Source organism: Pyxicephalus adspersus, chromosome 5 (genome assembly GCF_032062135.1).
Source record: "Pyxicephalus adspersus chromosome 5, UCB_Pads_2.0, whole genome shotgun sequence".
Lineage (NCBI taxonomy): Eukaryota > Metazoa > Chordata > Amphibia > Anura > Pyxicephalidae > Pyxicephalus > Pyxicephalus adspersus.
The window spans coordinates 140799369-140871457 of record NC_092862.1 but is presented as its reverse complement, the minus strand read 5'-3'; the positions used below and the strand labels follow the sequence as shown (position 1 = coordinate 140871457).

The 72089-nt window shown below is 39.9% G+C and overlaps 2 protein-coding genes across 3 annotated transcripts in view; one reads left to right on the top strand and one right to left on the bottom strand.

The window, feature by feature from the left end:
• The first annotated feature begins 17432 nt into the window (after positions 1-17432).
• Positions 17433-59716, top strand: VWDE (von Willebrand factor D and EGF domains). The gene is made up of 30 exons (XM_072413425.1): positions 17433-17636; positions 20715-20946; positions 21767-21820; positions 22904-23154; positions 24663-24752; positions 25940-26084; positions 28848-29062; positions 29188-29261; positions 31234-31507; positions 34287-34495; positions 37023-37957; positions 38864-39000; positions 39368-39523; positions 40576-40680; positions 41075-41189; positions 42107-42357; positions 44655-44874; positions 45293-45427; positions 46199-46297; positions 47684-48271; positions 49272-49367; positions 49457-49552; positions 51644-51739; positions 52943-53038; positions 53641-53736; positions 55665-55760; positions 57609-57704; positions 57972-58067; positions 58174-58277; positions 59252-59716. The coding sequence occupies exons 1-30, from the start codon at positions 17433-17435 to the stop codon at positions 59264-59266; spliced, it is 5376 nt and encodes a 1791-aa protein (XP_072269526.1). The 3' UTR covers positions 59267-59716.
• A 3290-nt stretch (positions 59717-63006) lies between these two features.
• Positions 63007-72089, bottom strand: part of TMEM106B (transmembrane protein 106B) — a 16756-nt gene continuing 7673 nt past the window's right edge. For both annotated transcript variants that reach the window (XM_072412944.1, XM_072412945.1), the window contains exons 3-8: positions 70269-70332; positions 70008-70167; positions 68603-68743; positions 68464-68513; positions 67681-67734; positions 63007-66416 (exon numbers count right to left, since the gene is read on the bottom strand). In XM_072412944.1, the coding sequence (XP_072269045.1) occupies positions 66284-66416; positions 67681-67734; positions 68464-68513; positions 68603-68743; positions 70008-70167; positions 70269-70332 (602 nt within the window). In that variant the 3' untranslated portion in view covers positions 63007-66283. The remainder of the gene's footprint in view (positions 66417-67680; positions 67735-68463; positions 68514-68602; positions 68744-70007; positions 70168-70268; positions 70333-72089) is intronic.

Sequence of the window (72089 nt, the reverse complement as noted above, 5' to 3'; positions counted from 1 at the left end):
GGGGGTTCTCAATAATGTAAGCCATAGATATTCTTGGACTATAAATAGGACTTCTAGTTTAGGAGAGAAGAAGTTACAACTAAAGTTTCCTGCTGGATCAATGTTTATTTTTTGCATTAATCAAACAAATTAAAGAAACTGCTTCCAATTGTTCAATAAACAGTCCAAAAGCTACCAAATAATAAAATTTTATTGTTGAGGTTTATATAAATCTATTTTGGGATCAATTTCAAACTAAAAAATAAAAGTGCCACTTTTCCATGATGACTTCCCTATATACAGTATACCTTTCATTCATGTGGTCATTCTTGTCTTTGTTATTTGTATAAAATGTTCATGATTGTGCAGGGAAAATATAAAGTATGTCTGAATTTGTTGTATTTGCTTTGAAAGCAAACTGAATTGTAAGCCTGACCTTGCCTGGGCTTGATTAACTTTAGCAACTGCTTGCCAATTTGGCGGAAGGAATGCATGGCCAATTCTTTAACTGGAGATGAGGAGATAGAAGGAAACATTGAAAAATGGCCTCACAGCAGGTGTTCCCCACTCTCATTGCCAGTTACACTGATCCAGAGCAGGGGGAACTTGGTGGATTACAGGAAAAGAAAGACAAACATACTCAATCATGGTTTAGCTGAGCCCCCACGTGATTCGCGATTTACATCATAGTTGAATTTAAAGGATTTTGAAAGTTGTAGAATCATCTTGTCCTGAATGGAAAAGAAAAGACTTATAGGGCGCATTTAGAAATATGAATTATGCCTTAGCAGTACCTTATGGTTGACCTTTTTAATCTTTACGTAACTATAGGTAAATGGCAGTGTACTCCCTGGGCCTTATTGCTGTATATCCGCAGTGAGATTATCAAAGGGACTGCTGAATGGTAATATATGGAGTAGGGTTTTGTGATGTCACTTCTGTGCTACTCATTGTTCTTCTTGCTGGAGGGAAAGCTGCACCTATAACCTGTAGTGCAAGGATCTCCCTGCTTCTCTTCATTTATATTGTAGATCTGTGTTTCCTCAACCTCTCTTCAAATTTTTAAACATTATCCCACCAGTCATTAGGGGGCAGCTCTCAGATAAGCAAAGTTCCGCCACTACTGAGACACAGTGCACAATAAAGCATTGTAAGTTAGCCATAGGGTAAATATGAGCTGCAGGGGGACCACAAGCAATAGTAATGGCCCTGTTCTGGTCCTTCAGTAGGGGCAGAATGAATGAGCAGCATCCCGCTGTGTCCTCCTCCATAGGAATGCATAGGAGATCACAGTGGTTGTTCCCAATCAGACGCTCATCAATTCACCATGGCAAGGATGCGTACATGCGTTAAAATTTGCTTGGGTAAGAATCATCTGATGTTTGTACATACCCAAAGGCTATGCGCAAATGCTAAATAATTGTCACCCCCAGAGGAACAATGGTGAAAAATCCCTTTTGTTTTTTCTAGGATTTAGTAGCCGTTTATGTTTTGAGCATTTGGTCTCCAATCACATATTGGGGTTACCACTGGGAATTTATCTACATTCATACCCCCCCCCCCCCCCAAATTACAACCAGTGATAGTTGAATGAGTCATTGATAGGAATTTATTTGGATGCTGGATTGCTCCTAATACTTTATATTATTATTTTAGGTGAAAGATCTTTGTTGCCAGTTTTCAAGTATTGTGGATTTCTGTGCATGTTATTCTGGAAGCTGCACCGTCTTCGTTGTGATAAAATCCTTCCATACTTTTTGGGAAATAGTTAGGGAAAAAGTTTGACTTTACAAGTAAGTTAAATTCAGATTGTATAGGTTAGAAGTCAGGTCAAGGTTAAAGGTCAAATTATGGATCAGCCTAAACTTTAGGGTTATGTTTGTAGGTTGTTTGGGGGTTAAGGGTTAGGTTGATAGTATTGATGTATTGTCATACATTTCTGCTGGTCTGGATTCATCCATCACAATCTTTGTACAGATTTATTGCGTTATAATGACCATAATAAAAACCTCTTCTGTAAACGATTAAAGTCTAAACTATAACAATTTTCTTGTTTTTGGACTTTTTGGGTCTAGCAAATATAGCATTGTAGGTGTTTTAGTATATCTGTTTTAAAAAAGGTTTTAAAAGAATACCTATTGATCCAACTGTATATCTTGTGAGCTTATAACTTTCTGTGCTCTCTGCTTCTTCTGACTGTTGGTTATATTGTTCTCCACTAACTTACAAGACTTGGCATTCTAGGACTAAAAGTGTGTTATTGGCAGAATCACAAAGTGAAAACAAAGCAAAGAGAAGCTCTGAGAATTAAGGTTTTTCCACCCCATCGTCCCTGAATTATGAGGTTGTTCTACCATCTCTATGCCGAGGTCTCAGGTGCACACACCTCCTGTACCCATCATGTGAATCTCCCACTATCCTTGTTTCCAGATAAGTGTTTCTCAATCAGGGTTTCTCCTCAGAAAGAAGAGGGGTTTCCCAAGCAATACCCAATTTGTGCCTTTCAGGTTGCCAGTTACGACTGACACCAATGGGTTTTTTTTGGCAATCCGTAAGGATCACACCATCGCTGTGTCTAGTTCCTTGGTTTTCATACCTGCTGTGTCCAATATAAGGGGTTCCTTCCATCACTGTGATGGGTTCCTGGGTACATTCTCTGCTGTTCCAAATATGAGGGGCTCCTGAAAACCTTCTAGGTGAAAGGGAGTAAAGTTGGGAATTATGATAGTGAAATCCTACTTTTGGAGTGTCCAAGGCTACCAAATGCAAGAGACCAATTTAGGCTTAGTCTGTAAGTAAAATACCACTTTGAGGTAGATCAACCCTTTAAAGCTACCTATTCATTATACAAATATTACCAAGGCAAGGCATACCTGTAAAAGAAGAGTGTTACTACTCCTGACAATGGACATGACTCCATTCATGAGAGGTGTCCCCCAATGGTTTCCCACTCAACACTTCTGTCCACCTCCTTAGCTTCCAGCATCCCTCACTGGTTCAACCCACTGAACTCTATACAAATACTGGATTCAGCAGTGACACCGAGATCAGCAGCAGAAACCACCAACAGGAGAGATACTGGGGCCCTGAAGATTAACACCCCCAATAGTTAGTAAGTATTTGCTTTTTTACAGGTAAGCCTACCTTGGAATTCTTTTGTTCCAACATTCACCATACATTCTCTAGTCCAGAACCAATGCCATTACCAGGACCAGAGGAGAGTTCTCCAGCCTTCTTTGGATTTTGTGTATACAGACCCCTTTATGTGCATTGTACACATTTTAGGCTTGTTGTTTACTGATAAAAGCCTCCCATATGTAGATATCCAAAGCCTCGAGACAGCTGCTGGGTGCCACCATCTTGGACGTAACATCAGAAGCTGTCGCTGAGATATCATTCTTTGCTATTCCCCTTCATTCAGTTCCTGGCTCTTATGGAGGGAGTAAGGGATGAGCAGCTGGGCCAACACATAAACAAATTATACCCACCTGATGAGGCGAGGGCTATGACATGCAAGGAGAGAGGAGGCTGTGCTATGGAATTGACCCTTCCTTTAGTAATCACATTTTAAGCAGGTTCAAAGACAAGTAAAATGCTTGAGGTTTCTGTGCTTTTACCTGCAATTTTGTAAGTTGGTGTCAGGGTCACTTTCAGAATTTTAGGGCGTCCATATATATTTTATGAGCTCTCCCAGTTTGTAAATTTGTTCCAATATCCATATCATATACAACCCCATATTCCATTGATAGCCACAGATACCTGCAACCACCATATAGCCACTGTAAGCACCATGTGGCATCCATTACCTGCAACACATGCCAAAATGTCAATGTTATAGCTATACAGAGGGGGAGGAGAGGTTATCTTTAACGTCAAAGCTTTCAAACATCAGCTGTCCATTCTTCTGTAATCACTTAGAACGTAAAACTATTATCCTGAATGGACTGAGGCTTTTAATCATTTTTCCCAAATATGACCCTTTCAGCACTCATTTATGTGTGGGAACAGAGAGATAATGAGAGAGCCAAAAAAGTTAATGACACGGCAAAGATTATATCCATGAGATGGGGGCAGACATGGTTGTGAAGACTATAATATTGTCAGTTTTCGATGGAGAGGGCTGGGCAGATGCAGACTTTTTTCCCAACATAGGAGAACTTACCCAGGACTCTTATTGGGGATTTTTCTGCTTTGATATATAATGAGCCGGATTTATTACAGCTCTCCGAGATTGGAGAAGATAGACTATCATGGGAGAACCTTGAAAAGATCTGGTCCCAGATTGGAAATGTTGCTAATATTGAGTTTTTAGGAAATTCATTTCAGGTGTTCTGGATCACTCAGATTCTCCTCCTGTCTTGGAGAGACTGGAGATCCAATTTATCATTCTATATAATTTTATTATATATCAAGTGCTATTAGTGTCTCCATCTATTTCAGGTCCAACCAACAAATGACCACTGTAATTTCCAATGAGGGTAAACTCAGTGGATTGCCTCCATGGAACGGGAAAACTTATTTTAGTTTTGCTGCAAACGATCACAAAAAAAAATCCAGTGGCAAAATATGAGGTCTGTACATAGATTAGGTTCAGATGAGCAGTTGATAATTTGACGTTGACTGTTTTCAAGGGTTGTATGGAAAAAGGTATTGACATTAATGAATCTTCCTGAACGCGCTAGTAAGCTGTTGTGGTGCATTTTTGGTTTTCTTACCACATGTCACAAAAAATCACAACCAGGTCATCTGATATCCAGGAGAATTCTTTCAAATGATCCCTAATGCAAATGGAAAGTGTTTCTATTCAAGTCTATGGAAACAGTTTAGCGGCAGTCCAAACTGAGATGCTGCACGAAGCTTCTGAAAAATTGCACAGCAATTACACCAACTTCAATAATCCCTGTAAAAAAAGTAAAAAGGATTTCAACATGTCTCAAGGTTTTATTCATGTGAGTTGCAGCTTTTTGCTCAGCCGTTATGTTGGTGAGGGCATTAAAAGTCGCCAGCTAACCACTGGTGATAACGCTGTTATTCTTGCATTTATTTGGTATCCATCCAATGGTTATTCAGAAATAAAACCACCATAAAGATAAAGCAGTTGGCTAAAGCTAGCATGGTTGGCTCAGTGGTTGGCAGTCTTGCCTTTGCAGCACTAGGTCCCAGGTTTGTATCCAGTCAGGTCACCATCTGCAAGGAGTTTGTATGCTTTGCCCGTGTTTATTTGGGTTTCCCCCAAGTACTCCAATTTCCTCCTACATCCCAATAAATATGCATTTGGGTTATTTGCCTTCCCCCCCAAAAAAATGACATATGTGTAAATGACATATTACTATGGTAGGGACATTGAATTGTGAGCTCCATTGGAAGACAGTTAGTGAGATGACTATGGGCTCTGTACAGAGCTGTGTAATATGTTGGTGCTATATATATATATATATATATATATATATATATATATATATATATATATATATATATATATATATATATATATATATATATATATATATTTACAAGTTAATTATACGCTAAAGGATTCTGGACTTGTTAATCTCTGCTAAAAAGGCCAAACAGAAGCATTTATTTTGCTTTTGCTGTCCATTTTTCCAATGGTATTTGTAATGGTTTCTCTGGTAGATAAATGTGCAATCAGCTGCTCATGTGCATGGAGCATAGGCTCAGTAATTAATTAGTAGGCCACTTCCAATCGACTGGAATTGATTCTTTTGGGATTTCACCTGTTCTGCATTCCCAGGAATCACTTATGGTGACATCACGCTCAGTGCTGCAGAAGACAAAAGAAAGGTAAGTGTACATTTTGTTTTTGTAGGTGTATTTTTCAATGTATTAAAAGTATGTGATTTGGGGAAGGGGGATACATTCGGACCTTTCATTCTAGTGTAAGGTGCTACTCTACTGAGGTGCTTTTCACAATGTGTGCATTAGCCCAATACGCAGCTAACTTTATGTATATTAGAACATCACTATGTCAATCATTTTGAATGGCACCCCCCGTGCATTGGGAGCTCTGACGCTCATGTGTTGCACCACATCCACAACACATCCACACATTACCATGTGATGGTACACTTTTTGAAACCAAGAAGTTTTAAGGATGTACTTTTTGGACAACCAATTCTAAAAAATAGATTGCCTTCAAATGTGCAGTACACATAAATAAATGAAAAATCTATTAAAAAAAAAAACATGCGTTAACTCCAGCAAGAATGGTCCCTGAATTGTTCTAAATGGGAATATCAAAGCACAACCCATAAGGATTGGCCCTCATCCTCCTCTACATATCCCCCTCTTGCTGTTGGTGGAGTGGGGGGCGTTCCTAGCTAGTATTACAAGGCTGGACACACACACAGCCTTACACTCTGCTGGCTCCAATGCTGCTGGAAGTGTGAGCATATCCAGCCCTGACCTCTGATGGGATCCCAACCACTGTGACTATTACACTTCATCATCAGTAAAGAAAACAATTTGGATTGTGTTTACCCTGTGCAGGGGGCTCCATCTGCATCCCTATTCTCTTATCCCTGGTGTTACAATGTTTCCAAACTTCCCTGCACCCTGCTATGCCCTATGGATTATACTGACCATCCTGCATGTGGCCGCCTGTCAGCAAGGTAACCATTTATCATCACTTCTATTAATGGAATTGTTACAGTTATTTTATTTCTGTAATTTACAGAATTATTGTAATACATTGTTAAGGAGAAATTATTAATACCATTGAGGATATGATACATGAATTGATATGCCAAAAATTGAATTTGTTGGTAATTCTCCGAAATGCACTTTAATTATCTACCAAATGCATGCACAGATACTTTTTTTTTTGAGTTGATCAGTTGTACTAAACATTTCATAAATAGAATGTACCTACCTGTACCAGGAGGAAGACTTTCACAACTGACCACCTACTGAAGATGCTCAGTGCCCGGCTGTCTCTGGTTTCTATATTTTGAGTTTTAGAACAGGCATGCAAAAAAGAAGTGCAAGCTCTTCAGTTCACTGCCTTTAAGAGTTCTGAAATCAACGGATCAGCAGGACAGTCGTGGGAAGGGAGGTGTTAGCCCATATGATTGGTTTTCAATATGGATTTCTGTTAATTTGTCATTTTCATGATCAACACCAGCTTTGTAGGTGAAACGCGTAAGGAGAAGGGATCCAGGTTGTGAATTTGTGCTAATCATCTAAAAAAATGGAAATTATTCACTGACTTGGGAGTTTGGAAATGACTCCAATTTCATTTGGGGAGTGTTACTGAAGAGATGCAGGATCACTGTCTGGTGTTAGGATGGCTATATTGTGTGCTTATATAGCCCTATGCATAGTAGAACATTTGAAGGTAATACTGAACCATAAAGCGAAAAGTAATATTTGATTCCCTTTTTCATAGCTGAGCAAATATCAGTCACAGGAAAAACCACATGGATCGTTCTCAGTTGTCCAAGCTGGCAGACGCTGCTCTCCTTCTGAAAATGCTACATACCAGGCTACCATTATAGCACAAATGCTGCATTGCCCTTCTTAGCAGTAAGCACTGCCTGCATTTATAACATAAGGAATTCTCATTCCTTATCCATCACTTACAGAATAATTGGCATTGGATGAATATGCAGCATGGGATTTCAGGCTTCACTGTCTGCTTGCTTGTTCTTTTCATGATTAAGGAACCAGGATCAGGGTAGCAATGCAACTTAAAGCAGCTCCTATATTTCAGTTCATAAGGAATAAGAAAAACAAATGATATTTTAAATAAACAAGGTGTGTTTATATCGTGTATGTAGTGCTTTAGAATTTTAGTATAACATTAAAGAGATTTTATGACTTTTTACCAACTGAAACAAAGCAAGCGATGTATACACCTGTCCCTGCTGCTGAACTCCACTGCTTAGGACATCCAGGCTGGAGAAAGTTCATTATTCTGCACTTTCAGTAGTTCTAGATGCTTTCTGTTTTTGGTCTGCCCTGTCATTCAGTCTGATGTTCTTCTATCACCCACCCTGAGTCTCACATTTTGGTATTCTGGCTTTTGTAAGGTGGTAGGAATGCCAGGGGCAGCTTTAAGTTTCCCACATTTCAGGTTGCTGTCAGTAATACATGTTGGCATATAACGACAAGATCCAGAATGCCAACCCGCATGCCAGAGCAATTCTCACTATTGCTGTTTTTCCACATTTTGTGCAGTTTTTTGTTGCCTGAATATTGGCCCACTGTGCCATTTGCAGGTACCATGTTTGACCTTGTGGTCAAAGCAAAGTCAGATGGACACAATGGGCCTGATTTAATAAAATTCTCCAAGGCTGGAGAGGATACACTTTCATTAGTGAAGCTGGGTGATCCAGCAAACCTGGTATGGCTTTCGTAAAAGTAATTTGCTATTTGTTAGCAAATGTTTTCTATTCTGGAGCAGATCTGTTCCAGGTTTGCTGGATCACTGATGGAGAGCTTGGAGAGCCTTATTAAAGTAGACCCAGTGAGGCAAAAGTACAAATGAAGCCCTGATGGAAAACTGTCCTGCAGCTAAATCCATTCTCCCATTAGGGGATGCGGTAAACCCCAGTTGCTTTGGGAACTTGTGAGAATTTTGCACTACTTTTGCCAAGTGTAACTTCACTTAGAAGAACCGGGACATAATCTAAGAACAGGGTATCATGGACCCCCTTATAACACTTAGAGACAACCCCTGAAAGCTGATTTAAAAGAAACTTGAGCAAAAGACCCACCCGAAAATATTTTGGAAAAGATAAGTAGAAAACAAAATACATACTTATCAGCCACAAATTGGTTGCTGGGAAAGAGGGGTGCAGAGCCTGATCTTAAGATTTTATTACAAACTGCAACTGTGTTTGATAAGCTTGAGAGGAAGCTGCACGGTGGCTCAGGTGTTAGCGCTCTGCCCTTTGCAGCCTAGATACCAGGTTTGAATCTAGGCCAGGACACTATCTGCATGGAGTTTGCAGATTCTCCCCATGTCTTTGTGGGTTTCCTCCCACATCGTAAAAGATGCACTGAGGTTAATTGGCTTCTCCCCAAAAAAATTGACCTTAGACTACATTAATGACTATGGTAGGGAAATTAGATTGTGGGCTCCTTTGAGGGGCAGTTAGTGACAAGACTTTGGACTTTGTACAGCGCTGTGTAATATGATAGTGCTTTATAAATACTGTATAATAATATTACATAACCCAGACCTAAAGCTGAAAAAATTACCTACTCAAACTAGCAGTAATTTTAAGGATTTGTGTTTTTCTCAATTTACCATCCAAGCCAAATCAAATGACGCTTCCCACCACTGGGCATATTTTCCTCTTTTTATATTTTCCTTAGAGAATTTTTGGTCTTCCTTATCGCCACAGACCAACTCACCAAAATCTTCTTCCTCCTTGACATCAATGGTTTTCAGATTCAGAATATTCAGATTACAGATTTTTTGGGCTGGTCTGGCTGAATGGCCATAGAACAAACTGAGACATATAGGCAATACGTTCACGGTTACCCTTAGCCGAGCTTTTCAACTTCTTGCTGTTGTCACAAACTCCAACTATAGAAAACTAAGATAACATTTGGATTTTGTTATCATAATCATAAGGCATTCCCTAAGCTGGAAAATATTTTAAAGGTTCCCCCATGTTAAAAGGTTAATAAAGGCTGCTCAAAAGACTGTATTGCTTTATTCAACAATGATATTCTTATATCTGTCAATGGTTGTAATTGGCTCTCCAATAATATTAATCTAATTTAAATATGAAAATAGTATAACAGCATAGCTTTTATGTACAGTTTGTAATTATATGGACTAGGACTTTCCAACTCTGGGTCCTCGATGGTAAAAATCAGCATTTTTATTTATTTATTTTATTTATTTATTTTCAGACTTTTAATAACCATATTTTTACCAAAAAAAGTGTTGTACGTCTCTGATATAGGTCCTTGGCAATAGCCATGTCTGCCCATTACAAATAATTCAACACGTCACCAAATGGCTATAAATTCTGAATGAAGCAATTGAGTCTGTTGAGCAGCAATTATTAACATTTTACATTGGGGGAACCATTAAAATATCTTTCAGGTCTTAGGCAGCGCGGTGGCTCAGGGGTTAGCACTCCGGCCTTTGCAGCGCTAGGTCCCAGGTTCGATCCCCAGCCAGGACATTATCTGCATGGAGTTTGCAGGTTCTCCCCGTGTCTGCGTGGGTTTCCTCCGGGTACTCCGGTTTCCTCCCACATCCCAAAAACATGCAGTTAGATTAATTGGCTTCTCCCTAACAATTGACCTTAGACTACATTAATCACATATGTCTATGGTAGGGACATTAGATTGTGAGCTCCTTTGAGGGACTGTTAGTGACACGACTATGTACAGCACTGTGTAATATGATGGTGCTATATAAATACTGTATAATAATAATAATAACCTCTGATGATGATAACAATATCCAAAATCCAAAGTACATTAGTGTGGTGGTCAATAGGAAGAATTCCTCTTACATTGCTGTCCATTGGGAAGAATGTCACCCTTACAGATAGCCAAAAAGATCATTGGGGTCACCTAGTAACCTCTTTGAAAACCCTAGGGTTCCATGGAACCCTAGTTAAGAGACACTGCTCTAGAAGAACCCTGGTTGTGCGACACTGCTCAAGAGTCACCTACAGCGCACCATTGTGCATTGACTCAGGTTACCTAAGCTATACGCCAAGTTAAGTAGTCCAGGAGAACACAGTCATTTTGTTCTTGAAGAGATAGTTTTTAAAGCATTGTTGGTTCCCGAAGAATCCACTGGATGTATAACTTGACATGTTGAGTATGTATGCAATCTGTCCTCTGCACTGGGTGTTCATTTTACAAAGCACAGCTCATCTACCCTTTATAATAATGGCACACATGGTCTGTTATCAGGCTATTTATCTGGCCCTTTTGAAGTTTTCCTGGGTGTTGTAACTTGTCATGTAAGAGACTCCAGAGACTCCTGAGGATTGAAGAACACCATGAATTTCCTTACAATCCTGATTAGAGACATCCCAATTGTAAAGCTTGTTAGACTTGACTGCGTATTGATAATGTCACCCTTGACTTCCCATATAAACATCATTCCATTATACAGGGTGAGAGATCATCTCATTACATTGTGTTTGTTTATCTTGATACTCAAAATGATATTGAAAGGCCAAGAAGAAGGAAGATATTGTATTCTCATAAAAAGTAAGTGTGTAGGTCTGAACTGGCAGATTTCACTTTTGATCTGACATCAAGCCTTATAAAATGAGGTGAATCTGATTAGAAATCACCAGCTGTCCAATATTAAAAGACCACATTTTTACATTCTGATAAGTTGTAGATGATTCAGACATTATGGTGAGTTTTGAATAATTAGATTAGAATTCTAATCAATTTCTCCCTGAAGAAAATTATCAGAATCATCTTTACATGTGTCAGATCAGGTTGGTTAGAAAAGACTTTACTCTGGACAACACCACTTCAAAATTAGTGTGGAACTGCACCTTAAAAATGGACAGGTAAAGCCTTCAAGGAACCCTTTCTATAATTACTATACCCATAGATCACAGTATATTAGTGTGGTGGTCATTGGAAAGAATGTCACCCTTACAGATAGCCAAAATATCATTGGTGTCACTTATACTGACCTGAGAAGTGCAAGTTGCTCATTGCCAAGGAACCCCCAGCAACCTCTGCAGAAACCCTGGTTAAAAAACACTGCATTAAATTAAATTAAATATCACATGCAAGGGAATAATTCACTTTTCTATGTGAAAAAGCTATATTCATTTAGTAAATTGGCCCCCCTTTGACCAATCTTTCCCAGAGTAACCTCAACCCAGCAAAGTGCAGAATGGAAGAAATACACATACCAGTGCATATTCTGGTAGGAGAGGAAGTATTATTTTTGATCTGTTTTAACATATTAAATGATAACTATATAACTTAGTGTTTTTAATAAAGTTTTTTTTTTCAGTTTGTAATGGACTGAACTGTCCAGGATTTCATAATACTGCCACCTTCTAAAAGACATTCCTGACATGACAATAAGCAGACGCTTCTACAGTAATTTTTTTTTTGTAGAGGTCAACTAGGTGTCTTTAACAAATCTCTGCTGAATCCGCCTTGGAGCAAATTGTATGTTAAGCAAACAAAGGGTCAATAGGCCATTGCCTTGGGCCATACAATGTAAGAAGCATCATTCCTTGTACAGATTTCGTGTACACTTTCAGATTGTTCAGATTAGTAATAAAAAATTGTACCTATAAAGAATAATAAATGTTTTAAAAAAATACCACTGTAAAGAGGAACCAAGCTAAAACGCTGCAAGCAGACAGCTCCTTCATTGCAGGTGATGTCTCTTCTGCACCAAAATTATTTAGCAGCTGGCTTTCTATTTTTTAATAACACACACCCATCCATGGCTCCAGTACGGCTGTTGGGAAATTTAGGAACATGTACCAATGCTAAGGTCCCATTACTTATTCTTATACTGTGAATATCTGACATCTGTGCACTGCCTGGAACCCTCTGTTTGTTTACACGAGTTGTATTTACCTCTCTGTGCTCAGTGTTTGGATCTCCAATTCTTTCTTCTGTAACAAAATAACATTCTGCAGGGATGAATACTGAGATATGATGGAAAATAATATAATGTGTAATGAACTCTTCTGATATGGGGATGAGAGACACAAAGGCCCCAATTTATTAAAGCTCTCCAAAGCTGGAGAGAATACACTTTCAGCAGTGAAGCTGGGTCATCCAGCAAACCTGGAATGGATCTGGTCCAGGATTCAAAGCATTTGCTAGCAAATAGCAAATGATTTTCAAAATCAATTTCATGTTTTCTGGATCAACCAGCTTCACTTATGAAAGTGTATTCTCTCCAGCCCTGGAGAACTTTCATAAATCAGGCCCAAAGTGTGTATGCAAAACATGCACCCCCGGCACACCACAGTTATTTCCCAGTTATGTTAAAAAGTTCAAAGATTTATCATTTTTACTGTTGAATGTTAGTGACCGCCATATTTGTAAAGTAGCAATCAACTTGAACTCCAATTTGAAAGTGGTGAATAATGGATATATTATTATGGAATATTAATAGGACCATAATGGAGATCAGTGAGGTTTGCTTAAAACACCCCAATCACTACTTTTGCCAAAATTACAAAGTAGTGATCGAGACACAAAGTAAGTCTGTGGTCTTTATTTGGCATAATTTCAAGTGGCCTTTGCAGCTGGAAATAGGTAATTAGTTACTTTATTTAAGTGAAAAGAGATTTTGATTGATATTTTAGCTTAATTATAGTACAGAGATTATTCAATGATCACCACCATACCAGCATTCTGTTTTAAATCTGGCATTATTAAAATGGGGATCAGAAAAGCAAACAAAGTGTCCGTATTTTTTTTGATTGCCACTTCTTTATAAATAGTTTCCTATGTTTCCTTACCAACTTTTCAAAACTACAAATGTAACAGTTTAAAGAAGTTTCTCAGCAAAGGTTGAGTGGGTTCCTCCAGAGGTTGCTAGAGGTTCCCTGAGCAATGAGTAATTTGTAACTCTCATGCCACCAATGATCTTTTTGGCTATCCTTAAGGGTGACATTCTTCCCAATGGGCAGCAATGTAAGAGGAATTATTCCTACTGACCACCACACTAATATATTGTGATCTGTGGATATAGTAATTATAGAAGGGGGGTCCTGAAGACCTGAAACTTATTTCAAGTGTTCCCCTTGGGAAAGCTGGTTTAGAGGTTGGATGAAAAGATTTGCATGGCCACTCTTGATAATTAAATAAAATATTTTAACAAGATTTTTTCATCAAACCAAAAGGTGGGACCAATGAGAAGGATGAAGGGACAAAGGAATTTGGTTTCAAAAATGGGGTATGGATGTCCAGCCACAATCCTTGAGCGGCACGCATGGGACAAACTTTTCATGACAATAGAAGAAATACTAAAAATAAGGTCCTGGCCCACATGAGAGCAGTCTTTAAAGCTTCTGAGGTCCAGTCTGATCAGAAAGTCACCAGAATCAACAGACATTGGCCCCTGTTTTGATAATAAAGTATGTTGGGGTTTAGAGAGTTCCTAGGTGGTATTCAGGGGATCAAAGCCTGCATGCAGATATGTAAGGCACTCATTATTTGAAATATTTTTTGACTTTTTTGGCTTACCAAATTATCCAACCTAAGTATATTTGCTGACCATGGGGCCAGATTTATACTTTTACCGCATATTACTACAGCACTTGTTGTAGTGCATTGTGTCCAGCATTTACAATAACGTTCCAACTTACATTTTTAATGCACCATAATGGTGCTGCCCGATGATGTACCCCAATGGATCTGATGATGTAAATCATCTATGCCTCGGGGTGCACTGGGAAAAATTGTCTAGTTGTGCTGAAAGGCCCATTGTGTATTGGCAACCTATGCAATAAATGGACTGCAATACTACAACACAATAATTTGTGTGCAAGAACTAAATGGGAAAAAGGACTAAATAAAGCATTGTCCAGATTAGTTCAATTTGTTTCCTTGAAATTCTCCTCAAAACAACTTTGTCCCGGTTCACTGCATCTAATTCAGAATCATAATCCACAGATGAACATATGAAGTGTTACCATTCAGGACACAGAATATTAAATCCAGATCATTAGACTTCTTAGATCACTCCTTGGTGATGTTATTGCATGGGGTGACTGTATTCTGTTTTGAAATAATATTGTATATTACCTTGAAACCCTTCATCCAGATGTCTCATCCATATGTTTTCCTTTAACCTATATATTTATCAAAGAGGTCTGAAAAATAACAACCCTTTTCTAGGCTTTTTGATTTTGACGTGTATAATACTTGTAGCTTTCTATTACGGTATAAATCACTGCAGCATGTTCCATTTAGTGGGATGGTGCATGGCATTGTATTATACTAAGAACTAATCTCCACTGACTTAGTATCTTCTCTGTCATTATATTTGTACTTATCATTATCTGTAGGGAATGTGGCACAAAATATAAATGCACTATCTATTTAGAAAATTTTTGTTTGGTTTACTTATGGTTCTAATATCTGGTAAACGGATAAAATTGAACACTTGCTTTTGGTGTGGCTGTAATCCTTCACCCCAACACATGTTCCTCAGCACACATTGTTATGTTTAAAAGGGGTTGTTTTTATGGTGCCGTGCAAGCTTTGTATAGGTGTAGTGATGTGATCCTTAAAAGCCTTGCTCTGTTTGCATTTTCTTATTTTTGCAAAGCCTCCAATAGAATATTATATTTAGGGGCCTTTCTGAATTGCGGTATTTACAGAATGTGTTGGGTGTGCTCCAGACAGGAGTGTAGGATAAGTTATCTTGTTGGTTGGCCAATACCAGGTTAGCCTGTCATCAATGGACAGGTAAATTCGGCACAGTTCTGGAATGGTCTTTTCTTCATATCTCTGTCCTCTCACCCCCCTCTCTCTTTCTTCTCCCTCTATCTCTACCTCTCCTATTTTATATTTCCCCTCTCTGTCTCTTTCTCCTTCTCTATCCCTTCTCCCCACTCTGCCCTCCCCCTATCCCTCTCTCCTCTTTCTCTCTCCTTTCATCTTTTCTCTTCATCTCTCACCTTTCTTCCTTCCCTATACCTTCTCTATCATTTTTTGCCCTCCTCCCCCTTTCTTTCCACTCTTCCTCTCTTCCCCACTCTCCTCTCTCTCCTCTCCATTGTCTTTCTGCCCTCTCCTTTCATCTCTCTCCCCTCTCCCTTCTCTGTATCCTCTTATCCCTCTCCCCTTCTATGTTTCTTTCTTCTCCTCTCTCTCCCTATTTATTTGTCCCCTTTATCTGTCTCTCCCACCCTTCTCGGTCTACTTTTACCCATCTTCCCTACCAGCACTCAAAACCCATTTTTTCAAACTTGCCTACCCGGCTTCTTCTGTCATTTGAAACCATCACTACTTCCCACACTACATATCTCCCATCCTTTTGTGTGCTAGATTGTAAGCTCTTCGGGGCAGGGTCCTCTCCTCCTGTATCACTGTCTGTATTAGTCTGTCATTTGCAATCCCTATTTAATGTACAGTGCTGTGTAATATGTTGGCGCTATATAAATCTTGTTTAATAATAATAAATTCTCTCTCCCTCTCTTCTCTTTTCATGCCTTCTCTCTCTCTCTTTCTATCTTTTTTGTTTACATGGAACAGTGTCTGTGGTGTGTTTTGTGTGTGTCAAAGATTTTTAGCAAGGAGTTCAGCACAAGCTAGCTGGTCTAGGGGAGCAAAAAGTATACATCCTGCCCTGGACGTGTTATTGCCTTGGGTGACAGTCCCTATTAACCCTCCTCCCTTTTGGGATACAGTCCTTCTGATGTGGAGAGGTTTCACTGTAAAGCAGAATGTCTTGGGTGCCTGTTGAGAGATCCCATGTTATAGGGGGTTTGACTATTTTGCATGCTGTGTGCATGAAGGCTAATTGTGTAAAATGAGTTTACTATGCTAGAAAATAAGAGCAGAAAAGTTATATACAAGAACCTGTTTGCACTAATGGCAGTTCATGGATTCTGATATCTTTTGACCACAACCAGCCAGGGAATCTGCAGGAACACTGGAACAGGTTTCGGTATACTACCTTTTAATGCCCTCCATTACTTAAAAATTCTGCATCCAAGTATTGCAAACACATTTATTGCAAGCTTTGAGAAAGTGAAAATGCTTAGGTTCAAAGTTTTTAGGAGGAATCCTATTTGCGGACCAAAAGCATTTCTAGTGGAGATACTGGAGTTGATTTACTAAAAAAAAATTAGACTGTACAAATTAGGCCAAGATAATTATAAAGACTGGAGATCCTTGTTGTGTCAACATATGACTAACAGGGGATTTTCTTCACTTTGGATCCATCCTGAAAGTAAAGGAAAATCTCACCGATGAAACACATGATGTTTCAAATTGGATGCGTTAAAGATGGGCCTCCACTTGATTTTCTGTCCAAGAACTAAAGTCAGTGGATCATTGGCACATCATAGCACATTGGCCATGGATGATAGCACAGACAGGGAAAGCTAGAACACTTGCAAGGTGTGGGGTATAGAGAGTTACCCCAACAAAACTGGAAGGTGGCGATACATGGTGCTAGTTAGAAATGCCTACTTCTTATACTATAGATTACTAATATGGGGACAGACTATACCAAGCATTATTCCTAAATGAGATGTCCATGTAAAGACAGAAGATCAAGTTTATATGGACCATGTCTCTCCCTCACTGAGAAATATTAGAGTGTTCCACGTGACTTTTTCCCGAAGCTCTGCCTCTCCTACATGAAGAAAAGTTTTTAAATGGCAGCTAATTAAACATGTATTACATTTATTGTATACCAAACTATAAACTTCAATGAAATGCAATGTAATTGTTTTAAATATCTATAATAATAATATTATATTTTACCTCACTTCATGTCAATTATACCTGCAGCTCCAGAGTGCTTACCCTCTGGACATAGGATCCTACAGAACCCCTACAGAAGTTGGGACTTTGACTCGAGCCAGCTACAGAAGTCCGCCATCCATGAACTGATCTGCGACCACTCCCTTTCTGCAGGATGGTACCGATTTATGATCTTTGATAAGCCAGCTGAGATGCCAACCAAGTGCGTGGAGGTATTGGTACAATTAATCTTGATTACAAACGGGGAAAAGTGTTGGCATTTTTATGGGATGATATTGCAGTTTCAAAAACTGTCAGGTGTGTGCACACACATGCCTAAACTGTGAAGGTTGATTGTAGTAGGTATGTCTGTTTAACCAGAAGCTAGAGTTGTGATTGGTCTGGAGAAGTGAATCCTGGATGTTTTAGGGATGGATTGCCATTTGACTTTGTGTCCAAATTCTAAATCAGTAGATGATTGGTAACATTGCTCCAACAATCCTTACTTTGGTTCAGGCAAGGTCCAGTTGGGGCTAATGAAGCTGAACCCAAACCAAAGCTGAACCCAATCCAATGATTAATTCAAACCAAAGCTAAAACCAAACTAAAGCTGAACCCAAACCAATGCTAAACCCAAACCAAAGCTAATCCCAAACCAAAGCTAAACCCAAACCGAAGCTAATCCCAAACCATAGCTAACCTCAAGCTAAAGCTAAACCCAAACCAAGCTAAATCCAAACCAAAGCTAAACTCAAACCAAGCTAAACCCACACAAAAGCTAAACCCAAACCAAAGCTAATCCCAAACCATAGCTAAACTCAAACTAAAGCTAAACCCAATCCAAAACTGAACCCAAACCAAAGCTGAACCCAAACCAAAGCTGAAACCAATCAAAAAATGAAATCAAACCAAAGCTAAAACCAAACTAAAGCTGAACCCAAACCAAAGCTAAACCCAAACCAAAGCTAAACCCAAACCAAAGCTAATCCCAAACCATAGCTAAATTCAAACTAATGCTAAACCCAAACCAGGCTAAATCTAAACCAAAGCTAAACCCAAACCAAGCTAAGCCCACACAAAAGCTAAACCCAAACCAAAGCTAATCCCAAACCATAGTTAAACTCAAACTAAAGCTAAACCCAATCCAAAACTGAACCTAAACCAAAGCTGAAACCAATCCAAAACTGAAATCAAACCAAAGCTAAAACCAAACTAAAGCTAAACCCAAACCAAAGCTAAACCCAAACCAAAGCTAATCCAAAACCATAGCTAAACTTAATCTAAAGCTAAACCCAATCTAAAACTGAACCCAAACCAAAGCTAAACCCAAACCAAAGCTAAACCCAAACCAAAGGTAATCCCAAACCATAGCTAAACTCAAACTAAAGCTAAACCCAATCCAAAACTGAACCTAAACCAAAGCTAAACCCAAACGAAAACTAAACCCAATCCAAAACTGAACCCAAACCAAAGCTAAAACCAAACCAAAGTTGAACCCAACCCAAACTACATTTGTTTTCTGTTAAATGTGCATATTGGAAGCTAAAGCTTCTTCATCTTCTATTTCAGCCTTGTTGTACCAGGTCACAGATACAATAAGATGTATTAATGAACACAGGGCAACTTGTTTTGTTTAGATCTGTCTGGATTTTACCATTTATATGCAAAATCAATATTTATATGCTATATATAAACAGAGAGGAAGTTTTATGATATATATAATAAAAACTTAACCACAGAGCCAGATTTATATAGTTTACTTTTTATGTTAATGTAAATCAGCATAAAAAGAACAAATATCCTGCTTCAGTGTATTAAAAAATTCAATATTTATGTGACATCGGTGGTATCTCGTCCTTTTAATATTACCATGTGCGCGCACAGGGCCTATGGTTTGAATGGACACTGCCTGGTGTGATAAATTGCCTGGTCTATAGGAAAATGAAAATTCATCAATCATGTAAAATGTCAGCTGGGTATAGTAAGTATTAACCCTACAAGCAGTTCTTGCACCTCTGGCAGGAGACCTTCTACACCTCCCGGTGTGAAAAGTGCAGGAAATAATAGGATCCATGTGTTCTGCAGTCACTGCTTATTACTGTGCTCAGTAAATGTCAGTGAATATAGAGCTACTCTGAAAATGTGAATAATGAGTTGTGTCTGGAAAAGTACCCGTCTGATGTAGTGATTACTATAGTTATTATTATTATAGGTTACATGTACTGTAGGCTTGGCTTCGAATGGGCCCCAATTTTACACCCTGAAGATTAATTCTAATCAAAGCTTGCAATGTGCCCATACATTGCATTAACATATATATATATATATATATATATATATATATATTGTAACTTATTATGGCTATGTCAACACTGGTTTCAGTGTGTTTACGTTTCCTCATGCCACGGAACCACTGCCTAGGTGGACACGACACAATTAAATTTTCCCGACGGCCGCTCTATCCCTATGCATACCAAAGCAGCTTGATCCTGAAGGATCTCTGAACCTGCCCTAGGTGATCCTATTCGCTATATATATGGTTCTCCTCTTTTCCCGGGGTCCTCTATGTTCCCCTACACATTCCCTGATTGGACCAGATTTTTTAATTAATCCTAATTCTGTTATATTTATTTTCCTTCTATTTTTGATTTCTAATTTTTTTTACTGTTTTACATTTTTTTCAATCCTAGTTTAATTTTATTCATTTTTATTTATTAATAATATTCAATTTGTTCATAAAGGGTTTGGGACTCGTTTCCACTAGTGCTTTTTTCCATGCAAAAATAAATACATGAACACAATGTACAGCACATGCGCTGATATGCACCCCATGTGCACCTTACCATCATATTACAGCACAACACTGATCAATGGCATTCTATATGCTTGTAATATTAATATGAGTGACAGTGATTGCTCTCATTACTTATAAGTTAGGCTACATTAGGAGATGACTGATCATTATTTGGCTGGTGTTCAGCCGCCATGTACCCACAAGTCCAACCATCCATGAAGTCTGGTATATAGGTAGGAGTTGGTGGTTGTGCAGAAAGAATTCATTAATTCCTAATTTTATTGATAAGATCAGAATAGAAGTCTGTAATAATTGTCAAACACTCACAATGCAATTAATAACCAGAGGCTATATTTTTATCTAGGCTGTAAGCCATGAGTTTAGCGCTACATTTTCTATCCATGGAAGTACTATTTTTTCTTGTTTAAGGCCAATTGTTCTCTTGATGCAAATTGAAGTTCTCAATACCCTTTACCAATACGCATATGATCTTTCTATATTGTGTTCCTTCCAACAGATGAACCATTGTGGTACCCAGGCTCCTGTGTGGTTGTCCCTGCGGGAATCAGAGTCCCTCCCTTCAACCGGGGAAGTGCGTCAGCTTACGGCCTGTGCCACCTGGCAGTTCTTCTTTAGCAGTACCAAGGACTGTTGTCTGTTCCGGATCCCTGTGACTGTTAGAAACTGTGGCGACTTTTTTGTGTATTTGTTGCAGCCGACTCAAGGATGCATGGGCTACTGTGCTGTGGGTAAGCAGAAGCTGCAATATTTGTAACTTGCTGGTGATTGTTTTTTTGCCCATTGCCCTTTCTTGGATTTTATGTACACACAGCATTCACAGTACAGGTCCTCTTTACACCCAACAGTACAGATGGCTGTGTTGAAGGTAGAACATGCTTTCCTGCACTTTAAAGCTTTTAAAGTTTTCTTTTAGAGGCTGCTATTGGTTATTTTCATTTTTGGAACTTGAGATTTTATGAAGCCTGCAATAGCGAAATCCTTGGGAAAATCTATCATGTTTTGTGTCAATATAACTTGGCTTAGTAACGGCGGCTGCAGGTGGGCAGAACTTGGTGTTTGGTTGAGGATTTATCATCTGTTAAAATACCTAAACATGTCAGGATATGATTTAGCAAAATAACAATCACTGGCTGCAATACTTACCTCCAATCACATCACCACCACTAGATACCATTTGCTTTTTGGGGTCAAATGGCAGCCCATTTTCTGCAAGCCCTGGCTACCATGCCCCTATGTTGGTGCTAGTGACAAGGTGCAGCATATATCATTTCTAATTATTTGCTCATGGGTATGCTTTTCATGGGCATCTCCATTATTCACAGCCCAGCCCAGCATTGTTCTCATCGGGTAATCAAAGTGCTGGAAGGAATCCAAAATTAGCCTAATAGGAACCCTTTTTAGTTTTTTTAGTTTGCTTGCTAGGCATAAATGATTGTGCATGTAATGCTAATGCCTCCTTTAACAAACCACCTTATCAATGACCCTTAATATTGCAGTGAAGTGAGTGAAGAATATTATTACTGGACTGATATGACATTTATGTTTCAGAGTCTCAGTCAAAGTGTAAAGATGGAGAGATGGAAGTCAATGGTGTCTGCACGAGTGAGTATTTCATTTTCAATACATACTGCTATGCTGCCGGTACTACTACTGCATTATGGATTCAGACAGGTGATTGTTTTATAGCAGTAGCTATGTGGTCAATCAGTCCTCAGCTGCTCCAATGCAGTAACAACTCAATTTATCTATAGCTCCCTCCCCATTGTATCAATTTATCTAAAGCCCCCCCCCATTGCATCAATGTATCTATAGCTCCCTCCCAAAAGTTTCAATGGGCCTGATTGATTAAAGCTCTCTAAGGCTAAAAATGATACACTTTCATCAGTGAACCTGGGTGATCCAGCAAACCTGGATTGGATTAATTAAAAGATATTTGCTAAGGAATTGTTTTCAATCCTAGACTAGATCCATTCCAGGATCATTCCATGACCAGATCCAATCCACTGATGAAAATGTATCCTCTGCAGCCTTGGAGACCTTTTATAAATAAAGCCCAATGTATCTATGGTTTCCTCCCCATTGTTATCTAACTAGCTATCTAACATTTAAACTTGAACTTCCACATCACATTATTGTGCATATGTCTATATATATTTAGATGTACAGTATTGGATTTGGGAGTTTTGTTCCACCCTTACCTGTGACATTTTATATTGCATGTCATTGCTACCCCTGAGAAAGCCTATTTAGGCAAAACACATCGGTAATCACTTAGATGAGAGTGATTACCTACTGGATATATCTATAATATCGAAACATGCTATATAGTCTATATCATAATTTAGCACTACTGTATATGTATACTAACACGGCCAAATTTCAAAACTCTTAAAATTTTACTTGATTTATTGATTAAGAATTTTTGTTACCTATAACATTTTTTTGGTAGAAGTTAACCTCACTTGTATGCCATATAGCCCACTCTTTGTCCTTTAACTTTCATTCATATTTAGATTTAACATTGATGCACACTAATATATTATGGAAAAACCTTTAAAGTTTCATTGTAAATGCTAATCCTTTTTTTAATTTTTGACTTTGACTTTGACTTCACTTTTTATTGTTTTTTTTAATTGTGGAATGTAGAATAAAATCCAATATTATTACGTTTTTTTTTATCATCAGGTAAATCAAGTTCACATGGCTTACTGCCAGAGTCACCAAGTACCCCGGAAATTGTGGTGGAGATGGTGGGCTCTACAATCAATCTGAAATGCTTCTTTGATTCACCCACTACAAACAGCTCCCTGGGCTTCTTCATTCGGTGGTCCAGGCTGTCCACTAATGGGGTGAAAGAGGAGCTGAGGCAGGAGGCCGTTGTGCAGTCATTCTCTACTATCGAACTGGATGGCATCAATGTCAGACTTGGCGATCGGGTAGGATAATGAATATATAACATATTATATCCTATGAAGGCACATGTGTCTTGTGTTAAGTTTTACAGGGTTGGTGATTGATGGCATGCACAAGGGATTTCCCTTAAAACGATATTTTGGTATCTATGTGTTGATCAGGAAGAACGAAGGGAAAAAGCTCTTTTGGTGTAATAAACTTCTGAACTGGATTCATCTAGATCAGTGTTTCTAAACCTTTATAACATGGGGGAACTCTTGAAAAAACTTCCAGGTCTTCAGGGAACCCCTTCTATAATTTCTTTATCCACTGCTAACTATTATTAACTCTGCTATTATTGTGGTAGTTAATAAGAAGAATTCCTCTTACATTGCTGACCATTGGGAAGAATGTCACCATTACAGATAGCCAAAAATATCATTGGTGTCACTTAAACTCCCCTGAGGGGGAAAAATTGCTCATTGTTCAAGGAACCCTTTGGTTACACCAAACTCTGGTTAGGAAAAACTGGCCTTGAAAATACACAACAGATATATGGAAGTGCTAAATGATTAAAACTGTTGAATCTTAAACCCTGCCTGTCCTACAGTAGCTTCTGGGTGGTACCTTTCATGGGGAGTACCTAACAACCACCAGCCAATTAAAATGCAGCATGCCATGCCAAGGGGCTCCCATTGGAATCTATTTGAACGTTTCCTGCAATGGTTTTGGAAAAGTGCCAAGCCCTTAAGGCAGGGGTGTTCAACATTTTTGCAAAGTGGGCCAGATTTGGTGAGGTGAAAATGTGTTAGTGTGGGCGTGGTCTGCGTGGGTCCTGCACAGCACACGCCCACCAGGGTGACACGAGGGATATCCTGTGCACGGAGTCCGGTGTCAGTACAGGCTCCGTGCAGAGTTCTTGGAATCAGAGTGAGCGTGGTCCGTGTGGCTCCCGCCCAGCACACACCCACTATAATGGCATAGGGGATTTCCTCTGCACACATGGGGACTCCTGTCTTGCCAATTATGCCCGCCAAGTAGTGGGCAGATATATGCAAGGCGGTTGATCAACTCTAATGATGTATAATATATATTTTTGTACTCGTGTATTTTAAACTGTGGTCAACAGTGCTGGCAGGCCTCATAATATTGATTTTATGACAGAGGCTGCAGCCCAGGGGAAATCTGAACACGGGCCGCAATTGGCCCCCAGGACTTCGGACATGCCTGCCTTAAGGAAAGGAACCTGAGTGCAGTTGCCTGTCAGTAGTTACCAATGTCTTTTATGTCAGGGTACGATTTAGTTTGAGTATAGATATTCTCCTTAATGGGGAAGTGAAGGCCAGCCAGCAGCACCTAAAAAACAGTATGTCAGTCATTTTTGTGTATATCATTTGTTTAGTTTAAAGCAGACACATCATTAAAAGATCTTATTACTGACTCTTCACTAATCCAAACAACAAAGTGCAGCCGTTTTATTTGTTGTGTTCTCACACCATGTAATGATATGTGTTGGAGCACTGATGACTGTGTTCTGTACTTCATCCCCCAGATATATTGCAGCGTTTCCAGCTTCTACTTAGAACAACCAGATGTTCACGGTCTTCTTCTGGAGAGCCAGGAATTTTTTGCCGGTATTAAGGTAAACTGTAAAATCATCTTTTATGGCTTATTTTTACTGGATGACATGAATTCCCGAACGCTCTTTGTTCTTGAAAAACTATAACACTAAAATTCTTTTCCTCCTTAAAGAATATTGACCAAATATGAACTTTAGCTACAAGATGGACTAGAGAATTTTTCATGGCTAGACTTTATGTCTAGAATGTTTATCTTTATTATTACTAAAGTGTATTTTTAAAGCACTTACATATTACGCAGCGCTGTACATTAAAAAGGGTTTGCAAATGACAGACAGATACAGACAGTGATACAGGAGGAGGAGAGGACCCTGCCCTGAAGAGCTTACAATCTAAGGGGTGGGGAAAGTAGGAGGGGGGATATGGAATGGTGGGTAAGTAGAGAGGGTAGGAGAATTTGGTAAGATGGGTTTTAGGGCTTTTTTAGGTGTGCAGAAAGTAGGAGCACGATATCTATATGGAATTTGCAGGTTGTCTCTATGTTTGCATGGGTTTTCTCTGAGCATTGCTAATTTTCTTTGACATGCTAAAAACTAGTAGGATAAATGTCTTTTTCCTGAAATTTGGCCTTAGACTATTACTGTAGAAGGAACATTGGATTTTGAGCTTCTCTGAAGCATACCTAGTGGCATAACACTCCTCTTCTGCTGCCTCTCTTTGTAGTTCTCTTCATTGGCTTCCATTTCACCGTAGCTTCGAATCCAAGCTCCTGTGTTTTGCCTTCAAATCCCTCCACAGTTTTTGTCTCACTGAACTTTCTGACCTGTTGGAACAATACCCCCTAGCCACTCTCTCTGATCCTCCAATGACCTACTAATGACTTCCTCACTCATAACCTCATCACACGCATGGCTCCAAAACTTTTCTAGAGCTGCCCCGACTCTCTGGAATGGTCTTCCTCATCCTAATCCGCTTGCTCCTACTTTTTTTCTACATTTAAAAGATGACTTAAAACCCATCTTTTCCAACTCACCTACCCAGCCTCTTCTGTCTCTTAAAACCCTCACTATTTACCCAACATTCCATATCCCCTCCTTTTGTGTGATACTCCTCCCCTCTTCTTAGATTGTAAGCTCTTTTGTCACTTGCAACCCCTATTTAATGTAAGGTTCTGTGTAATATGTTGGCACTTTATAAACACTGTAAAATATTTTTAATAATTAATATGGTTTTATTTTGTGCCTTACAGTTGCAGCCTGAAGCTCTGAGCATTGCAGAAGATGGACGGCAATACAAGATGACAGTGGAGAGCACAATCCCCATCACCTGTCCAGAGATGAGCCAGATACAGAATGACTGCAGGGTGACACTGAAACTACGCACAGCCAATCAAGGTACAGAATATGAGGATCACACTCATACAAAACAGTAACAATAAGGAGCACCTGAGAGAGAATGCTGACCAGGAAAAATGAAGGGAAAAGCTCTTTTGATGTAAAATGAAATTTCTGAACTGGATTAGTCTAGAACAGTGCTTTTAGAACAGGAAACCCCTGCTATAATATTTATATCCACAGCTCACAGTATAACTAGTGAGGTGGTCAGTGGGAAGAATTCCTCTTACATTGCTGGCCATTGGGAAGAATGTCACCCCTATAGATAGCCAAAAAGATCATTGGGGTCACTTATACTGACCTGAGAGGTGCAAAATGCTCAAGGAACCCCTTGCAACCCCTGGAGGAACCATAGTTGAGAAACACTTCTTTAGAGTATATAAGGAGTGATTGGAGCTACTTCCATGTACATCTATAAATATTCGAGTTGATCCCCAAATTCCACCAATATATTTCTATCTGAATCCAATTCTCAATATTTCTATTGGTATTTCACCTTTATATTGTTAGAACATAGTGCCTAAGGTCCCACATCCCAAAGCAATCCAGAATAAATATCAAAAAGGAAGAAAGGGACCTTATTGGTACTAAAAAGCTGCAACCAACCAAAGAAGGGTCCAAGATAACCCAACTTCTTCTCCTAGTCAAATTAAGCTACGAACATAAACAATTCCATTTGTGTAATGATTACTTTACAACATCCTTTACTTTACCCTGTCTTTGCCTTTTGCTATAAAAAGGAAAGATTTTGTGCTGATTTTTTGCATATTTATCATTTTTATGGTTTGCACAGTTTGATGGCATCCAGTAGATTAGGTCTTCTGTAACAGGTCAAGGTAACCCCGAGGCACAGTCATTGCAATTCATATCAGTTGGAGACCAGTTAAACAAAAGCGTTGTTCTTCAGAATTGAGAGAAATTTAGGAGAAGGAAATAGTTGTTATAGCCCGAGGTGACTAACAATGGAATTATGTGAGCTCCTTTAAATCATCTCTTGTGAGCTCCATACTGTTTAGACATGCTGGGGGTCAGGATAAGAGAGCTGGAGGAAAGATTCTGATTGTTTGTACTGACAATGAGATTATCATGCAATGCTGAAAAATAAATACACCCGAGGGCATTGCTGCAGTTCCTTTTATCAGTGCTGGTATTGGGTCAATGAAAGTCATGACAAGAAATGGTTAAGTAAGGGGCTATTTCAGACATGCAGTAAACCTCAGCATTCTGGTCCAGGTTCAACCACAGTCCCCACTGATCCCATTCAAGCTATATGGAAGTAGCTGATAACCATTTTGTGAACATGGTTGTGGTGGAACGCAGTACAGTTCCAGAAAGTAACTTAGACGCATGTTTGCTTTTGGAAGAACCAGTTTGGGTTACCACTCCTGGGCCCACAGTAGCGGTTTGCTATGCACCCATGTAACGACCACTTACATGGTTTTTCCACTTCATGTATAAAAGGGGGCATTGAATGGCAGTTTTTGTCTATTGGACCACTCAGATCAAATGTTGCCTTCAAAAGATCCCTCATCCTAAAAAGCTCAGCCCAAGTGCCTTCTTATGACAGTGGTATAGGCCATGTGCCCTCCCACCATTGCTTTGGATCTGCCACCATTGCCTTGACTCAGGATTCACCCCTTCGAGGACAGTTGAATGTGGGATAGGTAAACTTCTGTCGTCCATTAGGGAAGTATTCAGGCTGAACGGACAGCTTTGCTTGGCATTTCCTTGCAACAGATGCCAGCTTTTTACAGAGAGTTATGAACCCATACGATTTCCAGAAGGATCATTTCTTGAAATCCAGAGAATATGGGGAAATGTGCATGTATTGCAGCAACGAAGCAAGTATTTTCCATACTTAAATGTATATTTTAAGAAAGAATGAAATAAAATAATGGTCCATATAAAGAACTCGCTTCTCAATTTTTCACTTTTTTTGATCATTACAAAGCACAAGGGGGATTTTTGCATCTGGAGTAGAAGAAGTTTAATCTCCGGATAAGGAAGGGATTCTTCACTGTAAGGTCTGTAATATGTGGAATCGGCTCCCTCAGGAAGTAGTTTCAGGAAGTTCTATACATTGTTTTAAGCAAAAGTTTGATGATTTTTTAGAAGCACAGAATATAACTGGGGAAAAAAGTTTTAAAGAACGATAACAGAGACTATTGATCCAGGGAACATCCGATTGCCTCATGGAATCAGGAAGGAATTTTTCCCCTGTTGAAGCAAATTGAATGAGGGCTTTATAAGGGTTGTTTTGCCTTCTTCTGGATCACCTATGTCCATAGGATTTTATCTGGGATATGTTTATGTCCCTAGTGGTTGAACTTGATGGATTTATGTCTTTTTCAACCTGACAACTATGTAACTATAAAATGTGAACTAATCTATAGTCTAAAAGGAGAACAGAGATCAGCAACAGGAGCACTGAAGTTCTATCACGCAACCCAATGATTGGTCAATATTATTACCCTGAACAAATTAGCCTCCTTGACAGATTCCCTTTGAACAAGAAAAAACTCATTTGATTGTTTCAGATATGGTAAACTTTTAATCCAGTTAAAACATATAAACCTTTTAGAATGGCTTTAAAAAAAATTTCCAGCAGAAAGCTAAACATCTGAACCTGGGTTGGACAAATTTTCAGATCTTTCAGGCTGACCTCATATTTGTTTATCTTGGATACGATTTTCTGACCGTGACCCACTTTCTTTCTGGCAATGCAGCCATAATGATCTTGGAAACATGGTTTGTTTTGAACAGCTGAAGAAAAACATGACTCAGATCTGGCCCTTTCCTCCTGCGAAGTGGACCTCCTGCCATCGCCCTGCCAGAATGGAACGTGCGGTCAGACCGTCTTCTATTACACAGCAATCATAGACTTTGCAGAGGATGGGAACAAAGTGACCAGTATTTCATCAAGTCCTATAGAGAGCACCAACTTTCTGTGGAGTGGTTACGTACCGGATGTGATACAGGTGCTACAAATAGAATGTATAGTGGGATTTATATATATTGATATGTATTAATAATATTCATTATTGCTCTTTGTGTTGTGTTACATAAAAAATTATCAATATTTTGTAATGAACTGTTTGCTTAGATTACAGTAAAGGACGTTCCCTCGGCTTACTGCTACTCGTTCACCGATCCCCATATTATCACCTTTGATGGCAGGTCAGAAAATATACAAAAACTTTAAGGGTTTAACAAAATTTTTGCACACACAAAATCACAATCACAAATGAAGAATGAATTTTATGCATGACATTTTTGGTTCACATTATCTACGTAATGCTTTGTTCATATGAATGTTCCAGTGCAGATATATGTGGTTGTAGGGTGGCATTGTTATCCGCACCTGCAGGGTTTTCCTAGTAACTATGGATAACCTCATGGAAAGCTGTTTATCTGTCCTGCATTGAATGGAGGGTGGAAAATTGTTTGGTTAAAATCTATACTGATTGACATCTAAAACTCATCATTCAACCACTCTATGTCAATTTCTTATAATTTTCAAATATTGCATGCATGAACGAAGCCTAACTCACTGGGCATGGGTTTTCAGGAGAAAATAATCTTCATTTAGGGTTAAAGGGGATCTAAAACTCTTCCCTTTTTTACCAAATTATGTAATATGGGATCATGCAAAAAGGCACCTAAAAAATGTATTTGCCTGATCCCCCTCTTCTGCCCATATGGATGATGTCACCATAAGATCTCACCAATCACCAGTAGCTACACAAGAACCCCTATACAGTCCCCAGCCAGCAGGGGTTCCTTCAACAGTCCCACAGTCCATGCCTGCAAATAGTGTTGGTGAAATATCTCACTATTCGATTCGACAGCTATTGGATCGAATAGTGAGATATTGTTAGATGATCGAATGCCGAATTTGAAGCACTATTGAAGTCAATGGTGGGAGAATTCGGGTTATTTTTAGGGACTATTAGATTGCTCTTGCAGCCCTTTACTAGTTGTATGTGTTCTTGGATAGAGTTTCTCTATCCAAGAGCACAGGGCACTGGATGTGATGAATGGGGAAACTTCAACCTCTAGTGCCTGGGGATCGCCTGCAGTCACAGCTGTGACCACAAAGTTCCCTGAGTCATGTGACCGTGGGAACTAAACTGCAGATGAACTCCGATCCCCGGGGAATTTTTTTAACACATAATTTTACATTTTTTTAGCCACATTTTTGCAGTCGAATCTCGTTTTTGTTTGGGTCGGATCTATCTGAATTCGAACAGACATTTTTGTCCGAATTCGAACACCGACACTACATACAAGCCCACCCCCACGGCAGGCTTGCAGGCAAAGACAGTGCAGTGGAAAAACAAAGGGAGAAAAAAAATGCCAAAAAAAGAGAGAAGTAGAGATAAAGATAAAGTTTGTCAGAGAGGTGGAAGAAAGAAAAAATAGGGAGAGATAGAGGGAAGGTATAAAAAGTGAGAAAAAAAGAGGAATGGCAAAAAAGAGAAGATAGAGATAAAGATAAAGTTTGGAATGTGTGAGTGTGTGTGGGGGGGGTGGGGGGGTTCTCGAGGGGGAACAGAAGAGGAAAAAACGGGGGTAGAAAGATACAGAGGGAGAGAAAAGAATGGCAAAAACGAGGAGAGAGATAAAAATGGGTAAAGGTTTGATTTGGGGACCCCATTAGTCAATTTTGCACATGGGCCCACTGTTATCTGTGTCCCCCACTGGTCCAACAGTTACCAAAAATAAAACAGAAAAATCTTTTGGGTTGACCCCTTAAAACTAATATCACGTCTAGGGGTAAAATTTGAGTTTGAAAAATTGATTTATCTTTAGTATTAGTTCTAGTTGTTGTGATCATATGAAGGGTTGGGACTTTGATTAAGGTCAAGGTTAGTATTTGTGTTTAGGGGTTTCTTAGAGGTTTGAAACCAATTCTTTGGTCTAGAACTCTAAATCAGTAATATTTGTACAGATGTGACCACTTATCTTTTAGATCTTTATATGTTTAGTATGAAATTGTGATGCACTAAAATGATTGTTCCAGGTTTTATGACAAACACATACACACACACATATAAATATATATTGAACTATATGTAATACGTATCTATCTATACACACAAGTGTTTAAAAAATAAATTTTTATTTATGAAAATGTATCGTTTTGCAGGTATTATGACAACTTTAACACTGGAACCTTTGTCCTGTATAAGAGCTCCTCCCGTGACTTCGAAGTTCACGTGCGGCAGTGGGATTGCGGGAGTGTTGACCACCCAGCGTCCTGTAATTGCGGTTTTGTAGCCAAGGAAGGGGGAGACATTATTACCTTTGATATGTGTAGCGGGCAGCTACATGAATCCCAACCGCATCTCTCCGTGAAGAGTCAGGATTCAACAGGGACAAATTTTCGGATTACAGAGTCTTATCTTGGAAGAAAGATCACGGTGGGTGTCATACTGGTACAGCTTTGAAAAATTAAAATGCATTTATTGTTTTCAACATTCTCAACAACTCTGCTGCCATGATTAAATTTATGGAGAATGGGCCACCCTAAAGAAATTATGCATTAAGCAGTTTTTTACTCTTTAATTTAAAGGCCATCTCTAAACCCCAAGTATTGGACTTCACCCTATTAGACAAACAGAAATACAAATCCTTTGCCATATAATCAACTCTTTCAAGAGAGCAAATCTATATATTGTATCACCAAAGTGCTTATATAAGTAATATAGGAAATAGCAAATGTCTTTAATATCTTCTCCCTCATGTTCTGCACAGAATAACATTTTCTTCTGTCCTTTTTAATACATACATATCCTCAGATATAGAATACTAAAGTGATTTATCACCCTTGGCTAGGGGGGATAGCAAGACTTTGAAATGTGATTCATGATGTCCCCCCTTCGAAGGGGTTAATTCTTTTGCCTGTGGGAAAGTTGAAATGTTGTTGCCAGAAAACAGATGTGTTCAGGATGTCACAGTGCACTTGCTGGAGGCTCTTCAAGAGGGGCCACAGCTATAAAGTCCTGAACAGTACAAGCTTATAGAACAGAATGCAAGGAGCAACCAATCAGATTGTTATCATAGTATTTCAGATTGGTATCTTGTATTGCTGCAGTTTTCATTGACTTTTTGAACAAGCTTAGCAGTCTTATGGATTGTCTTACAGTTGTTTGTAACTTGTGGTGGAGCAGCTGCTATGTAACTACAAGCCCAAGCAAGCCTTGTCATACTCAAGCATACGTTTCTGGGACACAAGAAATCCTTACTCTTCTTCCCACCCATGCGGAGTATGGCAGTGGTGGAATAAATGTAAATGACCTCCCCCGGTGTCGGGTCCTCCTATTCCTTGTAGCCACCCACTGTCACCTGATGGGGACCACAAGACTTTCTGATAGGGGAGCAGCCCCTGTCACTGCAGGGAGGTTGGAAGAGACTTTTTAGTGCTAACTTCTGACAGCAGGCTGGTGCTGACCTGGACAAAGATACTCATCCCATCTCCCACCCATGCGGAATAGTGCAGTGGTGGAATAAATGTATATTACTCCCCCTGGGGTTGGGTCCTTCTCTTCCTTGTGGAGGCTAAAGGGGGACCCTGAATTCTTAGCGCTAAACTCTGACCACGGGCTGGTGCTCATCTGATAGGGACCACAGCCCCTGTAACAGCATGGAGGTTGGAGGGAGACCATGACTTCTTGGCCCTAACTTCTGACAGCAGGCTGATTCTCACTTGGATACAGCTGCTCCTCCCATCTCCCTTCCACCCATGCAGAGCATTGCAGTGGTGAAATAAATGTAGATTTTTTCCCCTGTTGTCCAATTCCCTTCTTGCTTAACCCACTTTCAGCTGATAGGGACTACAGGCCTATCTGATAATGGATCAGCCCCTGTGCCAGCAGGAAGGCTGGAGGGAGACCCTGACTTCTTGGCCCTAACTTCTGACAGCAGGCTGGCGCTCACGTAGACGCATTTGCTCCTCCGGTCCCCCCATATCACCACCCATGCGGAGTAGTGCAGTGGTAGAATGAATGTAGATTACCCCCCCAGTGTCTTATCCCCCTCTTCTTTGCAGCCACCCACTGTCACAAAATTCCGAGCCTTCATGCATGACACATGTCATCAAATGAAAGAAGCATCGGAAATGAAGTGGGAAAAATGGGACCTGACTCTGGGGCAGCAATATACATAACATTCCACCACCACTAGGCCACTCTAAATAGGGAAAAGAAAATCATGGTGGTTGCACTTTTTAAATGACGTCCATGGGGTCACTATGGGGGCGAAGGGATCAATACAAAGGTCTATTTTTTATCTGGATGTCCCATAATTTGTAGTTACACCCCTGATAGAGAGCCCTACATTGCAAAAATCTGTGTTAGCAAAGGCATTGGAGTACAGACAAGAATCAGACACTTTTGTTTCAGTTTTCTTTTTTTGCTATATCCCAAATCCACTTTTTGGACTGTATCGACTCATTGTGTATTATTCACTGCCAATATTATAATACCGCTACAAGTTTATAACAGAGAGGGGACACAGATATACAGTTTCCATCCAGGTGCATGGACAAGACATTTTGAAATGTTACATCTGTTTGCACTGCGTTAAATGTCTGATGGGCGGTCAAGGATAGTTAGTGGATTAGTAACGGTGCAGATTACGAGCAATCTGTACACTGTAATGCTGCATGTAAAAACTTCTGAGAAATTCCTGGAGTTATGTGCTGTATAGCAGCAAAGGATTTCTCTACCAAGTATGGGGAGCTTTATCATCTCCATCCTCAAAGTAGAGGGCAACAGCGCCCAAACCCTCTTTGTCCAAACTTCTGCCCAAAAGATATGGCAGGCAATTTTCTCAAATATGTTTCTTGCAACAAAATTGTTAATTTTAAATTTTTTGTCAATTCACAAAGTTACCATTTTTGAAAAAATTCCTGAATATGACATCATGATCAAAATTACTGGAGACCATATTCAGGGGTACCAACGGAAACATGACCCAGATGTACAGTTCCTTCCTTCCTATTTAATTAGCAGTTCCTAAGTCATTTGGTGGTTTCATCATTCGATTTTAGTGTATTTTGTTTCTGTAGTTCTTCTCCAGAAAGCAATTCAGTGTTAAGATTTGAGGTAAACTATTACTCTATTATCAATACCCATGAAGATTTCATTGTTTCTGTGTCTTCCTCTATAACTGTTGGTTTGCTTTTTTTATTTTCTCCAGATCTCCTTCTCTTCTGGAGCTTTCGTCCGAGCTGATGTGAGTGAATGGGGGATGAGTTTGACACTCAGAGCTCCGAGCTCGGACTTCAAGAACACGCTGGGACTATGCGGGACATTTGATGGGAACCTTAACAATGATTTCCATGATAGGAAAGGGGTTCAGCTGGAGGAGACATCACACAGCCACTTGTATTTCATTAACCATTGGAAGTAAGAGAAATACACACTATATAAAAAACAGGGAATCAGACATTCACTCAAACATTCTGTGGTAGGAATCTTCCAGATCCATGTGTTTCAATGCTAGTAATTAGTTCCGACCAGGGAATGTTAGATTCCCCGCTTTAAAAGTTTGGGCATTCTTGAAATATGAAGGGAACTGGGCTCTGTGGACGAACCCTTGTGCTCATTGGGCTGCACAGATTTATTTGACCCAATTAAACACATTCTATAAAAAGTAATGTTAATTCTATGAAAATGAATTTTGTATAATGTGTAAAGTAATTTAATTTCTTGAGTTGGGCTTCATGTGCTCATGTATACATCTACACATATGCTAAGCATATACCATGCACCATTTTATTTAAATTAAACATTTGATTTATTAATATTATAATAATTAATAAAAACAGACATCTACTAAAGACTAGGACACACAAGAAAGGATTTTGACTGCAATAATGAGTTGAATATTGACCATCAAAGCCACATTTTATTAAGTTGGTAAATGGCTGAATGGCCTTGTATCTCATTGAGCAGTAGTACAAGCAAGTGTTGCAATTAATTTTCTATCCAATATCTGCTGACATCCGTTTTATACTCAGTGGTGCAAGATAGTAAAATGATAAATATCCCTTCAATGATTCTTATTGATGAAAATGATAATAGTTTGCAGGGTGGAGCATTTATTTCATTACACCATATTACCATTACTATAGCAGCTCCATCATTTACATAAACACAGAAAATGTCTGAAAAACATCTCTAGATACATGCAAACTCATTTTCATCAGCATTAGTTAAAGTATTAACACAGCATAGCCCTGAATATCACATAGACACGGCTTACCTATTCTTTTCCAAGAACCTCTAACTTTGCACATCCGAGAATCAGGTTGGTATTCCCAACAAAGGGGGACATAGGGAGGTGCAAAGTGTGCAGCCTCAGGAGAGCCCTGGACCCTCCTCAGCCAACAGCCAGTTCTGCACAAGGGCCCATTGTTGGCTCCGTTCATCACTGATACCCACTATAACCTCTAAAGAAGAGCAGAGTCAGTGGCTTCCTAAAAATGTCAACTTGCATGCCTTCCAGCACCAGATATACCCTGTTTCCCCGATGATAAGACACTGTCTTATTTTTTTTTGAAGGCCAAAATATGCTCTAGGGCTTATTTTCAGGGGGATGCCTTATTTACCCATGAAGAAGACTACAGCCATTCATGTCCACTTCTGATCAATCTGTGCCAATCATTGTCCCCTTCTGATCACTCATGTGCAATTCAAATTCCCTTTCTGATCATCTTGTGTCATTCAAACTCTCCTTCTGATCACTCTGTCATTCAAATTCCTCTTCTGATCACGCTGTGCTTTTTTTCTATTGCACGGCAGTTAGGACAGGGGAACAGCAGGTGGCGCTGTGCCGGCTTCTTTCGCTTTGCTTTACAAGACAGGAGAAAACACGATGCTGGCAGAGGAGAGGAGAGACGCTGCTGCAGCCAGACACACGCAGGATCCGGGTATCGGGTGAGTATGTTTTAATTATTTTTTTTGGGTGGCTTATTTGCGGGGGGGGGGGGGGTTTTTTTTCATTTTAACATGAAAAGGGGGGGCTGTCTTATTTGATGGCCCTGCCTTATCATCGGGGAAACACGGTATGTTAAATTCTAGATAGAAGTTTCGGTCTTAACACCAATCACATAATAAAGCCCACAGTACCCTCAACGTACCTTAAAGAAGAACTAATAATAAAACATTGTGTGCAGGCAATGGATAGGCAATGTTTCTTGTGCAATAAAACAACCTTACTTGTTTACAATCTTCTTTAAAGTGTACACTGATCTACACAACCAAGGCATAGACAACTGCTAGGAATGAATGAACCTCTGTATGCATGCAGGGGAATTGTCATTCCAGCCTGGCCAATCAAGATGGTCAAAGATCTTGAACCTGGATTGAAAATGGGTGAATATGCCGGAGAAAGGGGGCCTGGTTAACAAATTTTGAAATACATTTATAATATTGGAGAATGACAATAATAATGACAATATTGAAGAATGGCAATAACATATCCCTCCGGCAATAAAGAACCTGCCTGCTCAAATTTTACTTTAGGTTTAGCTCCACTTCAAAGTAATTATATCCCAACCTGGTTAACACAAACTGCTAAGTCAATGCTAAGCTGAGCTGCCAAGAGAATGACTTGAAATACTTATGGTTTTCCATTTGAACATTGAGGTTGATTTGCTCCAAAGTGACTGCATCTATAAATGTCAGTAAGACCTTATGTTACAGCAGACCTTGCAGTAAATCACAAGGTTACCCTTATATTAGATTAGATTTGGCCTCCTGTATAGATCCCTGTAAACTATAGTTAATGAAAATGAATTGAATTTTTAAGACCCTACAATGTGATTGATGTATCAGTTCCATACAAAAATTATCCATTTTCAAGCAAAACCCACATTTTACTTAATTTTTTGTTAATATTAATTGTACTATTTTTACATTTTCCCATCAGGATTCCTGCTGGAGAAAGTTTCTTTGACAAGATACCAGAGTTCACCCCACCCATCAACAAAAAAACAAATTTTTGTAGCTGCATGCCAGAGACAACCCTGATGCATCATTCCATGAACATGCTTTTCAGCAACTCACCCCAAGATTCTCCTGTCTGCAGTGGTAATGAGGATGTGAGGTTCCCTGCCCTAATTCCAGCACTTGATGTTACCAATGAGTACACCTACACTGATTCAGGACGAGACCTAAGCAAGCGTTCTTTGCCAGATGACGCACCACCTACTGAAGAGAACCTTCACAAGAATTCAAGTGGCTCCAAAGAACCTAATATTGAGCCCAAAAAGATTGTGATTTCCAGAAAATCTTCTCAATCTTATGGAAGTAACAAGAATCAGGATCATAAAGCGCATGTTTTAAACCGAACAAAACGTCAGAATTACTATGAGTATCTGCAAACATTTCCATATCAAAGCCTCAGCCAAACTGACTTGGAAGGATTCAGCTACTTCTTCCCTGAAGATCACTCCAGTGATTCACACCAAGAATTTCATCCTTCTTGGCCAACTCCTTCAGGTCTTACTCATTCATACGCTTCAGCTGTTTGCCAAGAGGCCGTCTTTAATGCGAGCATTGGAAGACTCTGTGTTGGGTTTCTGGAGAAGCGTCTTATGGATGTGGTGGATATGTGCATCATGGATATCATGCTGAAAGATGACCTTGGTTGGGTAGAAGCTGGGGAGGCCCTACTGGAAAATGAGTGTGAAAGGAAACTTTTGGAACTAGGTCATGATCAAATAAAACACTCCAAGATACCCATTGACCCCATTATTCTAGCCCTGAAATGTCCGAACCTGTGCAGTGGCAATGGGCAGTGTATGGAATGGGGCTGTGCATGCTTCGATGGTTATAGTTCCTATGACTGTAGCATTTTGTCTGGTAAGTTGTTGCTTTCATTGTAAATATGTACATAAAATGACCTTTTTAGCGACTGTCCAGTCTGCATCACATTATACAATAACAGTATAATAAATCTCTTCAGGAAGTCCAGCACCAGTTCTCAGCAGATGCCAGTCCCCCAATCTATCTATAGCAAGCCCCCGCTCAACCTCTGGAGGCTAGTTGCACCTCCCAGCACATGGTTGCCCCAAGTGCGCAAGGGATGGAGTCTGGGGAAGGACTGACAGAGTACCAGGAGCCCACAAATAATGGAGAACTAAGACTCCAGGAGGGACAAGTCCAGAATACTGAGCCAGTGGTCATACATGGGTGTATGGATGTACACAAGGTATCCAAAGACACATGGTCAGTCCATCCAGAATACACTCGCAGGGCCAAAAACTGGCAAAGTCAGCAACATTAAATCTAATAAAGACTACACCAGCAGGAGATCAACCCAGCCTAATGCTACAACAGGTACTGGTAGATGTGATCAGAAAGGCTATAAAATCCTAGGAGACAATGGCAGGGCAGGACTGAGTCAGGGACTAATCTGCTCCTAAAATCCCCTTCAGATATGCACAGCCTCAGAGAATGTGCTGGGGATGCTGAGAAAATACATCTCAGGCTGCACAGCTAAAGAGAAGCAGGGGATGCTCCTATTTCCTTGTTCTTGCTGCTGCAAGTGACATCACTGAACAGAATAAATCCCGATAAGCATCTCCTAACACCTTCCGCCTTTTTTGATTATTAAAAAGCCATCGGATTTCTTAGTCTAGGCTGATATGATGTATAGCACAATACTATAGCCAAGGTCCATCCTTCAAATGGACAACTTAAAAGTGGATACTAGCAGGGTAGAACTGTAACTAATATGTTCTCTTCTTTTCTTCTTTCTTTGTAAAGACCAGGGTCCTGAAATCTCTGAGCTAGAAAATTCTGGACTCTGTGATGTTCGAAGATATGACTGCACCTCGGTACGAGTCTTTGGAATGGGATTTAAAGAATCAGACAGCCTTAAATGTGAATTTACCAAACAACAGGTATGTAGCTTCTGTTTTATGTTTTGTGCTGATTGTAGAATGAGATGGGATGTACAATGTATAGTAAACCATACAAGCACACACACACAATTTTTAGGAAATCCATTCCAAGTTTGCTGGATTACCCAGGTTCACCAATATAAGTGAATCTTCTCCAGGTTTGGAGAGCTTTAATAAATCAGATACATAGTTCCTGATACAATTTAGGAAAAGTTTCAGCAGCAGAATACCTAATGTTAGTTCTCAGTCATTCACAACTAACTTATCTCACACTCTTTGTAAGAAACTTGCCTGAACCTATATTCACTTTATATGAATATGTAACTAAACCTTTTTTTACACTTATACATTCTTCCCATACTCCCAGTATAGTGGTGGAAAATGGATTCTTCTTGAGCCAGTTCTCATGGATGCTACCTTTAGGAATTCCAGAGCCATTGACTGTCAAATTCCAGTAGATGCTGGTCAAACTGACGGAATGGAACCGGTGGATGACAAACCGATTGCAAGATGGAGAGTCAAGGTATTGAGTTTGACGAGTTTAACGATATATAGCCAAATATTTGTTTTTTAGTTATGGATAGAGGTCAGATTTTTCTGAAATTTCTTTCTTGATTCCTATCCCAGTGACAAAAATCAAAAAACAACTCAATCAAGAAATTACAAAACAATTGAAATACCATTTTGGAAAGCCTTATTGAAAACCACCAGACATGGAGTTTGGTAAATTGTCTGTGACCCCAGGAGTGAGAGCCTAATACTAACAGCACAGATAAAAAGGAAAAAGAAAATAAGCAACAGCAGGAGTACAAATGCAATACAAGGCATAGGAATGATACATGGCCATTGAGGTCCATTGTTATGGGTTGCCTACCCCGGGCATTACCCTAGGCATACAATCTAAGTGATCGCTTGGTCTTTATTAGGACACACTACAAGGAGTGATGGGCCGGTAACCCTAGTGGTCACCAGACTATTTTGCGGCAAGTGGTCACTCGGTCATGGCCCCCAGGCTCTTCCCACCAGGGGGTGACAGGGATCAGATGACTTCAGTGTAGCAATGGCTCAAGGAGAGTTAGTTTAACAGGTCGGGGCAGGTGGCAGACAAGGTAAGGTCAGGTAACAGAAGGGCCAATTAGAAATTTTGGGATGTTAACATCTGCATATTGTGAGAAAAAAGAGACAAGTTGAGTCATTACAAATGGAATTTGCGGAAGGTTTTTTTGATTAGCTGACCTTCACATCAATTTATCTGAGCAACAAAAAAACTTAGGGGTTTCTAATATCTAACAAGTTTATTCAAAATGGAAACAAAATGTTGTGGCTAGATGACATTCCATTTGTATACTGGCAGCCCTCCCAACTCTCGAAAAACTAAATTTAGTTTTTTCTGGATTATATGTAATGGCTTTGCCAGCAAAAACTACTTTGATTCTAAACTTATGGAAATGCAGCTTGCTGCTAATATTATGTTTCAGCTTCTTGCTGTTGTTTGAAGAAAATCTCTTTGCAATAACCTTGTGGAATATTATGTGTGATTGTGAAGCAATTTACATTCTACTTCTTTATGTGCAGGTCTCCAATGATGGAGAGGTCTTCAGTAATTTTAAATCAATGACTCTGTTTGATGGAGCCTGCCAGACCTGCGATCCTGTGTCTGATGGGCTTTGTAAGCTAAAGGTATGTTGTTCATCTTACCTCGTTCCCTCATGGATAGAGGAGGGAATGTTACAACTGTTTCTCAGTATCTCACAAGAGTGCAACATGTATGAAAAAAAACAATTAGCTATATAATGTAGCTCCATTGTCATGGACCTTGGTTTAGCTTGGACATAGACATGGACACATCTCTCCTAGTTATTGTCTGGAGCAGAATGTCAGAACGTGTGACATCATTCCCCAGATACTGATACTGTAACACTTAGTGAATCCAGATATTGACATCATCATTCCCAGATTAATATGTTCTGGACAAGGCGTAGCTTTGGACATGCCAGCGGGTGGAGACGGAACAGATAATAAATGAATTTTAGCCCAGTAATGTTTCCTGAACAATACTCTCATTGTTTTCCAGGAGAAGACCTGTAACATAGATGGACTCTGCTACGCTGAAGGTGACACAAACCCCAGCAGTCCATGTCTACTCTGCAAGCCGGGGATCTCCAAGTTAACGTGGTCAGTCGCTGAAAGTAAGATCCCCAGTATTGTCTATGAATGCAATTTATAGAGAAGGAGCTCTGGGAAGCTTTAAGTTTCTTTCAATGGTAACTCCTCCTCGCCCACTCTTTTCCATGTTGGTGTTCCCCAAGGGTCAGTTCTTGGACCGCTTCTCTTTTCTCTGTCTCAAAGCCTCCTTTGGCTTACAGTACCATCTGTATGCGGATGACACTCAAATCTATCTGTCCACCCCTGACCTGTCTCCCTCAGTCCTGGATAAGGTCTCATGCTGCCTGTCAGCCATCTCATCATGGATGTCTGACCGATTCCTGAAACTCAGCCTGGATAAAACAGAACTCATCATCATCCCCCCCTCAAATTCCAAATCTTCCCCTGACATATATCTAACTGTTAACAACTGTTAACAACTGTTAACTGTTATTCGGCCCTCCCCTCAGGCACATTGTCTTGGCGTCACCTTTGATTCTGCCCTCTCATATACCCCCCATATTCAGAACATTTCCAGGTCCTGTCAATTTCATCTATGCAACATCTCCAAAACCTACCTGTCCTGACTCTCGGGGCTATTGTTGCATTCATTACTGCACACCTGTAGCAGGATCTCTGCACTGCTAGGTTCCAGGTTTCAAGGAAGAGGTTCGGGCATTCTAGAATGGACTGCATTAGCAAGCGGACCACCATAGGTGGCACACACACATGACACTGCCGTGAATTTAATGAGAGCTAATGAATTAGGTGTGCTGGGAATTATGTGAATGGGAAAGAGAAGGTTTGATTAACCACGGCTATTTGCTAACTACCAGTAATGTGCATGGTATCATACCCATCAATTATAATACCAATAAAACTATGATATTGGCTCACCACTGCAACCTTACCTCTAAAAATAACTTCATAAGAGCCATGATAACTCATTAATCTCTTGCAGACAATCAACCTCCAGTGCTTCATTCACTACCTGAAAAACTACAGACTTTTTATAGTGAAAACTTTGTGTACCAGTTTATGGGGTCAGACCCAGAGGGCTCCGCCATCTTGTTCATGCTGGACTCTGGACCAGAGGGGGCCTCTCTGTCTCCGGCAGGACTCTTGGTCTGGAAGGTCATGTCACAAGTCACAGAGAAGATTGTGTTCTCCGTCTCCGATGATTGCAATGCAAAGACTACAGGAATGGTGGAGGTGAGGTTTTCTGTATAATGTTTCACCATTGACAAAAGACTACATTATGGAAATTCATGCAAGTTGGTTTGGTCAATGCAAGTTGTGTTGAATAATTTACACCAGGGGGATGTAAGGGTTTGTTCACGCAGATGGTTGGCAGGCAGTTACAAAGTGGCTATGATACTCTACTCTGTTTATCATTGAAACAGATTATGGCACCACTCTAACTGTGACTGCTAACAATAGAAAATTTTACCCTTGGCAATGGCACACAGCTGCTGTTGGGTGGATATAGACTGGAAGTCAGAGGAGTTGCAGGAGATCAGCATATTTTAAAATATTATAAAAATAGGGACGGGGGAGTATATTTTAAAGAAAAAATGGACCAACAGCATTTCCGAGGTGTGACAATTGTCATCTGCCTGTCCTCATATGGCTAGCACCGGCAGCTAAGTATTTCTTAGCACCCTGATTTCCAACTCAATAACAATTTGGCTGTTAGAGATTAAGGAATCAATATAACAAATTCAATGAAAGTCAATGCAATGTCAGTAATTCCTGGATTGCAATGGAATTTCATTGAACTAATATAGTCCCTGCTTGGGGTTCTTATCAGAAGTGATTCTAAATCACATACACAAACACTGACTGTTTGGAAATGGCTCCTCCATTCATTTTAATGTCACATAGATCACAGAGATAGAATGCCTTTGAAGCCCTTGAGGTGGTGATTTACTTTGTGTATTTCCCTGGAAAATCTTCATCCCCGAGGGCCCCTAAACATCAAAGATCTGGTGACTACAGAAGAGTGTCTGATGATATCTGCACCCTCGGATAAAATATATCCTGCCTGCTTCTTGCAGGGGCTGCATGGGAGATGATTTCCATCAGTGTGGTGTGGATGAGGTTCAGCCATCTGGATGTCCTCCATTTTCAACCTTATTTTCTCCTAAATGTCCTATCACTTTCTGATTCTGGAGACATTAGAGATTGCATGAAAGCGGAACTATGGCCAAAAAGTGCAGTACAAATATCTATTAAGACTTGTAGTCAGTGGGAAAGTTAGGTAGGGATCATTTCCACAGACATGGCTGTTCATTCTATGGAGAGGGGAGGACTGGGTGAGTGAGAGGCACCCTATGCATTCTTTCCCATAGGAAACGTCAGTGGTCATTAGCTCCAACAGGATGCCCAGTGAGGGATGCAACAGTCCAGGGACAGCTTTACAGCCTTTTTGCCAAGGACAACGAAAATCCAGCCTTGGTCTTCTCCATTATAAATATTCCACTCTGCCTAGAAGTTACCTTGTGCCGGAAAGAAGTCACCCTCTCCTGCTTTGTCCACCACCATCATTGGTCAATCAAGAGGCTGAGGGCTCCAAATGTGGAAAAAGACTGCATGAAGGCTGAAGCAGCAGTGATGTCAGAGAGAATAGGGATCACACCGCCGGAGAGGAGTACTGTGCCAAGTGTCATAATGTGCAAATATTTTGAAAAAATCTTAACCTCATACATTGAATTTAGTTCTGCTCAATTCATTTTTAGTTCAAATTAGCCAAAAACCTTCCAAGTGCATCATTACAAAAAGTGTCCAAAGTCTCACAGTTGGCCCCATCCTGGCCTGGGTATATATACCAGTGTCATGCGGAGAAGGATTCTTGCTCTCTATATGGAGGCAGTGGTCTCCTTGTAGAGGTCTGACATATTTTGGACATTTACTGTTGAAAGCTGTTCCAGAAAAAGGGGAACTGAGAACAAGGAAATAGTTACTAATTGGTATTTAAATATAGTTATAAGTATTGCCTGTGTTCTCCCTGCAGCTGGTGATTTCCTAGTAACGACTTATCATGCCTTGTTCTACACTCTATCCAGAGGGCAACAACTCAAGGGTTTTGCTGCTTCGTGTTAAAGCTGCACCCCTTATGAATAGTGGTGGATATATTAAGGAAGCAAGAGGAAAAGTGTAATAAAAATGTATATACAGAATGGAAAAAACAGGGAGATCCTTGCACTGTACATTTATCAGTGCAGCTTCCTCTCCAACAAAGAGAACAGTGACAAGCACAATAGTGACCCCACAAAATCTGATACCACATGCTGAGACTAGTGGTCAAAGATAGCCGAGCCTTCGATCTTACACTGCAGATATAGTGATATTGTATGGTGGTATGGGGGTACTGTATAAGCACATAAAAAAACATTTCTATGTGTTCACAATAAGAAAGCAAATCTTATCTTTTTGAGACTGTGTCCACTGTAAATTCTATAAAAAATCTAACTATACCTATTTTGTTGATTATTTGATGATTTTCCTAGATTCTGGTAAAAGCCTGTGGCTGCAAGAACAATGGATCGTGTGTGGCAAATATTAACTTCCCTCCGGGAAAAGGGGAATATTTATGTGTCTGCACACCAGGATTTGAGGGAGAGAACTGTGAAACTGACACCAATGAGTGCCAATCCAATCCATGCAACACAGGAAGATGCATAGATCAAGTGAATGGCTACTACTGTGAATGTCCTCAGGGTCTGAAAGGTAGGTAAGGGATCGGCAGAGGTACAACACAACAAGGGGTAATAGTTTATTGAAATATATGTTTGATATTAACATTAATATGTAATATATATTGATATTTTACTATTAGTTGGCTGCATATATACTTTATTATTATCCAATCAACCCTTGGCTTCTGGACCATCACATGTGCTAATATCATGATGGCCACCAGCAATAAAGTAGTTGAAGAACATCAACAGTGACTACCAGAAGTTTGGGTTGAACCCATCACAGGCTAACTTCATCCCTAGGCATAGCAGTCAATGCCCAATTTGGCCAACGCTGACCCTCTATGTCCATGGGTTCTTTAATACAGGAATGTAAGGATTCTATCAACCCTCCTTAAATTTCTTGGGAAGAATGTGAACACCTTTGCATTTCTTTTGTCTATTTCTAGGAAAAACTTGTGAGGAAGATCTTGATGAGTGTCTATCTGCTCCCTGCTATCCCAGCGTCCTCTGTACAAACACCTTGGGCTCCTACACATGTGGTCCCTGCCCTCAGGGCTATGAAGGTGATGGAAAGATATGTGGTAAGATAATATTTTACACCTAATCAATGACAATGGCGGTCCATTTAGAGACTAGAATTGGGTGCGTGTAAACCCAAGAACAAACATTGTACTTGATCTTGACAGTCCAAGGTGATTCTATTTTTCTTTCTATGCCAATCTTCCTTTAGTTTCACCTGGCGGTAACACATTAATTGTCCCTATACTTACTCCACACCCCAGAAAAGAGAATGAGACTTAAATACATTAAGCCTGGAGCAGCACATCAATTAGGTCCATTTTGGTCAGTTCCTTGGCTTACACTTTCTCACAGCTAGCCATGCAGGTAGAGGATATGATTTTCAATCTTTGGGTCCAGTTTCAAGTCATGTTTAGGCAAAATGTTTTCTTATAGATATATATATAGGGATTTTGTGATGGTATAAATGTTCTTGGTGGGAATGTTCATCTTTAAAAATTCTTAAATATAAAACCCTATCACTTGTAGACTAAGGATCCTAAGAAGCTACCCTTTTATATGTTCTTAGTAATGCAATGCAATGGATGCCTACTGGAAGATAGTCAACATGGCCCCCATCTATGAATATATACAATATACATTAATGCAGGGAAAGGTGTTGATTTTCCTTTGTCAACACTTTGTCTGCATTATGACAACATAACCTTCCACCAAAAAGGAGGGAAAGGAGAAGAGAACCCGCAAATCACATAACAACCTCCACCAATAGACTGCTACTCCTGCTTTTATATCAAAGTCTTATGTGTTTTATTATTCTGTGTTTATTTGTGCAGTGCAGATATTAACAACTCCCCTCCCATCAACAACTAAATCGCCAACCACAGAAGGTTATTACAGGCACAATACAAGCAGAGCAAATGGAAGACACCAAGGTAATACCATGCAGAACCATTGGTGAATCCCAATAGTTGGGGACCATTGTGATGAAGTGTAGAGCTGGAGGCAAAAGCTGATGGAATGCCAGATTTAGGTGTTATTGGTCTTTAAGAAGTATTAAATGTGGACCTTTCCACTCACCCCTAACCCAAAAAACCCTGCCATATGTAAGTGAAGAAACATATCTGTAAAGGATAAAAAACTTAAAACGTAAACTTACCTTATACCCATCTTCCTCATCGTTGGGTGGGACATTACTGACCTTTGCAATTCAGTGCATATCAGAAGCAGAAGCATATCAGGTAGGATCAAGGCACCCATTGTATCTTCTCATGCTGTATCGAACAGGACTGTACATGTGATGTCATTCTTGCACCATGGAAGGAAAATGGGTAAAAGGTAAATATAGTTCACATTTTATTCTTCACAGACATGTTTTTCAGCAACATTTTCACAATGTTTCACTTAGTGAATTATATACTTTAAGAAACCTTCCATGAGATCTAACTCAAATAGAATGTTACATTAGTTGCTCCTCTACCCCTCTCCATAGAACGATTGCTTTGGTAATTAAGCGGCACACTAAAGTCATAATAAACAAATGTTAATTTCCTAGAACAGGATAATTAATTATTGTACAGCCAATGGCAGGGAATATTTTTCTACATTCCTAAATAATTTGCTGACACTTAGCTATGTATAAGTCAGCAAAGTGGAACAAGTATTTATTTTATAGATACTTTTGTAGAGAGTAAAGGGGGTTTTAGTTTTGTTATTGAGCAAATCCAGGAACAAAATTTCAGAATAAATTTCAGCTTTATTGCGAATTGTCCGTCTTGACCACTTGATTTATGGAACAAACCCATAGATGGTCTACAACAGTCGCCAACTGGTGGTTCGCCAGAAAATTTTTGTGATCTGCGGCTCTGCCCCCCGTATGGACACAACCCACCCCATCGCAGGCTCAGACCTGCTTGCTAAACACCCTGGGGGGAAAGTACCACAGAGCTGTAGACACAAATTTTGCTACATCCACAGCTCTGCGCTACTGTCCCCCTGGGGTTTTGGCAAACAGGTCTATGGGAGAGTGGGGTAAGTGTGGGTGGGTTCTGGCATCATGAAATCACTCTGGGAGAAGTTACTTCCCCTTGAGGGACACACAGCTCCCCGTGCATGCTTGGTCCAAGTTTGGTGCATTTAGTAGTCCTTGAGGTTGGAAACGTTGGCAACCACTGGTCTACATACCAAAACAGGTTATCCAAGTTTTATGGTTTCTCAACCATTGTAGGTATAAATACCAAAGTTTCTTTGACAAAAAGCAGCAGAACCATCACTAAAGTTATAAAATATTTTCTAAGGTGCCATCATTTCCATTATTCTAGGTTCCTCTACAAAATCATTTAACACACCTGTATTACTCCCTGGTAACCCAAGACCAACAGCACCAAGCAGGAGTTCTGAATCTCTTGTGCAGACCACACGGAACGTCCCATCTCTTCTGACCATCAGTGATTCAAGAAGATCTACAATCTCCAAAATGCTGAATGGTCGGAGAACGCCTTCCTACTTTTCTCGGAATGGGTTGTATAACAGTCACATAACCAAGACCAGTTACAAAGGTCTTTACAGCAGTGGGATTCCGACTGTACAAACCATTACTAACTCCTCCAGATACCAGCAAGAGAGGACAAAGGACTACGTAGTCAAAAAGCCTGCTGATGGCTCATTAACCAACACCATTACTGATTCCAAACTTGGACGAAGCTTCCATGTAGGCACTTCCCGACCTCAGCTGAATTTGACAGAAGAGAGGGGGGAATTAAAGAGTCCAGGGACAGTGGCTCCAGAGAGGCTAACCTGTGCTGATTCTCCTTGCTTCCGTGGTGTTGCCTGTGAACCAAACAAAGATGGAGGGTTTAAATGTGGAAGGTGCCCCTATGGATATTTTGGTGATGGAGTCAATTGCAAAGGTAAGATTGTCCATAAATGTATATGTGAATATTAAGTGTTGTAGACCTTGGGTTGTCCCCAATCTTATCACCCATGATACCCAGAAAACTAAAATCTTAGATGGGGTCTGATGGGCTGAGTCAGCTAATGATATACCAAATGTCATGGACACCCCAATAGTAAGATCTACTTGCCATAACTACTGATCCTGTACCTGTCCACCTGAGAGATGTAGGTGCCCTGCTGAAATTTGTGCGTTCTATCTCTTTCCATCACAGCATTCTTTCTCCAAAAGGGATCCTCCAGAGGTTGCTAGGGGTTCCTGGAGCAATCTGTGCCTCTTAGGTCAGTTTAAGTGACCCCAATGATCCCCAATGTAAAAGGAATTCTTCCTAATAACCACCACACTAATACATTGTGAGCTGTGGATATAGTAATTATAGCAGGGGGTCCCTGAAGACCTGAAAGTTATTTTAACGGTTCCCCAACGTTAAAAAGTCCATTCTCTGATTGCAATTTGTTAAAATTAAGGGTTTAGTTCACCTTTAAAAGTGTATAGAAGGAACCTATGTGGCAGCGATCTATACTCAGATCGTCCACTATAGTATTTGGTTTTAGGAATGGTTTTGGGCCAAATGTGGCTCTGGGCAATATTTAAGTTGGGCCCCCTAACGCACAGCATTCCAGCTCCCTATACCCCTGTGATTTAGTCAACTTTGGCCTTGGAGAAGGCGGGGTCCCAGGGAATTTGCCCAGTTTGCCAGCTAGTCTAAAACCAGCTTTCACGGAGACAGTTCCTGACTGATGGTGAACATTGCAGCAATCTTCCCTTGTGTTTTTCATTGTCTTTATTTTTGATTGTAGTTCCACTTTACAGAACATAATAAACTAATACAGAAGCCAGCGGATCCTTTTGATAAATCTTTTTTCCAGTAGCTTTGTATTTAATCCTGTCTCCAAGTATCTGACTTCTGTTGGAACAGATTTAATTACGCCATTCATTATCTCTCTCGAATGTAGCAATTTGCCGGCATCCGTGTGGAAGAAATATGGAATGCTCAGCTCCAAATGTTTGCAAATGTAAGCCGGGCTATTCCGGATATAACTGTCAGACTGGTAAGCGGCCGTACACACTCATTTGTTCAAGTAAATGTTTACATGTGAGAATAATGCGACTCTTTATAATTATATTTGATGTGCTGCAGCTGTGTGCCGCCCGGACTGCAAGAACCGTGGGAAATGTGTGAGACCCAACGTGTGCGAGTGCGCTCCTGGATATGGGGGGACCACGTGCCAAGAAGGTGATTATTAACTGTGCACTGTGTCCTGATTTGATTATTAATCCTCTGGAATATTACAATTGACCATTTTCTGGATGGTGGAACAGTGGATTAAATTCCCCAGAGGATTCTTTTAACTCATTGAGATTTATTTGAAATTTGAATATGTGCCCCTCCCCTAATGCCTAATAAGGTGCTGCCCTTATACCATTGGATATTTCATACCTTTTATAACAGAATCTCCAGTGGAAACCTGGGACACCATTTTTTCCCAATGTGAATGCTGCCAACATGGAGTCTCCAAAAGGGCTAAGAGGGCAGCATGTGATTTATTTTGAACAAAAATAAAATATCAATTTAGTATTTGTTTGCGCTGTACCATGTCCAGTGACCCAACTTAAGGCTGAGGTGTCAAGGGGGACTTAAAAGTTTCAAAGTTCAAAAACATTACATATTACAGCATACCGGTCTTTAGATTTCTTTTTTCATTGGGTGATCCTGCCAGTAATACTTCTTGTCCTAGCGTGACAATGCTTATTCCCCATACTATACCCAGCAGAGGCCGATATATCGAGGTGCAGTGTGTGCTGCACAAGGGCCCCTGATAGACCTCAGCCAGCAGGGGTCACTGCAGCAGCTCATAGGTTTTTGGCTTGCAAGCTTGAAGAGAAGGACTCTAAAAGTTGCTGCAGGGACCCCTGCTGGCTAGGGACTGCACATGCAACTAGAAGTGAAAAAGGGTAGAAAGAGAAAAAAAATTGAATGGAGGGGGGGTCAATTTTGCACAGCTATCCTATGTTGTCTGTTCTTACTAGAATGCAGAAAACCAAATATTCAAAATTCCTGGCAGGATTGATGGATATGTTTTTGGGTATGGCAGAGTTGCCTTTGGCACAGGAAGTTGGGTACAGGTAGTATTTCGCATCCTATGGTGGGGACACTCATTGATATTTTGTTCACCATATAATATATGACTGGCTATTGGATAGTAAGTACTGATGAGCAATATTTAGTTTTAGTAAATTTGTGCTAAACATCAAAGCTCCTTAACATGGTATTAGGAGCCATGAAGAAAATCAGTGGGAACATGTCCCAAAGTGAAAGTTGTTTTACAAAAAGTATAATCAACTTTACTTTTAGTGACACTTCTAAAATTTGTAATATAACTTTATTCTCTGAGTCGGCCATTGTCTTTAATGAGACAAAGCTTATCTAAATCTCCAATCCTTTTTTCATTTTGGATAAAGTAGGGGGGGTTTTCATCGCTCTCTGTGTTGCTGATGTGGAGCTGTACCCCCTCCGGTGATCATTAGGGTTGCAAATGAGAACATCTACATTTTTGGAGTTGAGTTGAATAGGAATTGAGAAAAAAATCTTACTCTACCTGTGTACAGATACTCTCTTTCTTCTGACTCAGGACAGGAATCAAAATATCCCAAAAAGATTAAATGTATAAATATGTGTGTGTGTGTGTATATAATATAATATACCATAAAAATGTCATACTGTATATTTGTACAATATTCCTGGTTTCTCAGACCCCCATCATTAGAATAGAATTTCTATGTTGTAGTGAACTGGCCTGTGTAAAAAAAAAAAAAGCACTGTCTTGCACCATCTGCTGGTCAATGTGGGCATTGCAGTACTCTGGTACTATATGACTTTTACAAATGAAAGATTTATAAGCCAAAAATAACAACCCATCAGCCAATGGGAGCGCTCTCTGCATTTACTATAACAACACAGCTCTGTCTATTGTTATTGTAAATAGAACACAGCCCTTCCATTGGTTAGTGCTTGTTAGGGAGTGCTCCTCCCCACTGGATATCAGATATGCTGGTTAATGGGTTTTCAAGGGCTGGCTTGCTGCACTTGTTTTCAAGAGGAAAATTGCATCACAAAAATGTATTTTTGATAAATTTGTGCTAAACATCAAAACCCCTTAACATGTTATTAGGGGCTAATAGGAAAATCAATGGGAACATGTCCCAAAGTGAAAGTTGTTTTAGAAAAAGGTATAGTCAGCTTTTTTCAGTGACACTTTGACAAGTCTTCAGAAAGTTCTTAAAAAACCATAATTAATAATGTCATTATTTTTTCATTTATTTTTAGCTTATTGTGATCCACCTTGTGAACATGGAGGGACTTGCCAAGCTAGGAATGTCTGTTCCTGTCCATTTGGTTATGTTGGACCTCGCTGTGAAACAAGTAAGTCGGGATCAGGAAATATATCCCAAAAATAAAAAACCTTTTTTATTGCTGGCCCTCCCTCTAGAAATACCAGTTGTCTGGCTGGCATGGTTGGTATTAAGTCAATGATTGAAAACAAGCCAGGAGATATTTATTACTGACTTTACTGGCTGTATGCTTTCTCCAGGTCAGTGATTGAGAAATGATTAAACCTGGAATATTGGCAGAAAAGTTAGGCAACTAGTAAGAGAGGGAGGGGGGGTTCTGTAATCACAATTTAGCTAGTTTTGTCAGTGAACTTCCTTTAAATCTTAACATTATTATTATAATGCTCTGTGATCAGCATTCTGGAGAGCCGGACTGCTGCAGAACACAAATCTCAGTGATATGACACGCCCCCTGATCTGTGCTCCAATCATCTATGCTCACACTTCAGTGTTGATTGGAGCACTGAGCAGGGGGCGTGTCTGACAGCTGAACTCTGCATTGAGCAGCGGTCTGGCTCTCCAGCATGCAGCCAGCACAGGGAAGTAGTGGTAAAATTTAAAAAAAAGGACCCTATGCAGTGCGTTTGCAGCTGGACTGCATTACAACAATGATAAAGAAAAGTTAAACTGAGTTTTAGATTACTGTCTATGTTGTGCAGAAATAACCAAAATCTAGTATTGTGATGTGTAATAAAACCCAAAAACAAGCATTCAGTTTATTGCAACTTAGTAGTCCATAGATGGCTGCATTTGTTTTCTCTTTTCAGACTTTTCTTTGCTTTACTTTGCCTAAAACAGGAAACTAGTTCAGGCACTAAATGTAGGGACTAGAAAGAGTTATATAATACATTTTTGTTTTGAGTTTGCTATGCTTTAGTCTGCTTCCTTAACTGACTTAACAAAGATAGATTGGAAGCACAGCCTCAAAGTTTACCAAAAGCACCACCTACAGGTGAAAACATGCATTGCGGGTTGACCATTCAGGCAAAATAGAGCTTTGTGAGTAGTAGTGTTATGTCCATACTGAGGGCTTAAATACACAGGATCATTGCTGATGATGTAGCTGATTCCAGCTCGACCTGGAAATGATCTCTATATCTGTGTGCAATTGGCTTCTAATAGGAAGCAGATATTAGGTAGAAGTCATTAGCAAAACCACTTCAGAGATGAGGAGATGATCCATCCTGTACAGAAATGCTCCTATACCTGACAGTATTGTATTTTCTTCATACAGTGGTGTGTAACCGACACTGTGAGAATGGAGGTGAATGTGTGGCCCCTGATGTGTGCAAATGCAAACCTGGTTGGAGTGGACCCACCTGTAGCACAGGTAAGTGTTTTTGTGATGAGAAATAAATAAATAATCAAGTTAATGCATCAAAACAGCCTGAACTGTCTGTCCAGTTCTATTTTGACTCCAGTTTTATTTTAGTGCACTGGTACAACCCAAATTTCCTAAATTGATAATGTTGGGACCTCCTTTGCTTTTACATTAGTAATGTAGGAAAGTTGGTGGGTTAGGAATGGTGCCCACTTCGTGTGGGACAAGCAGGCTGTAACTGAGTTTTTAAAAAGCCAGATCCACCTATCTGTATACTTGTCTGAGGTCAGAGACTCAGAATCCAAGCCAGGAAACCAGTATTTTCATTGATGAGTTTAGTAATAGCAGCCTCCATTAATGTTTCATGATACGTCCCTTTAAATAGTGGTGCTTCAACCATGTTATACACAGGGAAGCTGACATTCCCTCAAAGATTCTCTATTGGGAATCAATTACTTCCATTGAAACACATGGACCTGGAAGGTTTCCACAAGGGAATGTCCAATTTCCTGTTTTATAAATAGAGCCATGTGTCTGACTTTTAAATATTTTATGTGTCAGTTTAAATTGATTTTATTTTAAGATTTCCTTTTCTGTTTGAATTAATTTAGCGGTGTGCCAGCCTGTGTGCCTCAATGGCGGCACTTGTGTGAAGTCCAACGTTTGTCTCTGTCCCCATGGCTTCTATGGAGCTCAGTGCCAGAATGGTGAGTTTTCTGCTGTTTACTGTCAACTTACTATATGAAACACAGAAATATATAGGAGTGCAAGTCTGATACAAATTAGGTAATATATTCTAAAATCTATTTTTCTAAAATGTTTTTTACCGTATATACTCAAGTATAAACCAAGATTTTTCTTTGGCCCCAAAATGCCATCTTATGTCAAATCCTAGTTTATATTGGGATCAATTGGCAAGTGCACAGCGATGTGGCTGGTCCATAATCACCAGCGTGTTTGCCATCTATGGTTCTCCGCCAAAGGTGGAAGAGTATGCTAGGTGAAACTGATATAGCTACCTCTCTTTGTACCAGGTGAATCTCCTCGGTTCTGCCTATCCTTTGGATCCCCCAGCTGCTGCCAACATACTGGTCCTGCTCCCCACTAGGGATGAGCGGCAATGCCTCTGGCATTCTCTCGAAAATTTCCCTGAACTTCTGATGGGTCCGGGAAATTTCAGCCAACCGATTTCTCAGACCCATCGGAAGTTCCAGGAAATCATTACAGGAGGATTCCCAGGGCTGCATTCATTCATGCAGCCCATGAATGAATGCAGCCCTGGGAATCCTCCTGTCAGTGTGCGATCCCTGGCACTAGAGGTAAAATGGGGACAAGTCTCCCCATTCAAAACCTCCAGTGCTCTCTGATTGGCTGAAGAAAGGAAAACGGGGAGACTTGTCCCCATTTAACCTCTAGTGCCGGGATCGGACACCGAGCTGATCAATGAATACAGCCGTGGCTGTATTTATTGATCAGCACAGCCCGCGGGACTTTTTTTTTTTTTTAGAATTTCTTTTAAGGAAAATTCGATCTCGATCGGCAAATTTACACTGGTTGTTGTTGCTTACAATTTGGGTAAGCAAGAACAGCCAAATTCACTACGAAATTGAGTTTAAAAATCTCGCTCTCTCATCCCTACTCCCCACCGCCATTATTCAGCCTCATTGTTGTGGGGATTCTGTAATCAGGCTGATTAGAGGCAGTAGCCTACAGAAGCTAGGGTACTGCTAGTCCCAGAGGACACTGAGCCTGCAGGTGGAGAACATGCAGTAGGCATCAGAAGTACTTCATTGGCTAGAACAAAGAGAAGAAGCTCTACCATTCCCTTCCAGCATGCTCTGCTGTCCATTCTGCATTACAAGGAGACCAGTGGCTGGTGGACTAGTGAGGGAGGACCATACTGGTGATGCAGTAAACTGGAGGACCAAAGTGGAAGTGAGACCAGTGGGGAAACTGAATCCAGAAGCAGTACCACTGTTTCTGTAATAAGCAGCTTCCAAGAATTTACCTGGCAAACTTTTTTAAGTTCATTCTCATATATTTATATACAGGTAGTCCTTGGGTTACATACGAGATAGGGACTGTAGGTTTGTTCTTAAGCTGAATTTGTATGTAAGTCGGAACAGGTACATTGTTTAAATAAATGCAATTAGGACAGATGTTTCTCTCAACATATTATTAGGCAGTGTGGTGTCAGTTACTGTATAAAATCCTCACTGTGAGTTAATCTCAAACAAAGCAAAAAAAAATCTTTAGAGAGCCTAGACATTCATTAACTTCTGGAGCAATCACCCACAACCTCAGCTGTGTTTAGCAATAGATTTCTTCTGCAAGTCATGCAAACTGCCCCCTTCCCCGTTCAAGCCTCCAATCTGCACACAGTGAGCAGGGAAGCCCCGTTTGTATCTAGGAGGCATCAGATGTCCTTAATGGGGGAACTACCTGTATAGCAAACTGAAAAAGTTTAGGTTCAAACCATTTTGGGATGAAAGTCAAACTCCATCCCTAATGGTAATCAGTGATTCCTTGCTTTAAAATATTACACTGTTTTCCCATTATCATTGTCATACTGACCTTTACATTCCTCAACAATGACCATAGACTTATACTCGATCACTATATTGTATGATTCCAGCGGTGTGCAGCCCCCCGTGTAAGCATGGCGGTCAGTGTATGAGAAACAATATGTGCAGCTGTCCAGAAGGTTACATCGGGAAAAGATGTCAGACAAGTAGGTGAATGGGAACTTCTGTTTACTGTTCTGTATCCCATTTCTGATTTATAAAGAAAAAATTGAAATAATTTGGAGAAGAGAGCTAAGAAGAAAGAGGGAGATGGAGAAGAGCAGATATTTCAAACAGTGGAAAAAAAAGAGGGCAAAGAAGGCGAGGTGGGGAGACACAAGGTGTGGGGAAGGTAGGAGGGAGACTAGAAAGAAAGGAGAGAGAGAGAAGGAAGAAGGGAAAGATAGAAGAGAGAGAAGAAAGACAAGACGAGGAGAGAAAGAAAAGAGATCAAGGAGATAAAGGGCAGAAAGATTGGAGAGAGAGGGGCAAGAGAGAAGAGGGAAGGGAAAGATAGAAGAAAGACGGGAGAGACAAGAGAAAGGGGAGAGAGAAAAAATATAAATGATTTGATAGTAAAAAGAGTGAAAAGAGCAGATATGTCAAACAATAAAAGAAAATGAGGGCAAAGAAGGAGAGATGGGGAGACACAAGGTGTGGGGAAGGTAGAAGGGAGAGTAGAAAGAAAGGAGAGAGAGAAGAGAGAAGGGAAAGATAGAAGAGAGAGGGGAGAGAAAGATGAGAAAGTAAGAGAGAGAAGTGAGAATGGGGAAGAGAGAGAAAAGACAAGAGAGAAAGGAAGATAGAAAGTAAGGAGATAACGAGGAGAGAAAAGAGACATTTCAGAGAGAAGGGAGTGGTGAGAGACAAGATATAAAAGAAGAGAGAGGGGAGAGAGAAGAGAGAAATAGGAGAGACACATGAGAGGGGAGAAAAAAAGAAAGAAAGGGGAGAGACAAAAGAAAAGGGGAAGAAAGAAGAAAGAGGAGAGAGGAGAGAGGAGAGAGCCAAGAGAGTAAGGTAGAGAGAAGAGACAGAAGAGAGAGGAGAGAGAAGAGACAGGAGAGAGAAGAGACAGGAGAGAGAGGAGAGGGAAGAGACGGGAGAGAATATAGAGAAGAGAGGGGAGGGAGACATGTGAGAGGGGAGAGAAAAGAAGGAAAGAGGAAAGAGAAGAGAAAAGGGGAAAGGAAAAGAGTGAAGAGAGAGAAGATAGAGAAGAGAGAAAGGAGAGAGAGACATGTGAGAGGGGAGAGAAAAGTAACAAAGGGGAAAGAAAGAGATAAATTGAATCAGGATGGCCAGGAAATTCCAGCAGTGTGACCAGGGGGTTCCAGAGGATGAATACAATTTCTTGCTATGATTCTGTAAGTACCTAATACAGTGTTCTCCTCAGCTCCTTTTAGCTGGGCACACCACCCGGCACTTTTCAGTAACTGACCAGTTGGTTGGGTTTAACAGTTGGGTTTAAAATGAGAAGAGGAAATCAATAGTGAAAATGCAGAATATGCTAAAACATGTCAATGAATGAGAGGGTATGAGAGGGGGTCATTGTAAGCATCTACATGGACTCCTATTTCCCTGGAGCCCAGTGTCCCCCATTATATTATCCCTTAACCTGATGATACATGATAAACTAACCTCTATTTCCTTTTGTATCATCCTTTACCCCAACAATGTGCTGGGACATATTCCTTCCACCCCTCCTTCCCTATACAACACATAATCGGCCAAACTGCTTTACTCTCTCCAAGACTGGAAAAGATAAATATCCCGGGTGATCCAGCAATCAATTTATGATTGACAATCCTCCCAAAACATTTTTCATAAATACAATTGTAAATAAATTGTTTTCATCCAGTTGACTGATAATATTTCATAGTGTAAGGAATAATCATGGAACGGATAGCAGTAAGAGATGGACAAACAGGAGAGAGAAAATAGAACAACAGAAAGAAGGAAAGATAAATATGGATCCATTCTGAACGTTCTGCCTTTTCATATTCTGGTTTTAGGTGTTTGTGACCCAACATGTATGAACGGAGGAAAGTGTGTCGGTCCCAATATTTGTTCGTGTCCATCAGGCTGGAAAGGAAAGCGGTGCAATATACGTAAGTGGATTCATTACCATAAATGTCTGTGTATATTAGTACTCTATACGTGAGTTCTGCCATTCCTCAATAAGCAATGAGACTCCTAGAAATCATAATCTCGATGTTCCTTTAACTAATTACATAAAACATACGATTAGCCTGTGAACCAAAAACCCAACAACAATGAATTCAATCCATTATATAATGTTATTTTAAAGAGTGTTATTCTGTTCCCGTTGTATATTTACCTTAATTGATTGAAATGTTGGTTTCTAATTTCCACAGCAATATGTCTTCAGAAATGTAAGAATGGTGGTGAGTGTATTGACCCCAACACATGCCAGTGCCCCCCGGATTGGGAAGGGGCGCAGTGCCAGAGTCGTAAGTAACGCTTTGTATTTCGCTGTGCTGTGGTTTTGTTTATATACATTTATATCATTAGCCAGAAATGTCTCTCTTGTTCATTGTGTTTTCTGTATTATTTCAGCCGTGTGTAATTACAAGTGTTTATATGGTGGTCGTTGTACATCGCCTAACGTATGTTCCTGTCGCCCTGGATATTCCAGAGTGACATGTAGCCAGAGGATACAGGTAAAAAATGTGGTTTTTAACTATGGAGCTATTACTAGATTGTCACATTTAAATGCACTTTTTGAATTCAGTTAAAGCTATTTAGTGGAATATCTAAGCCACTTTATTGGGTGTCCAACACATACCCCACCATTAATGCCACACATGCAGGAACTGGGGCTGATCTGAGGTCTGAGTGCATATAAATTGGGGCTTACAGGAAGAATGCACTAACTAAATTGAATGTGCATAAAATGATGATCAGAGTTGTGATGGTGTGTGAATTAGGGCTGATTCAGGCTAGTAGTCCCAAACACAAGATTACATAGACAGGTCACAGTCCAAAGTAAAAACACATTACATACAGTATATACTTGACAATAAAATTAAGAGTTTTTGACCTGAAAATGTAATTAAAAAAAATAATCTTGGTTTTTACTCCAACCACTAGATGGCAGTGTGTCCTCGTGTGAAGTGTAAAACCATCTCTTGCATACTTAGAATTTCAAGTACTTTTTACATGAGGACACAGCTCCATCTACAGGTGACCAACAACAATGCACACAGGATCATTTAGGAGTAAATGACCCATCATACCTAACTCACAAAGTACAAAATACTTTTGCCTGTAAAAAAAAGGGAAGGAATAATAAACAGAGCAAGCCTATGTTTTTAATTTTTGGACATTTTTTAAAGAATGGATTTAAAAATACCACACCATGAATAAATGTATTTACACAAATTTTTTTAGATTATTATTTATTTATTATGTTTATTTTATTTCTTTTGACTATTGTTCCGAATGTTAGCAGTGATAGCTACATTTCGTGCCATAGGTTTACCCTGGAATCAATGTAGTTTTTCTGTTTTTTCATGCCTATGTAGGTATTTTGATTTATATTTGAGTATATATGTCTTCTACGGTCATTTTGTTTTAAATAGAAAATACTTTCACTGCCTTCAGTATTCATATGGTTTTCTATTTTATTCTGCAGGGAGCACGCGGGTGAAGGAAAACTAAACTGAGTGCTACAGAAAACACTGACAAAGTGAACTAAATATCCAGCAGGACTTGATTGTACTCACCACATGATATTTAAAAATCAAATATCAGTGGTGTTACTAAGATCAGAGAACATGACTCAGAGGATACAAAGGTAGAGCTGGCTTATACCTGGATCATTATACAACAGGAGAATCACATTGGGTGAAACAGAAACATCTGAGATTCTCATATTACACCTTTTTTTGAATGAGCAGCTGTAATTCAACCAGGACCTGCTACTGAAACTGTTATTTATGTATATTCTCAAATATGGAAACTTTATTTGGTATTTTTAGATTTGGGTTTTTAATGTAATTTAAAAAAATACTATAACAAGATTTTTTTTAAAGAAATTTTATTGTGTGTTTGTTCAACCCTTACAAGACCAAAGATCATTGACGCCTAGATTTCAAAGCCAAATACTGTGCGGTTAATCTAACAATTTTGCACATATAAATAATGTATATTTTTAAATGATATATATAATTATTCTTTAATACATTCCAAACTCTGCTCAGTTTTTTATGTTAATAGCAGCCAGTTTTTTATGTTAATAATGCAATTGTATCATATTATTACACTATTAAACAGATGAACAAAACAAAAGTGTTCATTTGCAGAATGAAGGCTTTCCTCAATCATCAATAAAGCCTCCAGCCTGCAAATCAGATGAGATTACATGATCAGGAGCAACTCTTATTTTGGATTGTCAATGGGAATCCCTTGTTACTTAAAACTGAGATTGAAAGCCAGTAATGACATGGAAAGTCAATTCCTCGAACTCATAGGGATCATATGGCCATCATGCAAGTTAATATACAGGTTGTGGGTGTAAGGGGTTAAAAGGAAATAGCTCCATATTGGAATGAAATGTTGATTTTTAGTTTATGTATCTGGCATTTGATCAGGCTGTCATGTAAAAAAACTGATGCAGGTGTAAAGTACAGTCAGGTACATACTTGTCTATAACAGCATTATAACAGGCAAAGCTTGCCCACCCCTTACTACCCTCCTCACTATGGGCATTGAGGCTGCCCATCACAATAATAAGCCAATAGAAATGTGTGGAGGGGAGAGGTAGCAAGAAGTTACATGGGCTGCTATTGTTACAAAATCATATCTTCTGGTCTACTGGTTATACCCTCCACATCCTCCATCTACCCATCAGCACACAGAACATTTATTCCTACAGAAAGTCAATCTTCCATAACAAAACCTCAAAAGAAATAGTTAAATTTTCCAAGACGGTCCAAATAGTTTTCACAGGGAGCATTTAATGTATAGAAGCAATTTCCATAATTCTAAAACTGCCTGAGACATCAGTAGGGAGCCGTCAGACATAATTATTACATGAGGATAAACTAATAGAAACATGCATACAATCAATTATTATGTCAGATTCCCTTTAATTAGAAAATTATTAATTAGAGGGAGTACCAGGAAATTCTTTAATTATAAAATGAATAATCAGAGGGATTACCAAGAAGTCCAGATTGTTAGTGAGGTTCCTGTAATTGCTGTTTGATAAATGACACTGTGCTGTATGTGATATACTCTGCGCCGTACCATCTGTGAGCTGCATATTGCTCTGTACTTGCTGTCCATATAAATGCGTGAGCTGGTCTCTTCTATGGCCAAAAGAGGCAAATGTTTCATGGTGTACCACAGGGCTGACCAACTCTAGTCCTCGAGGGCCAGGACCAAAAACATGCTCGTCCTACTGTGTCATTCTTCCCAATGGCCAACAATGTAAGAGGTACCCTTCCCATTGACCACCATGCTAGTAATTTATAGCAAGGGTTCCCTAAAGATCTGGGATTCACCCATGTTAAAAAAAAAAAAAAAACCTCATACCTTTCGTTTTCGTCCAAGGAGAAGGGAAAGGCAGTTCCCATGACATAGGAATACAGAGCTGCATTTTTTTCTATCTGCTAGAAGTTCAGCTTTAACACGCAGCCAATATAGCTTGTGATAGCTCTTCCCAGTCATGCAGCCCCTGTGCCTATAAGTGCAAAAAGATTCAGATCTCCAATGTAGAAGGCAGGACTGGCTGACCAGAATCACAAAAACATTTCCACAAGCACAGTGGCTCACATATATGTATTTTCAATGTATATTTAGGTTTTCAGTTTACTTAAATGACAAAAATGATATCTTATTAAACATGGGAATAAACTAAAATTCTGTACATTCCAGTACACATGGGTGCCGTAATTCTTCTTTAATGTCTGTCCTCAAATGACATACATACGTGGGGAAAAAAGTAAACCTGATTCTTGAGGGATGATTTCAGTCTGGGGAATTTAGTTATTTTATTGCAGTAGCTGTATTTTTATGACGGTTATATAGTCCTGAACTCACACAATGACCCTCAAGTACCAGGTGTCACCTGAATGGAGCTGAGACACATCTCCGCAGCCAAGAAATATCTTGAGATGGAGAAGGGAAGGCTGCATTCATATATCATACATAGCAAACAATGGAGGACAGAGGGACATTTCCCTACAGACACCCTTCCAACTGTACACTTTATCTGACATTCTAGCCATCAGTTCATATCATTATTTTGGCAGTCAGATCTCAGGAGCGTGCCACGGTTCAAATATTAATGGTGGCCATACATGTAATAAAAAAAGTAGGTCTCATGGTGCCAGGAACCAAATAGGGACCCGTATAGCGATTTGGAATGGTTAGCAAGTTCACTGCAAACATCAAAGTGATTGGTATTGTATTAAATGGCTCCCAGCCAGGTTTCTGCCTTGAATAATGCTTTGTGAATGGTAGCTTTCTAGAGCAGTCTCAACCCTAACAACAATGAACCAATGGGGATTCTGCCAAGCACCAATTTTTGATCAATTGCTGGTGTACAACGCTGTTATTGCCCCCCCCCCCCCAGATTTGACCATTTAAACCTAGGTAAAGCCATATGCTATACCAGTTCATTATAGGTATAACATATGGCTCAGCAGGTCAATCAGGACGTTGAACATTGACAGGTGCATTGCCTAAACAATGACAGGAACTCAGATGGCCAGAGCTCCTGTCTTTGTGCAGCAGGGAACACCTGGCACTGGATGGATGTTCGTGGGGTCTCATATTGGGACATCAGTGGGTATTATTGGTTCAATAAAGAATATATATTTTTTTCTATTGTGTTGTATGGTTATGTCTAGGTCCAAGTTAACCCTTTCTGGGATGAGTAAAGGCTATTATGTACCTCATTGTACTCCTTGTCCAGGGTGAGTGGGCAGATATCTGAGGGTGCCCTTATTAAAGAGGACTTTCAGATTCCAATATGCTTCCCAGACCCGTACAACATTGTACAACGTTTGCTACTGCTAGGGGTCAGGTTTTACCAAAAAAAAGGGGACTACACACTTTTTGCTCTTCCTTCTTTAGCAAGCCAGATTCCAGAGCAGCCTTTATAGCTAGGAGAGGGAGCATAGAAGCTTGAGGGCCCTACTTTCTATGAGCAAGTTTTCAAAGCATAATAAAGGGTCTGGTTTTAATAACTTCAGAGACCCCACTTTTTTTTTTATAATGCTCGGTCTATTGCTCTGCTAGACTTTGTTCTATTCTATAAAGAGATAATTTTTACCTGGAAGAAATAAGAAGAGTTATCATTTAAGTCAATTAAAGACTGCATCGTTTTTTTCACCGTATATTTATTAGTAGCAGATAAAACCACTGGTTTACTGAACACAAAAGTAACAAGGAATGGACTAGTGCAATTTTAGGAAAAAAAATGCAAAGGTGGCATGGCCTGCTGTGAATAACAACCTAATAGTGCTAGCTGCAGAAAATTCTTACAAGAGACTAACATCCTTAATATTTAGTGGTTAATGCATTAGGTAATTATACTGCAGTAAGGCTTCCTTTATATTCCAGCACACAAAACACATTAAAAAAGAATCAAATCAATCACAAAATATTAGTGGCATAAAAATAGGAACAAAACACAACACAATTTTTTCAAAAAGGTATAAAATCCAGGAAATATCTGTTGGTCTCACTTAAGGCGTTATCCACACCCATGCGTTTTGGTGCATCGTTGTTGCATTCTGTATTTTAAACAAACATCAATGACTCTCCCCTGCAATAAACCTCTCAGCTCTTCAGAAGTCCCTGACTTCCAGTCCCATGGTGAAGCCCGAGTCAGTATTTAAAACTTCTGGTAGTGTTAGATGCCTGTATTCCCCACCAACGAGGACATGGGGTTTGTGGATGAAGCAAGAATGAGTGTTGGGGGGGGGGGGGGTGTTAGAAGTGTTGAATGCCTGAGGGTCCCACAGCGCCTGCATACAAAAAATGGAGGAAGGCCATTTGCATGTATTTAGAGACCTGACAAGCGCTATTAACCATCACTATGTAACGAGCATACGGGACTATTTCCAATGGACTTAAAACTTCCACAAATGCATACAGCCTTTAAAAGAGACCAATCAGGTATTTGCAGTAAGTGTGATAATGCTGTGGAATACTCTACTAAAGGCCCCTTTTATACCTGTGGTGTTTCATGTCTGGTTGGCTGCCCTCAGAAATATAGCAGTTTTCTGGTGTGCACCATCAGTAACACATTTGCACATGGTTAAGGCTGTGATGTTCTTTCAACAGCAACTGCAATCTGCAGCAGCCACATGTTAAAAAATGGTTCCCAACCACTCCCATTTCTTTGAGCCTGCAGTACAATGCTGTGGATCACCACCGGTCTAAAAGGGCGCTAAAAGAGGTAGTAATAGTACTATAGATAAAGAAATAAAAAAAGTGTAAATTCATTCTTTAAAACAAATTATACCCAAGTAATCATAATTAGGGGAAGGTTGATTCTGTGGCATTGATCGGCCTGACTTTGTTGGGTCTGGAGGGATACTCCACTACTCCAGTGGGATTGACTATAAATTTTCCAAGGGGATTTAAGAAATATCCACAATAAAAAACCCCTGGGCTCACATGGATTAGGTGCACTGATGGGTTACATTGTGCTTTAACATGCATTGTTTTAATGGAGCCTATTCTTTTCAGGTAGGATGCCTACCACACTAGAATGCACAAAACAATGTGCAAGCGTGCAATGCATGTTAGCTAACTGCTACTCAGCATCAGCAGGGTGCATTGGGATACCCCTCTGGCACTGCACAGTAGCAAAAAAATTAATATGCATTGCCAAGAGTTAATGCATTTTAGTAGCGTGAAACCCCATTCTATGAAAGGGAGTGGGGCGTCACAGCACTGCATCTCTGGCATATTCATAAAATGCGGCTTATTGTCTGAACAGAAGTTCCACATTATACGTTATGGCAATGTTTTCTAATAGGTGTTCTGACACTTGAAAAAGTTGGTGTTTTGCTAAAGCTAGCGCTGGGTCTCATATGTTTAGGCCTTGATTTATAACACGATGGCAGTTATACTCATCAGGCACTGTGGGATAAAAAGAAAACTCAATGGTTGTTCCAGGTAAAAAAAAAAAAACCTGAAAACGAGGTAAGCACATCAAAAGGTATGTGACTAAACATGACCAACTCCTGTAAAATCAACTTTTATGTGCTTAAGGTCAAAACTTATTAAAAACAATATTATAACACACCATCAATGCACAAAAGGAGATCAAAGAACTGCAGAACTTTGTATTGTATGTCTCACAAAACAAAAATCAAGTATGTTAATTACATGCTACAATAAAAACAAAAGATTTAAAGAAAAGTCAAGTAATTATAAATTAAAAACAAAGTGTAACTGTTCCAAAAACAGAAAATGAATGCAGCCACCACATCTTAGGTCTGGTAAGCTACTGCAAATTACATTGCTGTTCTTGGGTTTGTATATATTTCTATTGACTAGGTCGTAGTGCAATGTATGTGCCACAATACCATAATGGCTGCATTGTCTGCAAGGAGATTCCTGCTACTGTATAGTTTTAGTCTACGTGGGGCAGTCAGTTTGTGTTAAAGTGAATCTGGCGCAGACCTGGGCAATTGAAAACAAAGCAGGTTCAAAAAAATAATTAAAAAATTGTAAAGTAAAATATAATCTGTAGTTGCCGAGATATAGGTGATGTCGTTTCCCATAAATGTTGAAGGAAGCCCAACCCATACACACCTGCAGAATTCCAACAATGGTAAGTTAAAGAGACCCTGTCACCTTGTTTGTTCAGGATATATGATGTTGCCCATGTAAAGCCCTCCTCCTCTACACCTGTGGCAGACACTGCAAATTACAGGGTGGAAGAGCAAGGGAAAGCACCTGATGTGCTTAAAAGATACGGATAGCAAAGTGTGTGACATTATTGCTCCCCTGAACCTATGACAGTAGCCTTGATTGTGCAAGGTAACAGTTTCTCCAATATGCCCCCACTGACTAATCTGAGGGTTTAAGAGACGATTGGTAGGAAAAAGGTGTTGGATGTCAAAACAACAGGTAAGATTAGCATATATCCCCATATATCTCTCTCTGTTAGTGCATTTTAGCTATTATATGTCCAGTTTGAGTCGCCCCAAATTGTGTCAGGGTAATTTAAAGGATCAGTCCACTAAAAACTGAAATACCCGTTATCGATAAACACTAGGGAGGCTAAATGCCCAATTTTTATTTTACAATCACCTCCCCTGCACGATGACTTCCCAAGTGTCTATCCCCCCAAGGCCAATTCCAATGTTTTCAAAAGTTATAAAATAAAAACATTTTGGGGGTGGACAGATCCTTTAAAAGGGACAGGAAGCTGAACATATTACATCACTGCATTCTTAAAGACATATACAGTACATTGACAATTTACTATGTACAGAAGTATTTACACATTAAGTTTGGCGAGCCAAGCCTAGTGATTCTGTGATTGGAAACCTTCAGTCTAAATGATAGGGTTAGAGCCTATTCTAACAGCACAGACCGTTCCCCTAAGCTGAGCGCTCACAACGGAAATAACTGCCAGCCATCTTGTGGAATACGGCAAAATTAGGACAACGCCTCTTTGGCAGCATTGCAGAGCTTACGGCTGTTTGAAAATGGGGAGGTTTGAATGGCCCAGGTGGTACGTCGCATTGCCTCCGCAGTCTACGTACTGGTAGACTTCCTGGGAGAGTTGTTCTGGGTGTCCCAAGTATGAAATGGTGACTGTCACTCTGTAAAGGACAAGAAAAAAGATATAAAATCTAATATTGTTTCATTTTCTAAACAAATGCCGATTCTATGACCACCCACACATGATAAATAATGCTTTTTTTTACACTAATAGTTATTATGACTAATTGAACTTGAAATTTAATGTATGTCAAATAAATCAATTAAATAGTAATAGTTCTTTTTGACAGGCACGCCCCAAGATAGGCATTGATTACATCCTCTGGAATGTCATAGACATTTTATGATAAGTCTGTGGACAGCTGACCATCAACACTTGGGTTTGGTGGACATCCCATTCCAGAACATGAAGGGAAGGGAAGGGAGGAGAGAGAGAGAGAGAAGGGAGGAGAGAGAGAGAGAGAAGGGAGGGGAGAGAGAGAGAGAGAGAGAGAGAGAAGAGAGGGAGAGGGAAGAGAAGGGAAGAGAAAGGAGAGAGATACGGGTGTAGAGAGAGACAGGGAAGGGAGGAGAGATAGGGGGAAGAGCAGGGAGGAGAGAGAGAGAGAGAAGAGAGAGAGAGAGAGAGAGAGAGAGAGAGAGAGAGAGAGAGAGAGAGAGAGAGCAGAGGAGAGAGACAGAGAGAGAGAGAAAGCCAGATAAAAGAGTAGCCAACCAACTGTTGGCTAAGACAAAAGAAACCAGCTGTTAAGGTGGCCCTCATACTTAGAAGGCCCTACACTAGGAAAAGGAGACAGAGAAATACATAGAAGTACAGTCTGAAACAAACAAAGAAATACAGAGGAAGGATCCAGTCAAATGCCTCCTACAATGATAAAACTCTAGTAGGTGTTTTACTGGGGGTATAGATTGCTCACATGGCAAAGTTATTTTATGAACTGTTTATTTAGTAAAATGAGATGAAGCTTTGCTGACTTCAACCATCCTATCATGTTTAAGGAAAAATCCAGTTTTTTTTTTAGATTTTCTTGTTCATGATTGGGTATCCAACCTCCTAGATTGTAAGCTCTTCGAGGCAGGGTCCTGTCCTCCTTTTGTGTCGATGTCTGTCTTGTGTCGATTTGCAGCCCCTATTTAATATAGCGCTGTGTAATATGTTGGCCCGATATAAATCCTGTTTAATAATATTAATATTCTTTGCAAAGTGAACCAACACCACATTCCTAAGCAAAGTTAATTGTCCATTACAAGGTAATAATTCACAAAAGTGAGTGAACAGCAGAAATTCCTGTAGCAATTCACCCCTATTATCTTGTTCATTAATAACACAGCAATCCCCTGGCAGACTGCGGGCATCATACTTACTGCATATTCACCACAATGTTGTGAACTTTAATACTCGGCAGGGTACAGTAGGTGCTGTGAAGTGAGAAAGAATTAATATATAAATACCAGTGTTTAATTAACAAAAAGAAAGTCAAGTTTCATCATGCATGTGACAAGAAATACATAATGCATTATAAACCTGAATAGGACCGTGAGGGTGATCAGACCGCATCTCTCTTAAAAGAATTACTAACCCACCAAAACTTTTCACTAGAAAACAAACAATTCATCTTTAGTATGCAGATGATTTTGCTTGCACTGAAGCCATTGCTTTATCATGAGAAACCATCTGCTAGATATTTGTTATCTCATCTAAACTGGCCATATACCATCAGCTGAGAAAAGTAACATTCTTTGTAGTTTACTGAACCTCGGCAGATTTTATAGTCATGCAAATTAATAGGAATTATGTTAACTAAAGGGTTGTCTACTCTCCTGCTAATGATGACATCACACAAAACAAAAAAAAAAACATTTGTTTAATGTCTTAATGATTCATTTCTTCTGTTAGGTGTTCAATTTCTCCCTTCTATCATTTGCAGAGAAATGTATATCCTTAACACATGAAGTTACAATTCATGCCCCATTCAGCATGTCTTCATTTGTAGCCACACCATTGTGAGAGCTGAGACTACAAATTTACCACCCCCATCACAAGTGGCGTAGGGTGACCATACAAACTCTAATTACAGGGATTTTTTCCTATGCAAACCCAATTCTACTATAAGCAGTCAGATGGTAGGGTAAAATCAGAGAACTTACTACATATAGTCAAATTCCTTCCCAATTTTCGTGGGAACCATGTAGTCAATCTGAAAATGAAAGTTACAAATAAGTGAAGAAGAATTCTCCAGAATGGATTCTCTACTAAACATCACAGGACACAAGCTGCAGAACTTACTTGTTTTGTATCCAAGGGTCCGATCTTGGTGACGTTGTTTAATTTCGACTTTCCGATAACCGTTTTATAATACTGAACCTGACCAGTAACATTGTCAACTTCTACCGAATAGAAATTGTTGTTGGTAATATTCAGCGTATTCTAAAGAAAAAAAAAGGAAAATAAGTAATTGGCACAGATAAAGATTTGCTTTTAAAGCTGAGGTTTATTCTGAATTTAGGTTGGCTTCTCTGGTTCCTCTTTTGCCCACTCACCAGCATGCTAATTATTTTTTTGAATTTTTTAAACTGGGTTTTTCTTCCCGGCTGTGCCCTGACAAATATGAGACAATTAGGCGTCCCTCAGCCTGAACGAGTGTCATCTCAGGACCCAGGGCCAATCTAAAGCGCTAGAGGATATATTAGTCTCTGTTGTGCATGTGCTTGGTGCTGTGACTTTAAAACAGCTTTTTAGAGTTTAGGACTTTCCCTAGCGTGTGCATAGCCTGTACCTTGCCCTGACCTTCTTGCTTGGATACCCACCTTGCCTTGACTGCTGCTAACCTGCCTTTCTGCATAGTTACAGACATTACCTTGTTTGCTGCATGACCTGACCTTCTAAGAAATTATGGCCGTCGCCTTGTTTGCTGCCATGACCGGACCTACTGCCTGGTTACCAATGCCGATTCGTCTTCCCCCGCCTGACCTTCTGTTCAGATACTGACACCCCTTGTCTGCACCTGCCCTGACCTTCCACCTGTGTTTGTGAACACGCCTGTCTCCACATGAAGCCTAACTCTGCTAGTCTGCCCTCTGGTGGGGTAACCCTGGGGAATGCAGTCTGTCTGCACCTTGCAGCAAAGATACTGGTAGTCACTAGGATTATCATCCAATCACCCTTGAGGGGTGATTTAGTGAAGACCAGGTGTCTTAGATTTTAGGCTCAAGTTATCTGCCAGCAGGGGGATCATAAAATCAATGCAAGCAAATCACAGCTGGTGGACGGGGCCAGCATGGTGCTGTAAATGGCTTTATGAAAACAGTACCCTGCTTGGATATTTTTCTCAAAAACCCTTAGCACTTTTGAATATGGCAAGCTGGCTCTTGGGAGCAGTTATGGAAATATATATAATGCCTTGGTGACCACCCTAGGTAACACCTACATGGTGGTATACTGAGCCTTTACATTTTAAAGTACTGATATCTAAGAAATGAAAATGTGAGAACAGAGGCAATCAGACTGGATGATGCTGGATATCCTCAAACCAGGAATGAGTTGGGCTCTGTCTGACTTGCCGCAGGTTCTAATGTAGACTGCGAGAAAAGCAAAGTTTACAGTGAAATCAGAGAGCAGTTTCGGTGTAGGAGAGGCACCGGTCCAACTGTGGGAGACTGGAAAACAGATTTAAATATGGAAGTTGACCTACCGTGATGTTGAGATACACAGAATTGGTGGCCTCCTCGTATGTGACATAGACGGCTTTAATACCAACATATTGGATGTCGATGGAACGTGGGAAAAGGAAAAACACGGCCAGGCTAGAAAGCAGTAAGCACACAATGACTGAAACCGTGACATAGAGTTTTCTGTTGAGATGATGAGAAAGAAAGAAAAGATTATTGTTGATGCCCCTATTTACACCCCTAAAATCTAATGTCTGACACCTTGCATTTGTTCCATTACTTACGTTCTCCTTGGACGCAGTCTCTGATCACTGTACGGTATCAGAGCCACTAGCTGATTTTCACGACCTACAATGAAAAAAGAACCCAGCTTAGTAAGTGTAATATTTCTCTATCTTTATAAATCTACCCTGTAAACAGATGAACAATACCATTATCAGTTAAATCAGTGTTATTGCACCCAAATGTGTTTGCCATATTTTATTGCACCACACAGCATCTGCTATCCCATAAAATCTGACATATAAACAAACATTAGTAGGTTTATTAGGGCTACGGACAAAGTGCAAAAGTTTTGTTGGTTTTTTAATAATAATCTACTTGTAGTTTTTCTTCTGAAGTGTTTGTGCTATACGAGCTGCTTTATCTTTCTGGAGGAGTCAGCAAGGTGAGATATTTGGGGGATTCGGGAACAACACAGGACACAGGTGAACATTGCAAAATAATAGACTCCAAATAAGCATTTTCAGCAAAAAGGAAACTCGAGCTGAGGTTTTCTTCAGCATAAGTGGAAAGAGAAAATGCAAGTTTTCAGCAGCAAGTTTTCAAGTCTTAACAAGGCAGGAAGGAACTCGAAATACAAACTTGGGATTCATAGAATCTGCTGTGGGGGGGGCTTTGTTTTTTCTCTGTAAAATTGAGGAAGAACCTTAGGGTACCTCCAATGGTTGTTAGGGGTTCTGTCACTTGAGCTTTGAGTTTTTGCTGACTGACCTCCGTTTTGATGGTTATGGGTTCAAAGCCATATGGCAGGGCAGGAAGGGTGAAACCAGTTATCATTTTAGTTGTTTTTTAATTTAAGTTTTATGGATAGACGTTAGATGATTGTTGCTGAAAATTATCTTTTATGATTAATTCCAATGATAGATGAAGCAACCGGTGCAGTACAAGCATGTGCAGTTCTTTTCAATGGAGATGAGAGGGGGAACTCCAGCACTCTGCTGCCCTTTCTTTTAGGGGAACTCACAGCAGTCATTCATCAATCTACCATGGGAAATTGATGTAATTGTGACTGCAGTCCACGTCAGATTTTCAGCCAGAAGAGCATGTGATGTACGTACATTGCTTAACACTATACAGGGCATTCTCTACTGATTATCACCATAAAGTGGGCATTCCTCCCACCAACTCTCAATGAATAACCAGCCAACTATTATTACATATTGTATTCTGTGTGATTGTGTGTGTGTGCTAAAAATATATTTCTCAAAAAACCACAAAGGATATTTAAATTTGCTATATGCGCACCAAATGCAAATCCAATTGTTTCAAATTAGCAATGGCATCATCACTGTGCCTGTGCAGATAGCAACGCTGTGGGAGGGGCCTAGCTGACCCACTGACTACAGGCTGTCTGCAGATAACTACAGGAGGGGGCGGAGACAAGACCAGGCACCCTGCACAAGGAAAGAGACCAGCTGTGGCTGGCCAACAGTGCAGGCAGCAACACAAATTTCATACTGAATTACTGCACAGATCTAAAAGAAATAACACAAAAAACACAAAACGGCACAGCGGTGAATTGCATCTAAACATTCTCTGTAGGGCTGGCCAATTGTTGAATACAAATAACAGCACAACAGCTAGACAAAAACAGGTGAGTCGCCAAATGGATTTTCTGACTATTTCTTGAGAGTTTATGGTTTACTCTTCTATAATCATTTCACTAAACAAAAATATTCTTTGTGTCACCAGCCTGGTCCACTTGCCCATGTGAATAGATTCTAAAACCTAGCAAGTATGCATGTAAAACCCCGGTATATATTATAGAATATGAGCTGCTGAACAAAGACTATTCATAACGACCGGAATAAAGAAGCATGAAA

Bases quoted from the DNA above. Each gene is read 5' to 3' on its own strand.
- VWDE (XM_072413425.1), top strand. From the start codon at position 17,433: ATGTCAATTATACCTGCAGCTCCAGAGTGCTTACCCTCTGGACATAGG. The intron at 21,821-22,903 runs GTGAGTATTTCA...TTTTATCATCAG, and splicing joins AGTCAATGGTGTCTGCACGA to GTAAATCAAGTTCACATGGC. The intron at 24,753-25,939 runs GTAAACTGTAAA...TGTGCCTTACAG, and splicing joins AATTTTTTGCCGGTATTAAG to TTGCAGCCTGAAGCTCTGAG.